This window comes from Microtus pennsylvanicus, chromosome 5 (genome assembly GCF_037038515.1).
Source record: "Microtus pennsylvanicus isolate mMicPen1 chromosome 5, mMicPen1.hap1, whole genome shotgun sequence".
In the NCBI taxonomy this organism is placed as follows: Eukaryota; Metazoa; Chordata; class Mammalia; order Rodentia; family Cricetidae; genus Microtus; species Microtus pennsylvanicus.
Genome location: NC_134583.1, coordinates 54,544,942 through 54,617,030, shown reverse-complemented (window position 1 = coordinate 54,617,030; position 72,089 = coordinate 54,544,942).

Genomic DNA, 72,089 nt, shown 5'->3' with positions numbered 1-72,089 from the left:
CAAAGATACCAGTTCCTTCCAGAAATTTAAGTCCACCTTCTAAATACCAAGTTCTCTCACCAATAAGGATATCCAAAAGAACATGCCAATGGTTTTGACAGCAATTTCCCAAAGAAAAATATCCACACTATTTTGGGCCCTGGCAGCACTATTGGAACAGAACCGCAATCCTAAGCATTTGGAACGAAGAGTCAAAACATAGTTTGGGGGGAAAGAATTAGAGTTAGACTTAACTCATGTAGGCAGAGCTAAGGCACGATCAGGAGGGCTAGCACCTGTGTAGACACCAGTGTAAGCAAGGACAAGGAGAGGATTATGAGTGACCCCCTTCGACCTGGTCTCTCCATTGCTGTTAATGACTCCTACGGCGGAAAGAATTCTTTTAAAAAATTGTATCTGTAAAGATACTTGTTCAATTTTATATACAAGCATTAAAACTGGATCACAAATTTGTAAAAGAACAACCAGAAGTACAGCCATATCTACCTGATAAAAAAACATTGTAATAACTACAAAAAATCTGAAGTTTTTTTTTTTACAGTGTGAAATTAAGCAGAATAAAATCAAGACATAAAATGTAAACGAGAAAAATCCCTATCTACAATCCCAGTCTTTGAGAGGTAGAGGTGGTGAGATCAAAAGTTCCGGTTCATACTCAGCTACATAGAATTCAAGGCCAGCCTACTCTAAATGAGACTTTGGAAAAGAAGAGACTAAGGAAAAGAAGACCTGTGAGGACCTTGTATCAACGTGTTGAGAGATGTTTGTCAGTGAGAGACAGCTGTCAATGAGAGACAGTTATTGATGAGAGAAGGTTGTCACTGAAGAGATGGTGGGCAATGAAAAGAGGATTTCCATGGGAGATGGTAGGGGCAAGCCAAGCAAAACACAGAACTCACTCGCAAACCTTCACTACCTGGGGTTTAAGGCAAAATAGATGTCTAAGTCATGAAATGAAGGACGTTTTTTGTTTGTTTGTAGCTATGGCCAGTTCCAAAGCTTTTCCTGAGGCCCTGAAGTATGAAGAAGAAACACAGTTCTTTGTCTAAAACCAGAAACACCCTTGTCAAAGCCAACCTGGGGAGCTAGGATATGGGATCCTGGGAATGGAACTCTTCCCTCCTTAGGGGCTGTGGTTATCAGTCCCAAGATTCTATGATGTGCTTAAAATATTATCTACTCACTTTTTGCAACATTGCTTCATCAGCTTCCTGCTGACTTTGACCCATTGGGTGAGAGTTTGCTGCTGACTCTGCTCCATTTTCCCCCTGCAAGTAATGGATAAGATGTTATACTTCCTAATAAACTTTCTAGCATGAGTCCTCAGCTCATGCAGACCTCCTGATCCCAGCTTCTGTCTTCTTTGTTTTCTCATCTCTGGTTCTCCTCCTTGACACCTCAGCATTCGGGTCACATTTACTAATCTGCAATGTTGCGTTTATGCTTCTCAAAAGATAAGGTGATGTCATTATGGAGTGCGATAGCTTCATTCTATAATCAGCCCCAGGATTTTCAGGGAAAGGACCAACAGGAAGGCTCAGTGAGCAAAGGTACTTGTTCCCAGGTCTGAGGACTTAAGTTCCAACCTTCCAGACCCACCTAGTGGATGATGAGAAGTCGGAGGACTTGGGAAAGGTCCTCTGACATCCACACTCACACTGTGGCACACTGCTCACATACATCTACAAAATAAATAAATAAACTTAATTTTTTTTTAAAGCTTAAGGATTTCTGACACTGAACTGTGTCTTTTCATTTATTTTAATTTTTAAAAACAATTTTAAGGTTGAATCTTTGTTTCTTTCTCCTATTGAATCCATACTGAAGGTGATTTTGCTCCAGGGGAAGGGGAAGGGAAGGAGGGTGGAAGGTGGGATTTGAACCAATGAGAGCATCTGCAGGAGATTCAGCATTGACGAAGCAGGACGGAAGCGACAGGGTACTTTTAACGCATGCTCAGCATGGGGAATATCATGACCACTGATCGGCCCACTAGTGCAGGAGATGACTATCTGCAGGACAACTCAGAGCTACCTTGCCTTTGACCAGTGTTTTCACTGGTACTTGGTGTTTATGGCTGTAGGCAGAAAAGCTCTGGAGAACTGACTTATTCTGAGCCTCATAGACCCCTACAATTCCAAATGTTACACAGTAGCAGGTCCTCAACCTGTGGGTCATGACTCTTTGGGGTGTCGAACAACCCTTTCACAGAGGTCGCTTAAGACCATCAGAAAACACAGATGTTTGCAATTCCTAACAGTAGCAAAACCACAGCTATGAAGAAGCAACAAAAACAGTTTCATGGTTGGGGGTCACCACAATACGAGGAACTATATTAAATGGTCGCAGCATTAGTAAGGTTGAGAATCTCTGCTTTATGGGGTTAGATGACCACATAATGCATAGGAAACCATGGTTACCAAGTACAAAGAGAAATCCCATTTTGGAGGAGATATTTGTTGTTACTGAAGAACATCCCTGAGGGTAGATTTGATGATTAAGTTACCTGTCATTCTTTGGTGGTAAAGGCTGGAGGGCCCCATAACCCCTATTCAGCTTGAAGAAGCCGTATTACCTGAATTCCATAGCGCAGTTAGGATTAGTCCTTCAGAGAAGGGAACAATGAAAACAGGGGTTAGAACCTGGCTTGGAAATTTAGGGTAAAGACATATTGAATGAATCATTTAAGATGGCTGAACCTCAGCTCCCTTCTGTTTAAAATGAAAATAGGAAAGTAGTAACATTCTCTCCATGACAGGGCTTTTGTGAAGATCGAATGAGCTGGACTGCCAGCAAATGGAGCTTATATCAAGCCCCTCATAGGCTGTGCAGATAAAATATTCCTTCCAGTGGCTACCCTGCACTGACAAAACATTAGAATATTTTCAATCATAATATTAGTCGAATTCCTATACTTAAATATCTGTGTCCTAGATATATTTTAATGTATATACCTAGCCAACAACTAAATATAATTGATCACAGATGTCTAATATCAACTCAGATTTAGTAAATATTACCAGCACTACTAAAACCATTTGGGTGATTTCTACATTTTCATTAAAAAAAAAAAACCCACAGAGTACCAGATAGATGAAGTGTCCAGAATGCAGTCTATTCAAGGGGCTTCCTTGCTGTGTTTAACATCTGTGACTTGTTCTGAAATCGGAGGCTCAACATTCATTTGATTTTCCCTGATATTTCTGTTAAATGGAAATCTTCTATTAAAGAGTGTGGACAGAACAAAAAAACGTTATTTTTGCAATTTACGTAACTAGTCTCTTCCTCTCGGAACCGTCAGTATTTCTCAACCTGTTTTTCCATTACTGCTTTCCTAAATGGCCTTTGCACCATTCTTTTCCTCATTATCTCCCTCCTCCATGAAACTGTAATACCACAAATATGTAGCTGCTCATAAGTGGTCTTTGTCGCTGCTTTCTACATAAGCATATAATCAAGAGCCAACTGTCCCCTTTGTGCGAGAAGGCACAGCCTTCAGACAGCTCATACAATGGAGCATCTAATGGTCTCTGCCATAAGGCTAATGGAAAATGCCTTCGCTGTGCACAGAGGACCTGTCCCGTGTAAAGAGCTTGAATGCCTTGCTGTGCACAGAGGACCTGTCCTGCGGTGCACGACTCCGCCAGCAGAGAAGACGCCACAACAGGATTCTTCTTGGAACACGCTTTATTGGAGCACAGAAGACTGAAGTTTAGATAGAGGTGAAAAGACCCCGAGCCCGTCCGTGCAGGGGAATATATACAGCGCCTGGTCCGCCTCTGACATGTCATCGCTCGATTGGCTCAGACCACAATGAGGCGATCGTGTGAGCAAGACGTGTGAGCAAGTGATAGGTGGGAATCAAATTACTCTTGGGCCAGCGGCGAGCGTGCGCAGAAGTTGTTTACCAACTAGGGATAGCAAACTACGGCAACGGGCTTAGTGCCAGCCCCTGAGAACATGGCGGTGCCGTGGCGCGCTACACTGTCCCGTATGGAGCTTGAAGGCAGCGCTGGAGAGATGGCTCAGCAGTTGAGTGCACATACCTTTGCAGCACCTGCATCAAGAGGCTCACAATCACCTACAACTCCAGCTCCGGGGGCATCTGACACCCCTGACCTCTGTGGACAACTGCATTCATGTGCATGTATGCACACACATAACAAATTTTTAAAAAAAACTTGAAGTCATAGTGTGGGGGCCACGGGAATCTGATGACTCAGACTGAGGCCTAGTTCACGGTTGTGAGTCTGCTGACAGCCCGTTGGGGTGAGGGGCCCAAGAGTGTTCTGGGAATGAATTCCCCGTAAAAGAAAAGTTGAGTTCTGAGGCCGGTCCTGTGCAGCAGGTAATCAGAGACTGTGTGCAGTGCTGATCTGTTTGATAGATCACTAGATCCCAGGGAATTCACGCTGGATCCTGAGGCAAAGATCTAGAAATAAAATAAAGCAGAAGTGTATTGTGCTACCCTCCCTCATCACACCCGCAGCCTCAGGCCTCCTGAGACGCCTGACCCCAGCATCAGCACAGTGGACTGTGTATGTGTCACGGCGGTGGGGGGGGGGGCATGTGTCCCATGCGCATCTCTGCTCCCTCCACTGTCGGCCCCCGCTTGTACTCACATCAAAGAGGACCTGGGGACTCCAGCCCAGCAGCAGCCAGGCCACTAGGTGCTTTGTCCCAGGCTCTCGGCAAGGCGCTAAAGCTGGCTGTGGCGCTGACTAGAACCAGACTTGCCTTCCATTTTGTCTTCTAGGTAGGTGATGTCAGACATATTCCTTAAGCTTTCCACGCCAGTCTCACGCCTGCACAGCGGAATTAATAAGGGTTAGACGCTCGTGCAGCGCTCTCTTTGCCCAGTCAATGCTGTCACAAGTCAAATGTTCAATAGGCATTAGCTGCTTTCCGCCCTTGATCGTGACTGTTCCAACCCAGTATCCCATCCCCGGGGAAGCTGAGAGCGATTCGTGCTCTTCCGCTTTCTGCTTCTTCACAAACACCTCAGATGAACCAGGCTGTGAGAATGAAAGTGGTGGCTTTGTCTCCCATTTTCAGAGGCTTCTGTCCATTGCTTGGGGCCTGTGGTGAAGCTGCTCACCATAGTGGGGTCCTGTGGTTAGAGGAATCAGCTCACCTCATGGTGCCTGGGAAGCAAAAGAAAGAAACCAGTGCCCCACAGTCCCCTTCAAGGGCCCACTCCCAGTGCCTACAACCTCCCACAGGGCCCCACCTCTTAAAGGTTCTATCACCCCCTGCAGCACTGAGCTAAGGCCCACGCCTTTAATACATGGGCTATGGGGAGCAGCCAGAATTCAAACTACAGCAATTCTTCAACTATGACTCTGCTTCGCTTTCTTCTGCCAGCAACATTTTTAATAACCCTGACTCTCCAGAGAGTCCCTGCTCATGCTCTAAGCCCCGAACCAAATGTCACTTCCTCAGAGAAGGAGGTTCCAGAAATGCAAAGTCAGTGAAGCTCTCTGCTGTCCCTTGCTAGTCCCTGGACAGAGCCCTAACCACACTGCAATTGATGCACTGACTCTCTCCTTGTCCCCGCATGGTCCCAAGGTCCCAGCAGAAGAAGTGAGACTGCTTCATTTCCTAGTACAAAGCCTGGGTCACCCCTAGAGCATCGCCTTGCTGGGCATGTGCCCTGTCCTTGGCCCGCCAGGGGCCTCTCACTCACCCACTGTCTATGAACTGGACCAGCCAGGCTGGTTGAACTTAGCCCAGCCAGAAAGCTCCGCTCTGTTTGGGTCTGGATGGTTTTCAGGTGATCCCGGCCTAGACATCCCTGCAAACGCTCAGCACCCTCTTCTTATAAACAGGGTGGGAAAGCTGTTTCTTAGATGTTCATTACACTTAGTAGGAGTCCACTTCAAAACATGGAGGTGCAGCGAGATGGACCACTCTCTAGGGTCACTCAGGGCTGGGGTTCACACCCTCTGTCTGAGGCTCACCCTCTTCCATCACACTGAAGCAGCTGTTTCACCCACCAATTCCCATCCCCCAAGTAAAATAAAAGGGGGGAAAGTCCACCTTCTGTAAACATCAGTGGTCAGCTAGAATAAAGCCGAACCCCTCTCCGCAAAAAGACCAGTGATGAAGGAATGGGTATGTGTCAGGGGGTACCCTGACAACGAAACAGCTGTCTTCAGAGAGTGGCTCTCTAAAGCAGATGGAAGAGCACCCACTTGATCTAAACCTAAGTACCCCCAACTTAGGGGACTGCTCACTGGAGAGCTGGCTGGACTGAGACAGAGGGACTGTCCCTCTTCTCCTGGCAGGGAGTGCAGGCTCACAGTTGGGCTTCAAAGAAGGCGCAAAGTGGCACCTGTGAGAAGGCCACCCCTGTGATGAAACGACCCAAGAGGGGGCTTCGACCTAAGCCGTGATCAGAGAGAGGTCAGCTCCCTCCATCTCCAGGTTCCATCACGAGCTCTGAACACTTCCGCTTCAGGTGCACCGCTGAGGCGCAGCATGGAGAACAGGCAGATCTGGACCCAGATCCTGACGGTCACTTCCTCACTGTCTGGCTTTAGCCAAGCTCCTTTCCCAATCTGGATCATTTTCCTCACTTCTAAGACAGCGAGACTGATAGCAACAACCACTTACCGTTCATATGAGGATGGCTGGAAATTTTATGTGTGAAATCACATCCCACTAAGCCGGGGTCAGGCAAGTGTGACCAACATTAATATCAGTACAAAGACCTTGTGGATGCCTCCAGGCCTTGCCTGACTCGTGTACTTGCCTTAACCTGCATGTCCTGAAGGCAGCCTCAATCTCCTCAGCCCCGTGCCTGGGCCTTCCCCAGGCTAGCCTTGAATGTCACTGCATCCCAGACTCTAGAGAGATTTACAAGCAAAACTGATTGTTGCCCCACTCACCAGGCTCTGCTTTCCCCAGTCCTCCATTGTTATCCATAGGAATGAACAAGGGATTCCGCTAGGAAGGAGGGCTTTGTGAAGGAAGATCCTGTGACTGGAGAGGAAGCGTGTGGCCTTGCTTAGCGCTATAAGAAGTGTTTATCTTGGCCCCTCCCCGCAGCCACACAGACTTCCAAGATGTAGCCTTGGGGACTACCTTTTGGTGGCAGGTGCTCCTGAGCTCTCTGGGATGAGTGGGTGTTGATGTCTTTTAAAACGATAAACCTTATTATCTTATAAACTTTATTGTCTTAACCGCTGCTGAGCGAACACGGTGAACGGCCTCAAGCGCGAGCACGCTGTTGCGCAAATGTGGCTCCGTCTACCTCCAAAGCAGGTCTCAAGCTGAAGTGCAGTTCTATGACCTTGACCACTTCAGATCTGCAAAACAGAGCTTGCCCCCTAGAGACTGACTTATTCAACTTAGTGCCGTGTCCTCGGGGCTTGCCCTTGTTGCATCCCGCACCAGAATGTCTGTCCTTTTTATCAATGGCAGGTCTGCGGTGGGTCCAGAAAACCTGCATGCTGTTATCCCGGCATCCACCAGTGGACCCGAATAGTGCTTGAACAGGGTATGCGTGTTTGGGAGATCTTGCTCTCAATACTTTGGGGTATCGGTCAAGCATGTGTGTGTTACCTTTCCCGTTGCTGTCACAAAATCCCTGGCAAACACAACTTAAAGAAAGGCTTACCGTGGCTTGTGGTTTAAGAAGGGATTTGGCCCATCATGGTGGGAAGTATGGCAGCAGGACCATGAGGGAGGTGGATACGCTGGGAACACAGTCAGGATGGAGAAGTCTTCAGAGCCAGGCTCACAAACCTCCAGCCCCACTTCCTCCTTAGAGGATCTACATCCTGAGAGATCCACAGCCACCCAAAGGAGCTGCTACAAGCTGGGGAACAAGTGTTCAAACACCTGAGCCTAGCGGGGGACATCTCATATTTAAACCATAGCAAGATGGAATTGCCAAAGCCTATAGTTATTAGTCTATGCTTAACAAAGAAATTATAGTCACTTACGCCACTGTGCCGTGCACTCCTCCCAGACCAGGAGGCTCCAAGGCAGCACTGGTTGTATCTGCAGATTCATCCCTGATGCTTTGGCCCTTCTGCTTCCATCCGAGGGACCCCTAAACCTCCATCTCAGCCCTGTTTAGGAAATGGTCAGAGCCCTTCATCCCAAGGCTCAAGTTGCTAAGGGGACATTTGCTAAAACAAGTTTCACAAAATAAGAACTGAAGAAATGCACCTCTGAGAAAGCAGTCCCCAGTTTTCTCATTGGAAGACATAGAAACCATAACTTTTGTCCTTAATAAAAAGCACAAGGAAAAGTGAATTCAAGGCTCTGCTAATTTTCACTCTTTCTAATGTATATAAGTTCATCCTAAGTTTGTTCTTTGCTGGGATGAGCATTTAACGGGTCTTAAATTTTTTAAATTCCTTGTCCTTTTACCATTAGGAGCATCCAAAGATACAGAACTGATGTGGGATTCCTTTCTGTGTGCTGTGAATATGTTTTGTTACCATTGATTAATAAAGAATCTACTTTGGCCTATGGCAGGGCAGAATATAGCTAGGCGGGAAATCCAAGCAGAGAAGAGAGGGAGAAAGAAGATGGAGTCAGGGAGATGCCAGCAGTCACCAAGGAGTAAGACACCAGAGTATTACCAGTAAGCCACGGGACACAGATTATTAAAAAAAAAAAAGTGGGTTAATTTATATGTAGAGCTAGCCAGTAAGAAGTATGAGCCATCGGCCAAGCAATTATAATTGATATTAAGCCACTGAATGATTATTTAATAAGTGGCTGCAGGGACTGTAGGTGGGAGAGAAACCGGTTCTGAGAGACCTAGCAACACAGAGAAAAGCATCCGGTTACAATAACCTGCCTCCAATCCAGTGGTGCCTGGATCCACACTAGCTGGATCTCAGTGTCCGGTGAATCCAGTTTCTAGTTCACCAACACAGAACAGGGAAGGGGAGTGGAACAGAAAATACGATAGTTTGGGAAAGAAACTTAGAAGGTGGGAAAGAAGACTTATTTCTCAACAAACATCATAAAATAATGACAAGAGGCAAGACACACTCATGCAAAACAGGCTTTGTGGAGCTCTGTTCCAAACGCTGACGCGGCTCTTCGGCCACTGTAAGAATCAAAGCCCAGTCATAATTCCTCCTGGAATGGTTACACACTTTCTTTGGGTTTTGAAGAGACAATTAAGCAGAAGATGCTGTCCCCAGGCCTCTCAGAGGGCAAATGATATAACAGACCTCGCAACCTAAAAGAAAAGATATATATATATATCCCTGGAGTTTACGTAATAGGGATTTTTTCATTAAACAAGACCCTCCATTGGCATACAGGGAGGAAAGTTTGAAGCTGTTTGAAATATGTTGTAATCAGAAATAACCTCACATTTAATAGCGTGCAATGCATGGGTTGAAAATAGAACCTATAAATCATTTGTGAATGAATATATACCTATGGGGGGAAGGTGCAGGATCAGGGCAATTTTAGCAAAGGCCATTGGTGGCCCCAGTCTTTGGAAATACTACTGCCACTTCTCCAGTCTGCCCTCTCTTGAAAGTGATTCATAAAAACCCCTAAATGTCAGGCTAAGGAATGTGCCCTTTATCCCAGGAAATGAGGAGGCAGAATCGAGAAACAAGGCTGATCGGGGATTGACAACCTAGAGATTAACACTGTGGACTCTGGAGTCAGCTGGGTCTTGTTTTAGCTGTAATCCTTATTTCTTGTTTGACCTTGGGCAAAGTATTTCGACTCCAGGAGCTTCTGCTCCCTCACCTGTAAAGCAGGGTAATAAGAATAACAACTTCCCAATGTCATAAAGATTAAATGAGGTAACCTTTTCAGAGAATGTCCACAGAGCGTGGCACGTGACAAGCCATCCGTAAATGACTGATAGCATCAGAGTTTAGGATGCTGCTCCCTTGACCTGCCTCTCTGTGTAAGATCTGGCCATCACACTCCGAAACAAGCCCTTCAAACAATGACAGAAGGCATTTTAAAAGCAATATGTGAAGGTGCATGGGGTTCTTTGGCTTCGAAACCTCTCCCTCTACTAATCAGATGTGGGCATGATGCATAGTGGCCCAAGCCGTCTCGAGAGCACGTGAAGGCGCGTCTAGAGAGCGTAAAGTACTGTAAGTGGTATTTGCCTTCAGGGTTTAAATCTAGGTGTGCCAGGCTGTCTCTATTCTAACACAAGTCCAAACTCAAGCTAGATTCTTTCCAAATGCCCTTTCCTTAAGTTTAAGAGATTATGATTTTGTGATTTGGCATCATAACATTGGGCTGTATCCGCCCCCATTGCCAATCGCTACGAACTGGATTTTCCAATCGAAATAGAAAAAGTAACAGGTGGTGTTATTTCGTCCTCAGCCACTCAACTTCTAGCTGTTTTCCAAATTGCCTTTCTCTCTGCCTTGCAAGATTCAAGTCATTTCTCAGTTGAAGAAGGAAGTCTCTGCAGGTGCGGAGTCTGTAGAGGAAAGGACGGCTCTGCCAAAACATGTTCACGAGCGCCATCTCCTGGCCAAAGTTCAGAACAAAAAGAAAATGAGCAAATAAGCAGGTGCCTAAATGGTCTTGTGCCTTTAATCAGCTGCTTAACTACTTAACCATGAAAATGAGCTTCCTAGGGCTAATGAGAGCTGCCCAATTTGCAGAAACAGGGTGTTTATTTTTGTAGCACAATTTTCCAGCTGCCTGCATCCTGCATGCTGTACAGTGTTAGCATCTGCTTATGCAGCACTGTGCATGGATACGGCTTTGCCTGAAGGCTCTTTCTGGAGTCTAAGGGACGGAGCATTGCTAGGTCTCTAGGGTTGAAAATCATATTCCGAAACCCAAGCAGGCATCCGGGCTCAAGCCAAAAGAATCTGTAAGTCAGTAGCAAGGTCTTTCCATTTACAACTAGTCAAGAACAGGATAAGAAAGTAGGGTGAGTGAGTTCTGGTGGTACCCTGTAATAGCAAGGAGATCTGTGTGATCTGAAGCCAAACAGATGAGGTCAGCACATCCCTAGCTGGCTATTATTCTGACTTTTTAAAGGAAAAAAAGGCAGGTGCTCTTGCAATAATGAGCTGTATATACTCCTGGGGCAAGGAAAGAAGCACACTTGCACAGTTTCTGCAAAATTGCAAACTAAAAATAATTAAGACTTATGGGAAAAATAGGGTGGAGGCAGCCAATACCAAACAGATAATAACCTCAGTGAAAAATGCCGGCAGTTTAGAGAGAATACAAACACATCCTGAAGAAAATGAAGGGACTTTGCCTTTAAGGCAGGATGTAAGAACAATTTGATGGATGGCAATGTAAGAGAAATCATGGTCTTCTGAGTTATACAAAGAAGGAAAAACCCACACGGGACCAGTGAAAACTGAGCGACAAGTACTCCTACGGTGGACATGGGAGCTTCCCTGAGGCAAAAGGAGGGGAGATCACAAGGGGCTACAGGAGTCTGCCTCTCTCCCACCATGCGGTTTCCAGCTGGGTTCCCTTCACTTTGCCTGCATCTTCCAACACTTGCCAGTGCGGAATGTTGGAAGGCTGGGAGCATCACGATGAACCACGTTTCGTTGGCGCCGGTCCATTTATCAGGCACATTTGAGCTAATTTATGTTAAAATCACACACAAACATGCAAGCGTGACAGCAAAACAGACTGAACGTGGGTTGCTTCCCCAGCACACACATCGACATTAACCCCTGCTGGCAGGATGGGTCCTGTCAGCCCTGCTTCAACATGAGAGTCACAGATGTCCCAATCTCCTGGCAAGGCCATGGCAACCCTACTGTGGCTCTAGGCTCCAAGCCTTCTACATGTCTACAATGATGTGCTATGGTAAGCTATCAAGACAGTACATATTCACAAGGTTATTTCAGCTACACTTGAGAAAATCTGTCTAGAAAGGACGGCACTTTTGCTAACTAGAATGCCCAGACGAAATGAGGCTTCAGTCTCAGAGTCAGAGACACAGACCTGATCCCTTGCTATGTGTGTTTCTCAGCCACCTCCATCCTCCCCAGTTCTTTGTTTCTCTTGGTGGTAGCACCTTCTTTTCTACAGCTTCCCCCACTAATGGTACCTGGACCCTCCAGTTTCCAAACTCTTGGAGGCAGCAATCCTAAAGCAGAATGACCCTCCCTTTCCCAATGATTTTAGCTAAAACTAAAAGCAAACCATGATTCGTTTACTTAGGTGCTTATGAGCATGAGCCCTGATTCTGAACTACTCAACTGTGATCCAAAGATAAAATCTCTGGACAGATGGGCATGAACTGGCCCTTGGTCCCAACCAAGCCATGTGCACAAAGACAGGGAAGTATCTCTCTCCAAAGAGAAGGAAAGAGAGAAAGACACCCATCCTCCAGAGTGGTCTGAACCAGGCACCTATCCAAGAGTTGAGATTGGAGTAATCTCCTTTCTCATGAACGTGACTCCTGCAATAGACAGATTACCTTGGACTTAAACAAAGGAAAATGAAAAGGTAGTCTGAAATTAACCTCAATTCACCGTTCATTGACTTACAATCACATGTACTATGTTGGCAAATAAGATAAACAATTATAGACATGGCTGTCTTCACTTTATACCTCTGCCTTACAGGTGACTTTCTATGCTTGCTTCCTAAACAGTAGACAGTTGCAAAGACAGAAATCTCTCCATTTTTGTCCCAAGGACAGACAAGAACTGTGACCTTTACCTTATGGGAGAAATATCAGACTTTTGTTTTAAAGACAGAGTCACACAGAATCTCCAGATTTGATTGATCCAACATAGAAAGCATTGCAAGAGGTGACATCAAGAGAAAACACCTGGTCCAGAAAAGAATCACAGGAACCTCATGACTCAGCATCTGCCTCCAGCAGAGAATCACGTTCTTCGAGATGTGAACAATAAGGAGTCACCGGATTCAAGGATAGTCATGAATTCCTTCATGTAACCCTCCCAGGAGGGCAGGATAACGTGTCCGTTGGAGTTTCTTCTATTGCAAATGATAGACTATACAGGCAAAAAGCTTTAAGGTGGTGGTTCTCAACCTGTGGGGTGTGACTCTTTGGGGGTCTTTACAGTGGTCGCCTATGACCATCTGCATAGCAGATATTTACATTGCCATTCATAACAGTAGCAAAATTACCACTATTAAATAGCAATGAAAGTGATTTTCTGGTTGGGGTCACCACAACATGAGGAACTGTATTAAAGGGTTGCAACATTAGGAAGGTTGGGAACCACTGCTTTAAAAGTATGGAAACAAAGTGCGTTGAGTATTTATTGGCTTATCTACAAAGCCTAAAGTTCAGGTATGGCCTCATCCAGTGGTTTAAATGGTGGATTTAAACATAAATAAATTTTCTCTATATTGTGTTTCCTCTGCTGGCTTTCTTATCAGGATTCACATATCCATGTGTGCTCTCATTCGATTTTCATCACTAGGCTGAAATGCCTGAGGAGGAGACATTTAAAGGGCAGGATTTATTTAGACTCCCGGTCTCCAGACTGTCATTTCATGGTGAGTCAGCTAAAAAACAGAACCCAATGCCAGGAACAGCATGGTGGTACAAGCTCTTCTCTTCCTGAAGAAGCTAGGGAGCAAACAAAAAGAGGGGAAGGGTCGGGGTTCAGTGTTCCCTTCAAGGGCACACCCCTAATGAACTTTCTCCAACTAGGCCCATCCACCTCCAAGAGCAACACCTCATAATAACACCAGCTGTACGTCTTCCACATACGAGCATCTGAGGGACATTTAAGATCCAAACCGAAAACACCATGTAGTGGCACCAACAGCTTATTTGGCTTCTGAGTAGAATGTATGTTGATTAGTGTGTCAATCACTAAATTCAGGAGCTATAGTTCTCTAATTAGGCAGTCACATGCTTCTTCCCTGAAACTGGAGTAGACCGTTAAGTATTGAGTAAGGTAGGCACAGAAAACTATTAGACATTCCAAAGATAATGAGGACACTGGATGCGAGGAGCCAGAAATGGGCTCAACTCTTCATGAAGGTGTTTGGACTCAAGCTTGTTTGCTGTCTGTTGTAAGGCAGACCAAAGCCAGGGCTTCGTGCGTGCAAGGCAAGCCCCTCCCACTGAGCAGCACTCCCAGCCTTCGGGCTTGTTATAACACACACAGAGCCACTGCCTGACTGGATCTCAATGACCATGATGTTAGCTTCCCATCACTGCAACAAAAACACCTGAGAAAATCAGCCGTAAAAAGAATGGAAAGATGACTCGGAAGTTAAAAACACTGGCTACTCTTTCAGAGGATCCAAGTTCAATTCCCAGCACTTACGTGGCAGCTCACAACTACCTATAACTCCAGTTCCAGGGGATATACTGCCCCCTTCTGGTATCCTCAGGTACTGCACACATATGGTGTACGTATATGCAGTCAGACAAAACACCTATATACAATAAAAATAAGAAGTATTTTTAAAGGAAGGATTATTTTTGGCTGTTTCTGAGGTTTCAGTCCATGGCCATCTGACTTTGTTGTTTCTAGGCCTGAGCATCATGATAGAGCAAAGATGACTGCCCCATGCTCACCAGGAAGCAGGAAGAGAAAACAGTAGAAGAAAGGGAAAGGGAGAGAAGGGAGAGAGGCAGGGTGGAGAGGAAGAGAAGGAAGGGGAAAGAGGGAGAAAATATACCCTTCAAGGAATGTCCTAGTGAGCTTCTCCAGTGAGGACCCACCTTCCAAAGTTTCCAAATCTCCCAGTAGTCCATTAAATTATGAATCCATTACCATTATAATCTAATGAGGAGGCCAGAGCCCTCAAAAGCCAATTACCACCCAAAATCCCCACTTCTGAGTACTACTACACTGTAGGCTGAAGCTTTAACACATGGTCTTTTGATAGACATTTCAGATACAAGACATAGTACATGGGAAGGCTGCACTAACATTCAAAGAAAATTCCTTTGTGCATGTCTGTAAGGCCCCAGGGCTCTTGAATGTGAAACAGACATGAAAGGCTTGAACATATGCACAGGAACACACATACAGGGATATAAATACATACATGACACATGTACACTGCACACACATTCAAGCATAAACATGTCCCCACTTGCACACTCTGGCACACACATATATTCATAATCACACATACATGCAAATACATGTGCACACATGTAGAAATTCACCCACACAAATACATGTGCATGAGTATACATGAATATGTAGCAAGTTTTTGTAGTAAAGAGGCCACTTGCTTGTTTTCCCTGCTGCCCAAACTCCTGAAATAAACACACAGAAACTATATTATTTAAAACACTGCTTCTCTAGCATCTATTGTCTAACTCTTACGTATTAATTTAACCCATCTCCATTAATCTGTGTATCTCCACATGGCAGTTGCTTACCAGCAAAGTTTTGGCATGTCTGTCTCAGGTGGGGCTACATGGCTTCTCTCTGACTCCGCCTCCTTTCTCCCAACATTCAATATAGTTTTCCCACCTAGCTTTGTTCTACCCTATCAGGCCAAGCCAGTTTTCTTTATTCATTAATGGTAATCACAGCATACAGAGATGAATCCCATATCACCTCCCCTTTCCTGTTTAAATAAAAAGGAAGGTTTTAACTTTAACATAGTAAAATTACATATAACAAACAGGCATCAAGCAAGAATTACAGTTACACTATTTATATCTACTTTACCTTTTATCATAACTAAGGAAAACTATAAATATAACTATAAATTCTTCAACTCCAGAAGGATATAATATTACCTGAGTAAACAGGAAGTGCATTATAAGCAACTTCCAAAACTCTAAAATTGACAGAGAAATCTCACTGCCTGGACAGTCACCCAAAGTTCTTCTGTAACATTGTGGGCACCCATCTTCAGCCTACTGACCCATAGTATCCAGCAGACTTTTCCATGAAGCAGGAAATTTCCAAGACAGGTCCACCTATATTGGCAGTTTTCAGTCACTTTCTCCTGTGTCCTGCAGAATGTCTGGCAGACTCTTTCATGAGGCAGGAACTCTGAAGGATTGTCTCACCTGTAGGCAAGTTCAGCAGTCATTTCTTTGTGGGTCCTGCATGTCCAGTTCATACAGCATAATATCAAGCAGTCCAGGCAAGAGCAGTTTCTTGCCTAAATGGCTAACAAACTTCATAAGGAGCTTCTTCAATGGCCATTTTCCTCTTGGAGTATATTGGTGCTTCCAGGAACAGATGTGTCTCATTGCCATGAAAAGTCCTAAGCTATTAAAACACTTTAAATGCCATATTCTGTAGTCTTTGAAAGATTTGAAGAATGCCTATCCATCTGAAATATGTCTTTGTACATCTAGAAAACCTAACTAACATGACTACAAACTTGACTTTTATAAATGACTCTCTATTAACTTATATTTCTTAATTATACATTGCATTTTTAAATAAGCTGCACAAATACAATACCTTAGTCAAAGAGCAGACATATACATATAACAAAATTGACAATAAATTTGTATCCATAAATGAAGATTTATAACAATACAAATCTCTATATCATATCTCTCTTTAAATGTAAACAAACATTTATAAACAATATTTGGAAATTTGGGCATAGTTCTTTCCAAACTACTTCCTACTGTTTATTGGGCAAAGTATTTTTAGGGGTGTTCACAATGACCTTTCGGGGGGTCTTACTCCATCAAAACACATTAGTCTGGAAGGATTCCACAGGTTCTCATGCTCTGTGGAAACAAAAGGAGAACCTCTTTTCCAAAGCAACATATCCTTAGATCCATATTTTGAAATCAAGATACCTTTAAATTATATATGTTGGTTTAGCTTAGCAAACCCCAGAATCAAATATCTCTCTGAAGTCAAAAAATTCAGAGAAAACACAATAGTATACATAATCCAGACTCTCTGTGTTTATTCCATCTTTACATGGATTGTTTTTACTCTATTACTTTTTCTACAAGCTTAATATTTATTTTATTATCTTTACTTCTTTAATCTATGTCTGTCTGTACTCTTTTATATTACATTTACTGTCTCTTTACTCTTTTTCTTCTCTCTCCCAATCCTACGTACTTTTTTTTAACACACTGTGTCTCATTTCAAGGTCTTTTATGTCTGAATCTGACCTATTGTGTATCTAAAATCATTTTCTATCCAAGAGTACTTTTTAAAATGCTAAATAGCTTGGTCTTGGTGGCCCTGGGTGCTGGCTCTGCCTCTCTCAGGCTTTAAATATGGTAAAGGTAGTTCATCACAGGTTCTAGGACTGCTGGGTGGGAGCCATCCTCACCACCTCAATTCTGGGTAGAACTGTGCAGCATATAAACCCTTTCTATCTGAGTAAAAGCTAAATCTGCCAGGCAGCACACTGCACAGCCTGGATATACCTCCACGCATGGCAGCGGAATCTACTATGTGCAGCACACTGCACAGCCTGGATATACCTCCACGCGTGGCAGCGGAATCTACTATGTGCAGCACACTGCACAGCCTGGATATACCTCCACGCGTGGCAGCGGAATCTACTATGTTGTCTTGCCTCCGCACTCCTAGCAGACTCAGTCCCGCCGACTTCCCAGACAGGGAGTGTTGAGCCTGGGCATGGTCTCAACTACTTTTCTCCTGACCCTGAGTGGGCACATAAGCATCCAGACCTGAAGTGGGTGGTGGGCATCAACCCCCCCCCAAAGAACCAGAGTCCATACTGGCAGCACCGACCAGGAAGCCGACATTACAAAACAGTGCAGGTTTTTTTTGCTGCTACCACTGAATCAGGAAGACCTCTCTTAAAGGAGCTGCAGCATGCTGCCAGCAAGCAGAGCTCATCTGGAAAAAAAAATGTGGCTAAACTTTGGGGTTTTTTAGTGTCTAAAATTTTTTTCCAAGCTTTCTTAGATTTTATGTGGATTTAGTCAAACACATTGGTGTGCCAATTCGTAGTAAGGAGGCCACTTGTTTGTTTTCCCAGCTGCCCAGACTCCTGAAATAAACACACAGAAACTATATTATTTAAATCACTGCTTGGTCCATTAGCTCTAGTTTCTTATTGGCTAACTCTTACATATTAATTTAACTCATCTCCATTAATATGTGTATCGCCATGGGGCTTACCAGCAAAGTTTCAGCATGTCTGTCTCAGGTAGGGCTACATGGCTTCTCTCTGACTCTGCCTCCTTTCTCCCAGCATTCAGTATAGTTTTTCCTGCCTAGCTCTGTTCTACCCTATCAGGCCAAGCCAGTTTTCTTTATTCATTAATGGTAATCACGGCATACAGAGGGGAATCCCACATCAAGTTTTTTCTGTCCCACTAACCAGTTCTTAAATAATGACACAGATACTTCTAATTATGAAAGCTCTCCCTATAGCTTAGGCTTGTTCCTAACTAGCTATTATAATTTAAATTAACCCATTTATATCAATCTAGGTTCTAGTATGTGGCATTACCTCTCTTTTATTTTGTACTCCTGTTTTCTCTCTGTCTGGCAAGTCCACCTTTCTTCTTCCTAAAGCTTTTTCTGTCCAGAATTCCTGCCTATACCTCCTGTCTAGTTACTGTGGTTACTGGCCACTTAGCTGTTTGTTTGTTTGTTTGTTTGTTATCGAGACAGGGTTTCTCTGTAGTTTTGGTGCCTGTACTGGAACTAGCTCTTATAGACCAGGCTGACTTTGAACTCACAGAGATCCGCCTGCCTCTGCCTCCCAAGTGCCGTAATTAAAGGCATGCATCACCACTGCCTGGCCACTTAGCTTTTTATTAAACCAATCACAGTGACATATCTTTACACAGTATAATCAAATATCTTACAATATGAGTGTGTACACACTTACACACAGAGTTATCCACATTCATGCTCACATACACACAAACACACACGCATATACAATGTTCCATTCCACTTCCTTGTCAATCCTGGAAGATACAGGCAGATACCATATACAGATCTATTTTGGAGAAGAATCCTCCAAACACTAAAATTACCATGGTAGATTCAGTTTTCTCACAGAAACTACTTCTGCTCTCTGGCCATTTTCTGTAGTTTCTGAGTTTTATATTCCAGGGCACCCTGCTCCCCTTACCACTTTCTTCCCTGTGCTCTAAGTCACCTCACAGACACCACGCCCCGTCTTTCTTCTGTAAAGCTGTCTTTATGCTGTTCTGGCACTCAGTGGACCCTGATCTCCACCAACAAGGAGATATTACCTCCACTCATTTCAGAAAGAATTCGCCTCCTGGCCAACACTATCCCCTGGCAGAAATTCTCTTAATGATAACAATATATGTCAGACAGCCTCTCCTCTGGGTACCTGCTGATTCCCTCTTTAGAACAGCAGTGGTTTTCAATGCTGTTTAATCTCATCTTCTTTTGCTAAACATAATCCCACCCCACTCCCACACACCCTTTCTAAAAGTTTTCATTACTTTGATTAAAAACTAAATGAAACAATGATACTTTTATTTTACACACACAACCCAAAGGACTGATCACCTCAGAGTGGAGGGCAACTGCTTGCAGTCTCCCCTGGCCAGGCCAGAGGAAGGAGGGACAACGTCATAGCACAGACTGTGGCTTCACAGGCCCACCACCTTTTAAAATCCTTTCTCCTTCACATAGCATTCTAATGACTCACCAAGTGTGGTGACAAAGCTTGGCCAAACTTTAGTCATGCTGAAAGTGCTTCCCAGGCCACATGCATACTGCCTGTGAGACACAGACATCCTTAAGTCAGCACAGTCAGAGCCCCACATTCTGATGTGAAGCTGAGCCCTCTTCTCAAAGATCAGGTTTCTCATCCTCTCCCAGCCCCTAGTGATGTGGCCCTTACAGCCTGGCTCTAACTAGAAGCCCTTAGATTGGTTTAGCAGGCATCTCTCAGGCCTCCAGATGGTGATTTTCCATTCACTGATCCCTACCTACCCTGTTGCTATTTGCCCATGTTGTATTCATAGTTGTGCACAATCGCTCTCCCTCAGTGCAAGATACACACACACAAAATAGAAATATACAATACGGGCTCTTCAGCTATCTAGTAGGTCTTGAAGAGAATCTACTCTACCATGATCTAACACAAATCATTGAATGTTCCTTTAACAGAGAGTCGACCTTCTGCAGAGCAATAAATACACACATGTAAATATGAATAGATATGTCTGCAAGTGTTGTATCTTTTAAATACATGTACTTGGGAGCTAGAGAGAAGACTCAGCAGATCACATACTGCTCTTGCAGAGGACCTGAGTTTAGCTCCTAGCACCCATGTTGAATGTTTTTTAACTGCCTGCAATGCCAGCTCTGGGGGAATCTGATGCTCTCTTCTGGTTTCCATGGGCAACTGCATGCACATGCACATAGCCCCAAACAGACACATAGATAAAAATAAAAATAAATCTTAAAAAATAAACCTTAGGGGGTCAAAGGATGGCTCTGTGGTTAAGAGCACTGGGCTGCTCTTCCAGAGTACCCAGGTTCTATCTCTAGCACCAACATGGCAGCTCACAACCATCTATAACTCCAGTTCCAGGGTCCAATGTTCTCTGATGACTTCCATTCATACACATATATTTTTAATTAAAAAGGAACCTTGGAAATACACATACTTAAGCATTGTGTATTTATACACATATACAATATAAAAATATACCAAAAAAATCCCATACAACTCATTGAGTAAATGTATGTCTAAAAACTACCATATGCCTGACATAGTCAACAGCAGAACTCAGTCTTCTTCTCTTACAGTTAAGCTGAGAAATGGAATTAATCTTACAAATAGGAAAGCCAGGCTGTTTCACTAATGTCTCACCTCAGTAGCAGTCACTGGTCATTCCCACCCAAGCCTCCCTTAGACAGGAAAGGTGTTCCCTTCCCTGCCCCGAGTTCCTGAAGGCCTCCCACAACGTCACCTCCCTGCATTCTGAAAAGTGGCAGCATGTTGGGCCGGAGAATGCGGGGAGGTAGCCACAGTGATTGGCAGCCTTCCCACCTGTCACTGCCTCTGTCTTCTCCCCAGTGCAAGACTCGGCCTCTCTTTAACTAATCTTTTGAAGGAAAACCCAGTCACTTTGCAAATCTTCACTCCCAGTCTTAGGCTTGGCCCAGCAATGTTTTCTTCTTAACAGTTGAAAGTCTGCAGTTTCGAGTCCAGTTCCTCAGTGGGGATGTCCTGCTAACGGGGGACTTCGCAGTCCAGCAAAGGACGTCCCCAAGCCCAGAGTGGAGTGGGAGAGGCAGGCTCATGAATACTCTGCAATTTGATCAAGATACACGAGGAGAGAGGGCATGGCATATGCAACCCCAAAACAGCAGGTTTGTTTTGTGGGGAATTAAGGGGAAAGTCCTAAGCTTAGAAGTGTGGCAACAGTCAGGGCCACTGACAGTAAACCAGTAGAATCATGTCCTTGGTTTGGACTTGAGTGAGACAGTGGTGTTGAGGAGGGCTGGGCTCTGCGCTAACTGTGCTAAGTAGCACAGGGAGGCTCTCCCGAGAGCTGAGGGTGGGGGTTATCTATATAACTAGCATGAGGCAACTGAACAGCCACAGAACCATTTACAGAGACCAGGAAGACACATGGAGGAACAGATGTGAGAAGAGAGGACACTAAAAAGATGTAGATTTGGAACAGCCAGTGTCTGTATCTAATACTTATCTCAAAATGGCCGAAGGTTGTTTTGCAACAGAGGTACATGCCAAGAGTAGAAAGGGCGAAGCCAGGTAAAGACTTTAAGCCTGGTTCTACCATCAGCTGCTTGTCTGACCGTGGGCAGCGCTAGTGCCCTCTTGGTATCAACGCTGCTTAGTTCATTTACAGTGTTAAACAGAACACTGAGAGCAAATGGTACTGGTTTGGCAGGGCCCACAGCTGCTATTTAGCTAGGAACATCTGCAAGTAATCTCACATATCCATTCGCTTTAGAGAAGATTTCTGGGAGGAAGCAAGTGTGTGGATGGAGCACTCAGTCCCCTGGTAAAACGAAGGGGAAGATGAGGGCTGTGTTAGCTACTTTTCTGTGCCTGTAATAAAACACCAAGACCAAGACAACTCAGAAGAAAGAGTTGGGGGTCTCATGGCTCCAAAGGTCCATCACGGCAGAACTGTGATGGCAGGTGACAGACACAGTAGCCGAGTGCTCTTATCTTGAACCTCAAGCACAAAACAGAGAGATAAAACTGGGGGTGGCCTGAGGCTTTGAAACCTCAAAGCACCCGCCCCCCGTGACCTGTTTCCTCCAGCAAGATCATGCCGCCTAGACCTTCCCAAGCAGCATCACCAAATGGGGGTCAAGAATTCAAATGTCATTGGGTTCACCTTCTTACTTAGCTTCTCTAGGAACATGCATTATAAGCCCAATGTCCTTTATTTATGGCTAGAAACCAAATATGAGTGAGTACATCCCATGTTCCTCTTTTTGGGTCTGGCTTACCTCACTCAGGATAGTGTTTTCTATTTCCATCCATTTGTATGCAAAATTCAAGAAGTCCTTGTTTTTTACTGCTGAGTAATACTCTAATATGTATATATTCCATACTTTCTTCATCCATTCTTCCGTTGAAGGGCATCTAGGTTGTTTCCAGGTTCTGGCTATTACAAACAATGCTGCCATGAACATAGTTGAGCATATACTTTTGTTGTATGATAGGGCCTCTCTTGGGTATATTCCCAAGAGTGGTATTGCTGGATCCAGGGGTAGGTTGATTCCGAATTTCCTGAGAAACCGAAACACTGCTTTCCAGAGTGGTTGCACAAGTTTGCATTCCCACCAGCAATGGGTGAGTGTCCCCCTTTCTCCACAACCTCTCCAGCAAAGGCTATCATTGGTGTTTTTTATTTTAGCCATTCTGACAGGTGTAAGATGGTATCTTAAAGTTGTCTTGATTTGCATTTCCCTGAGTAAGAAGGTGAACCCAAAGACAAACACATAGGCATCCTCATGAATATTAACCTTCATCAGGCGATGAAAGGAGACAGAGACAGAGGAGCACGGGACAGAAATCTCAAGGTCCAAATCAGGAGCAGAAGGAGACGGAGCACGAGCAAGGAACTCAGGACCGCGAGGGGTGCACTCACACACTGAGACAATGGGGATGTTCTATCGGGAACTCACCAAGGCCAGCTGGCCTGGGTCTGAAAAAGCATGGGATAAATCCGGACTGGCTGAACATAGAGGACAATGAGGAATACTGAGAACTCAAGAACAATCGCAGAGGGTTTTTGATCCTACTGCACGTACTGGCTTTGGGGGAGCCTAGGCAGTTTGGATGCTCACCTTAGGAGACCTGGATAGAGGTGGGCGGTCCTTGGGCTTCCCACAGGTCAGGGAACCCTGATTGCTCTTCGAGCAGATTAGGGAGGGTGACTTGATCGGGGGAGGGGGAGGGAAATGGGAGGCGGTTGCGGGGAGGAGGCAGAAATCCTTAATAAATAAATAAATAAATAAAAAATAAATAAATAAATAAATAAATAAATTAAAAAAAGAATTCAAATGTCAGAGCCTGTGGGGGAATACTCTCATTCAAAACACAAGGACCAACGTGGGAAAAGAAAATGGTGATGAACCCTGGTCCCATCTGAGAGACTAACTTCGGTCTATTCCACCTGGATGGAGAGTAGAAGAGAATATGCTCGAAGTGGGAGCCTGGAGGAGAGTTGGTTTGGGAGGGGTGAGGGTGGAGGAGGTTGGGGAAGGTGTCGGAATCCCAGGAGTCCTCCAGTGCAGCCTTGTGTCTTGTTACAGGAACCAGGCGACTCAGAGTGATCTGGAATTGGAGAGGGAGTTTGCATGCCATACTGAGCCCCAGTGGCAGCTGGGGGTTGGGTGCCAACACAGGACACACAGATGAATGTGGTAAGGCATACTGCAAGGCCTGGCATTATTAGAGAGTTGGGCATTGCAGGCACTAACCCGCGCGGAGGACAGGGAAAGCACTGGGCAGGCTCACACCTGAGAACAGGTGTGCAGGGCATTGCAGGCACTAACCCGCGCGGAGGACTGGGAAAGCACTGGGCAGGCTCACACCTGAGAACAGGTGTGCAGGGCATTGCAGGCACTAACCCGCGCGGAGGACTGGGAAAGCACTGGGCAGGCTCACACCTGAGAACAGGTGTGCAGGGCATTGCAGGCACTAACCCGCGCGGAGGACTGGGAAAGCACTGGGCAGGCTCACACCTGAGAACAGGTGTGCAGGAGACATGGGGATGACTTTGAGGGCACTGCCACTCCTTGTGAATAAATGGTGCTCACACCTCTCAGATAGGAAATTCTTTATGAATTCATTTGTAACTTACACCCTCAGGCTGGCGAAGTCAGAGATGGAATGAATTTGAGGATACATAATTGAGTAAAAAGTAGCCAGTCAGCAGGGGAGTGGCCACACATCTGTAATCCCAGTGCTAAGGAAGCTGAAGCAGGAAGATTTCTGTGAGTTTGAGGCACAGTAAGACCCAGCAGCACACAGTAAGACTCTGCTTCAAAAATACCAAAACAGAGGAGAAGAAGAAAGAAGAAGAGGCCAGAAAATAGTGCTGTGGGCTACATGACTCCCCCTTACACCCCACTTCTGGTCTAGATTCCATTGCTTCTGGATTATAAAAAGGACGCTTGCAATTTCTCCTTCAAATTATCTTTGCCCATGGTTCGCTGCCTCCAAACTATATGATGCATGAAGCAAACACATGTTGTCTGGTGCCCAGCCACAAGAGAAAAAGCTGATTGTGGGGATCCCAACACAAGTTGCTTAGTTATTTCAAAATAAACAACAGTGCCACATCTGGAAGGTGCACATTTCCTTTTACGTTAGTGCTTTTTGCTTCTTCCTGGAGATTGCACTGTGAGAAGAGCTGGTATTTGCAATGGACACTAACATACACACACTCGTCAGTCCCTCAGCAACTTCTGGCCAAGATGGACATCACACAGAACGCTGGCCTGCTTCTCTACACTACTCATTCTTAAAACTGTAGTTGAAGCTGGAGAAACGTAGTGAAAAGAAAGAATGCGGCCGCAGGAAGAAATGTCTGTGTTCCCCGATGACAGTGACAGCTGACTAATTTTCACTCACTTTGTAAACATTTTACGTGTTCAAAGAACTCAGAGGATAAATACTTCAACCAGCCATTCTTTCTTCTTCCTATTGTTTGTCCCCTTGACCAAAGCCAACTGGAAATTCAACTACAGGGTGAAGGAATCATTGCTGTGGTAAGAAGTGTCATTTTACATGGCAGGGTGGGAAGGGTAGATCTAGGGAACAAGTAGAAGACAGCCAGGTAAGGACTCCAAGGCAAATGAAAGATTCAAGCTACTTCTGTGGTGTGGGACAATTATCTGTATTCTGTCAATTATATTTTAAATAAATGCTGATTAGCCAGTAGCTAGGCAGGAAGTATAGGCAGGACAACCAGACAGGAAGTAGAGGTGGGTCAATGAGAACAGGAGAATTCTGGGAAGAAGGAAGCCCATTCCTCAACAGCTGTGAGCCCACCACAGAAGAAGCAAGATGTGACTGCCTTGCTGAAAAAGGCACTGAGCCATGTGGCTAGCATAGACAGAATAATGGGCTAATAAAAGTTATAAGAGTTAATAAGAAGCCTGAGATAATAGGCCAATCAGTTTATAACTAATGTAGACCTCTGTGTGATTTCTTTGGGACTTAATGATTGCGGGAACTGGGCAGGACAGAAATCTCAGTCAACACTTCTGGACACGTGTACAACATTTTTTAAAGATTCATTTTTTATTTTATGTGTATGAGTGTTTTACCTGAGTGTATATTTGTGCACAGTGTGTGTGCCTAGTTCTCATGAAGGCCAGGAAAAAGCAAATGATCCCCTGGAAATGGAGTTACAGACAGCTGTGAACCACCATGTTGGTGCTGGAAACTGGACACAAATCCTCTGCAAGAGCAGCTGATGCTCTTAACTGCTGAGTCTTCTTTCCAGCTCCCATGAGTTACATCAGCTGTAGACAATTCCTCGAGGGTCAGACATGGTGGCATACACCTTTAATCACAACACTCTGGAGCCAGAGGAAGGAAAGTCCCTGTGAGGTCATGGCCAGCCTGGCATGTATAGTAAATTCCAGAACAAACAGGGCTACGTCAGAAGACTCTTTGAGGAAAGAAAGAGACACAGAGAGACAGGGACAGAAAAAAAAAGAATTTTATGAGAAAAAGCTGAAGAAATAGACAGCAGATAGATTTATAGCTGGTTAAACAAAGCATATGTCATTGATGAGATCCATATAATAGAAACTTCTAGAAATTGCTGACTTGTAGGAAGCAAAGATACGGAATCTCATAATTGATTTTCTTATTGTACAGCTGTAAGGTGTACAGAAGTCTTTGTGCTCACAGACATGCACTAGGGGAACCTGGAATGTTAAGGAAGGCAAACCAGTTTCCCGCCGAGAAAGATGGAGTAGACATGCTACTAGCCTGGTGACCTTTGCACTATCTGTGTGGTCAAAGACTTTCCAGCACCAGGCCCTCTTACAGGCCTTCCTTGTAAACTTGGTTTTCTCAGTCAATCTATAGAATCCATCTTTAGGTAAGGTGTTACAAGTACTTCACAAAGAATTCCAATGTAATCACATCTAATCTGTATTTAGCTAACTTGGTGGCCCACAGAGATTTAAGTATGTTTGGTTGTGCACACAGGATTGAGTCAATCATCGCAAGAATAGTTTTCACCAGCTTGTGCTGTTTAAATATGAATAAAATGAACAACCCAGGGCCTGACTCCTGAAATGTGAACCAACACTGGCTATAGAGCCATGTTGTGCCAAACTGCCTTCTCGCCTCCCACAGTTCATCTCTCTGCTGTTTGTGAAAGTTACAGAGACCACTCCCCAACACACACACACACACACACACACACACACACACACACACACACAGTGACTAGAATTTGGCAAATTAGAAAGTAATATTGGTCTTGCCCTTGCCTGTGTCTTCATTGCCCTCTGCAGTAACCATCACTGCATAAGGACAAGTAGCTTTATCTCTTTGGCAGACTCCTTCTCTCTTCTGGTAACAACACCGTCATGATCTCCAAGAATCTACCTCAGATCCTCAGGTGTTGGATATGGCCAATTGTATTATTTGCCTTCTGCTTAATGAAATTTTGAACTGAAATGAAATATATGCCCTGGGAATGCCGAAGCATGCATGGGTAGCCCGTATATGGTGGTTCTGTTGAACTTGCCCTTATTGGGTTTCATGGTCTAAGTTGATGAGGACAACTGACCAGGTCTCTTACTCAAGAGCGCGCCAGATTTCATTACAGATGGTTGGGAGCCACCATGTGGTTACTGAGAATTGAACTCAGGACATTTGGAAGAGCTGGCAGTGCTCTTAACTACTGAGCCATCTCTCCAGCCCGCCCCCCCCCCTTTCTGGATAATGCCACAGGTCAGTTAGAGGCCTAGGATCAATCCCATTGGAAGCAGCCAGTTGATGCTATTTTTGTCTTTGGATTACAGTGCTGGGAAGGTGCAAGTTTGGACCAATGACAGCTGCTGTCCCCAGTTCAGCAGAAGAGGATATATACAAAAAGAGAATCTGAGATTCTCATAAAAACAGAAGCAGAAAATATCTAAAGAAAAAGAAAAAGAAATGATCTCAACAATATTGTCTGGGTGTCTGGGCCGACTTGTTCCTGAAGCATGCCTGTGGCTTCTATTTTTCTTCCTTCTATGAGCTATTCTACTGTCTTTTCCCCTTTTGCCAGTTTGAGATGGGTTTCTTCTGCTTACAATTGGGATGCCCAGCTAATCTGCCTGCATTATAGGTCTACCAACATCAGTGATTTTCATAAGCTTTAATACAAATAATTAGTATATTGGCAATAGTAACCACTGTTGTTGGGTCTTCAGTAAATGTCTGTGGGGTAAAAGATGGTCATCATTAGGTATGAATGTCCCCCCAAATGCTGTGTCTTCAAATGATGGATCCAACCATTGACAGGTGACTAGACCTAATAAGCAGAGTAACCCACTACAGAATTCACAACCTGTTAGTATATCAGTAGGTGGTAGGATATGGGACTTAGAAGAAGGTGGGGACAAGCCTCTGAGAAGTGTCTCTTCCTAGCCCCTTCCATTTCTCTCTCTACTTCCTGGCTACCCTGAGGAAGGCAACTTCCTCTTCCACATGTTCCTATGGCCATGACATTCTGCCCTTCTTTGGGCTAAAAGCCCAAAGCAATGGATCCAGCTGTCCTTGGATTCAACTCTATGCATGAGTGAGTCCCAGCAAATCTGCTCTCCTTTCAAACGGCCCTCTTGAGCAACTGTCATAGCAATGAAAAACTAGCAGTTATTGACACGAAAGGCAGTGAAAGCCTTCTCTGGTGGCAGTATGGGGTCAGTGGAGGTGACACAGCTCTGCATGTATCTTCAGAAATACCAGTCCTTGCTGCCCCGGTCCTTGGTAAAATGCCTGGCACTGTAGAAGTCTCAAAGGGAAAGGAAGGCCACAATCAATTTCTCTATTGCCTTATCCTCACATAAACAGCCATTTAGAGTCTCCTCCCAGGCCATACATAGAAAGCAGTAAGAGGCTTGTGAAAACAGGCAAGGTTTTCCACAGATATCAGAACTCAGCCCCAGGCAGCAGGTGCCACATACCAGTTCTTGCAGTCATGGGGTTCTGTGGGGACCTTCTGGAAAGCCATCTTCCCTGGGGCTCTCATACCCCATTGTTCTCTTCTGTCGATAAGGCAAGCTCTGCTCGTATGACCTCCTAGACCCTGTTTCTTACATATATTATCTGAAGTCTGTGTTGAGCCCTTCAAGGTTGCTGAAGTCCCAGGCAGAATATGTCCCTTACTGTGCCCTCAGCAAATCAATCTTGCTCCCCGGGTTTCTCATCCAACTTCTGACATCAGGATTGCCTGCAGACAGTCTTGCCCACCTCTCCGGGTGTGGAGAAGACAGGGATCCACATCTGTACTGTGAGAACATCTGGCATCCTCTTTCTTAAAGCCAAAGCCGTACCTTCCTAAGGAAACCACACTGCTCAGATCCATCGCAAAGGAATTCCCACTCTCAGACTCTTTCTCAAGTTCTACATCCTCGTACTAATGGCCTGAACTGAGGCTGAGGCTTTGTGTCAGCAGGGCCAGCCTCGGTGGGAGAACACCCTCTTTCAATTGGAATTGCACCATCTGATACAGCAGCTGCAAGCCACATTTGGCCATTGAGAACGTGAAGAGTTGCCGTCCAAAGTGCAGTCGCTCTGTGAGTGTAACAGTCACCATCTTTTACACACAAGGAGCTAATGTAAAATATCTCATTATTATTTTTATAATGAGTAGCTGTGAGTATATATGTAACATGTAGAGTTAATAAAATAGTTGATTATAATTGATTCCATTTCTTTCCTTTAAAAAAAATATGGCTACTAAGAAAAGTTAAACTACATACACAGCTTATATCTCTACTAGACAGCACTGCTTTCAAATGTATGGGTCCATGGCTTTAGGGCTTACCTGAGCTAAAACCCCAGGGTAGGACAAGTCCGGTTCAAGGGTCTGCTACACGCTATTGTGGATCCCACAGTCCCCTGCCTGGCACCTTCTAAACATGAGATAGTGTAAGGAGGAGGAGGAAGTAGAGAATCAGAGGAGATTTGCTGTAGGTGTGGTCATAGTAGGGGACGCTTTGGATTTACTCAGCTCTCTTAAGCCCCGTGTGAATTAAAGCCGTTGCTGTTCCGCTGACCTCACAGGTTGGAATATGGTTTGAGTGAAGCAAAATCTCCTTAAACTGTAAAATTACCACATAAATAGTGGTTTCCATGGTACTATACTCATGACGACAGCTCTCATATTTTGGCATGCATTGCTGTAACTGGTTAGCATAGCTGGCCTGGTCCCCACAGCCATTTTTATTGCATCAAATCTTAACACTGGGTCTGACACTAGGTGGCAGTAAAAGCCGCACTCCTTACTGCCTTGGTCCCCTGCTGCACAGCTGGCCCTGAACTGGAAAATGTGCAGTGTCCCGGAGTTACACAAACCCACACCCCCACTCCCCCTTGGGATAAGAGCCTTTTCCATCTCAGGTTTGCTGCTAGGCACTGAGAAGAACACGGAAAGCTTCTAAGACACAGGAGCATTAGTGTGTTAAGAGACAATTACGGAGGCCACTGCTTTGAACTAAACTCTCGCACCAGGCCCCAACAGAGCAGACCAAACCAAAATGGAGTCATCAGAGCTAAATACCGCATAAACAGAAAATGTAAGTAAATCAACCCTAAAACAGACTAGCTTCCTGGAAACAGACTCCAGTCTCCCTAAGCTAATAAAAGGAAGTCCATTCTGCTCTAACCCTTCCCCCAAATGACGTAACCTCATATTAGTGACCAGTTTATTTCCTCCTTCTCTTTCCTTGTCTCCATCTTGCAAAGCCCACTTGTCCAGCGACAGCTTTTGTTTCATTTTGTAGAACTGAGGCAGCCCTGATTCACCATCCTTGAAGAAAAGCCATTCATATTTATGATAAAAATTTGTTGTAATTTTGCCCTTTGATGCGTCTAAGAAAGGAGACTGACCCTCAAAAAAATCTGTATTGGAGAGAGGGGAGGCAACTGTGGGTGTCCTGAGAGGCCTACAGGGGAAATGGGAAGAGCTTCCTGTGGCGTTTGACATGTGACATCTGAGCTGAGTTCTCATGAAGGATGTCTTCTCTTGGTGGAGAAAGCAGGGGACATTCCAGAAGAGGAGTGAGCAAGTGCAAAGAACACCTGGGACACCACTGAAAGGGGGGGGCATTTGGGAAGGGCAGACGAGGGGTGGGCATGGTAAGACAGGACTGCATGGTGAAGACATGTCCTGCCTGGGATAGCGGCGTCTCTGCTGAGCAGCTAATAGTACAGACAGGGAAGCGTGGATGACAGTGGGAAGGTGCCACAGCTAATCCTGGTAGTCAGCTTGAATGAAATAAACACAGGCCACCTGGCTTGTGAGGGACTTAACTTGGTTTAAGTGTGGGCAGTGCCGTCTAGTGGTCACAGTGACAGGAAACTTTGCTTCTGTCTCACCTGCCTTTACTCCTCGGGCAAGTTCACCTATCCTGTGGTATTCCTTTGCTGATGTTAGAAACCACTTTATGATTCTGACATAGACTAGACTAGCCCTCTCCAGGAATCCTCTGGTATTTCAGCACCAGATTGGGGCTGCTGAGACATCCAGGCTTTTTTTGTTTTGTTTTTCAAAACAGGGTTTCTCTGTGGCTTTGGGGCCTGTACTGGAACTAGCTGTTGTAGACCAGACTGTCCTCAAACTCACAGAGATCCGCCTGCCTCTGCCTCCTGAGTAATGGGATTAAAGGCATGCGCTACCACCACCTGGTGACATCCAGTCTCATAAACAGAAATAGGGGATTCCGAGCCTTCCCAGTGTGAGATGGCCATTGTTGGCCTACCAGGACAATATCATGTAATCCAATTTAACAAGTTTCCCTTTTGTATATGTTCTCAATTCTGCCTTTCTCTTGTCCCTAGATTTCTCCTATTTATTCTCTCTGCATGCTAGACCCACCTATTTCTCTTTCCTGCCTTGTTATTGGTCATTCAGCTTTTTATTACACCAATCAGATGTTTTAGGTAGGCAAAATAACAGCTTTACAGAGTTAAACAAATGCAACACATCTTTGCATCGTTAAACAAATATTCCACATCATAAATGAATGTAACATATCTTAAACTAATATTCCACATCGAACACTAAACAGAAAGGTCTAGTTAGGGCACAGAGCCATTTTCAGTTTGCTTAATACAGTTTGAAGGCCAGGAATGTTGTACAAGTAACAGACTATGTTTGAAGCTCCTGTGTGGTATGTTGGTGTTGTGGACGTAGTGATTCATCTCTCACTCCCCATCTTCCTCCAGCCCAGATGTGCCAATCCCTGTCCATTTCCTACTAACCAGCATATGATTGGGCCAGTTCTGGTAATGGAAAATGAAAAGATAGCATCTAGGGAGCTTCTGAAACAACTTTGATCGTTAAAGTTAATAGATAAACAGGATGACTCTCTTCCTTCCCTTGTGCTGCTTGCTTGGGCCCTCAAACCACGTCAGCCTCTTCATATCAAAGGCGATCCCCCGCTGAGTAAGGAAGTGAGAGAACCACAGAGGGGTTGACCACCAGGCAGGCTGCCCCCAAAGGCAGAGTCCATTTCCTTGTTGTTTGATACCATGTGAGGGATGCTTCCTGTCACTTGCAGCTAGAAGCATTACAAAGCTTTTGTCTGGAAAGGTTCCTTTTCTTCTCTGTCACAGAGCCGTCATCTGAAACAATCCCTGTGTTCTTGCATTCTTGAGTTTAAGTATGATTGTGTTCAGAGCGTAGAGAGGTTATCTGTAGTTTTGGTGCATGGGAGATTGAGTTTCCTTAGTGTAGAACCTTGGGTGAAGCTCCCTGTTATTTGCGGCCAAGAACATTATTGATCTCTATTTGGATCCTCCGAGCCTCCGTGAAGTAGACGCTCTATTGCTTAGCTAAATCGCATCTATTCACTTGTTTATTTAGTGTTGGGGGGAGCACATTTACAATAATGTGGAGGACAGAGGACAACTTTTGAGAGCCTCCTTCTTTCTAATTGAAAGTCTGTCCTCACAGTGAGTTTTCAGTTTGTGTGGATTCTCAAAATCTGATGAATTTGACCCCATGCAAACTGAATTGAAGACCTTTAAACGGGATGAGATTTCAGCTCCATTGCTAGGGGGGCATAATATGTCACTAGGGAAGTAGGCTTAAGAGTTAGGCTGTCCCAATTCCGCTGTAATCTTGGTTAAATTGCTCAATGTCTCTAAACATTGAGACTCTGTGTGACTCCATGTGCGTCACACACATATTGTTTTAGATGCTGTAAGAAATCAAGAGAAGTGCCTATTATCTCAATTCCGAGGTGCATATTCTTTTCAACTGCTTACTATTTCTGAAATTGGGGTGTTTTCCTCAAACCCCTATGCCAAATAAACTTACAAGGGTAATTTATGGTGTGCATTTGGCAGTTTGTTTGTTTGTTTGTTTATCTGGTTTCTCGAGACAGGGTTTCTCTGTGGCTTTGGAGCCTGTCCTGGAATTAGCTCTTGTAGACCAGACTGGCCTCGAACTCACAGAGACCCATCTGCCTCTGCCTCCCGATGCTGGGACTAAAGGCGTGCACCACCACCACCCAGCTTGCGTTTGGCAATTTATTAGTTACTTATTTTGTTGCTGTGGCAAACACCTGAGAAAGGCATCATAAGAAAGAAAGGGTGTGTTTGAGCTCACAGTCTGAGGGACAGTCTGTCACAGTGGGGAAAGGCACAGTGGCGAGACCGGCTCTCTCCGGCTGTGGTGCCAGGCGCATAGGGCAGCTGATGACATCATGTCCACAGAAAGCAGGGAGTAATGCCGGCATCCAGCTCACCTTCTACTTTGCCCCTTTTTATTCACTTGGGGTCCGCGGCCCATGGAATGGCGCTGCCCACATTCAGAGTCAGTGTTCTGTCTTCAGTTCCATCTGTGGGAATATCCTCATAGCGTATACCTAGAGCTGCCCCCTGACAGTATCGGCAACCTCGTTGGTATGATTACATGATGGTGCTACAGTTGTGGAAAACAGCATGGCAGTTCCTAGACTGGGTGGGGCAAGGATGAGAAAAAAATTTACATCCAGGTCCAGTCAAGTTAACAATAATGAATATCCATCACAGATGGAACTTATGTGTCCACTCCATAATAAAATAAATTATCAACCATTATAGAAAAGAACACTAAACATAAAAGAAAAAGATTAGCATTGATAAAACTTAAAAAATATCTATTAACCAAGAGACCAAAAAGGAAGTGGGCAGGTGCATAACACACTGAGAGAAAATATCCATACCATAGTTCCTTGGTATGGGGCTCCCTCCAGATCTGCCCCCCAGAACTCTCAACATTTGAGTTTGTGTCTACACACTGTGCTTGATCAGAGGGAACTGCCAGAGAATGGATGCCTCTGTTGTAAAGGGCACTGAAAAAATGTGAGCATAGAGTTCACTGTTAGCAACTGAAACTAGTTCAAATGTATTTGGAACAAAATGTTGAAAAACAATACGTTTACCAAAGTTTCAAAGAAATCCACTATTTAACATTCAGGTAGAGGAAGAAGAAGGGGGGAAGGTGAGCAGAAATGGATAAGGAGAACTTGCGGAGCTATGGGTGTGTGCGTAGAAGGAAAACTGAGGTTACAATAGAATCAGAGGAGGAGGAGGATGTGTCGGGAAAGGTGAGACTTGCCAAATGTTGCTGAGATGTGATGTAAGAATGACATTATCAGATTTATCAAGGTCAGTGGGCTGTAAGGTGAGAAGGATTTGATTACATAATTCAGGCAGACAGCTCATGGTCACCTGCCAATGAAAGGTAAGGGAGCAATCAGAGCAAGCGAAAGAGGTGAGAAACCTTGAGTGTGAGCAGAGCCACAGGTAGCAGTCTGCCGCCACTGCCGGGATTGGCAGTCAAAATTTGACTTTTTAGTAATGAGTAGTCTGTGCCCAATGCCCATGGTAGCCAGAAGAGGGCATTAGAACCCCTAGAACACAGGCAGCTGTGAGCCCCCTGATATGGGTGTTGGGAACCCAGTCCTGATCCTCTGCAAACCATTAGGAGCTCTTAACCTTCAAGACATCTCTAGTCCCAAACTTTAGTTTGAGATAACAGCTCACATATTATGGGCTAGCTTGAAACTGGCTGTGTCTCGAGATTCTTTTGCTGGATACTGTGCAGCTCAGTGACTTTCAAATATAAAGTAAACCACTGATTCAGAGTCATGGCGGTGGGTTTGAAGCATTCCTCTTAGACAAAAAGGACTGGGGACACCATTGTTGCATAATGTGTGTGCAATGGGTGACTCTGCAGTGCTTTTGTTGGCCAGAGGTGACTTAATGCAGTCAAACTTGAGTCAGCGCTTCTTGTCTTCTTGACATAGTGGACAAGCGTACTAGCACACAGCCTGGATTTAGTTGAGAGAGCAGGTCTGTTAGAGTCACCAGAGCAGTTATTGTTTTGAGTTTGACTTCAGGTTGATGACAGTTGCTGGCTGTCCTCTCTAAAGGCTGATGTTTCTCCATATGCAGGGATGGGCTATAGTCACAGTGAAGGGCATAGTCACAGTGAAGGGCATAGTCACAGTGAAGGGCATAGTCACAGTGAAGGGTTATAGTCACAGTGAAGGGCATAGTCACAGTGAAGGGCTATAGTCACAGTGAAGGGCATAGTCACAGTGAAGGGCATAGTCACAGTGAAGGGCATAGTCACACTGAAGGGTTATAGTCACAGTGAAGGGCATAGTCACAGTGAAGGGCATAGTCACAGTGAAGGGTTATAGTCACAGTGAAGGGCATAGTCACAGTGAAGGGCATAGTCACAGTGAAGGGCATAGTCACAGTGAAGGGCATAGTCACAGTGAAGGGTTATAGTCACAATGAAAGGTTATAGTCACAGTGAAGGGAGTAGTCACAGTGAAGGGTTATAGTCACAGTGAAGGATTATAGTCATAGTGAAGGGCTATAGTCACAGTGAAGGGCTATAGTCACAGTGAAGGGTATAGTCACAGTGAAGGGTTATAGTCACAGTGAAGGGCTATAGTCACAGTGAAGGGCATAGTCACAGTGAAGGGTATAGTCACAGTGAAGGGTTATAGTCACAGTGAAGGGTATAGTCACAGTGAAGGGTATAGTCACAATGAAAGGTTATAGTCACAGTGAAGGGTATAGTCACAGTGAAGGGTTATAGTCACAGTGAAGGGTATAGTCACAGTGAAGGGTTATAGTCATAGTGAAGGGCTATAGTCACAACTGTCTTTGAGCTCACCACACTTATCTCAGAGTTGACTGAGTTTTGCCTTTTGTGGCTAAATTTTCAGAACTGTTGCCTTCTTCCTTCTTATATTTTTGATTGTGAGCCTAGCCTTTAATGGCTGAGCCATCTCTCCAGCCCATCTTCTTCCTTCTAAAAAGTATATCTTTATTATTTTCTGAGAATTTCCTATATAAATACACTGTGTTTTGATTATATTTACTCCCCATTCCTCCCCTTAACTCTTCCCAGCTCCATCTCTTCACCTCCATCCACACCCAATTTTTTATCTCCTAGAGCACTGGACTTAGCTCCATTATACATCCAACTGCTCCTTTTCCCCTCAAACTGTACATTTTGTATTTCCCTCTGTCCAACTTTCTCCTTTATAGATCTGCTGAAGAGTGACCACTAATAGCCACATGACACAGTCGGTACTGGGTTTTCTTGAAATCCCTTACAATGCTATTAATTCAAAACTCCTTAAGTTAACTTCATGTAGATTTTTAGGACAAGGGTAAAAAACAGCCACATTTGTCACCAAGATGTCATAAAAATCATCTCTAGGCCCCTTACTAATCATATTCTTCCCCTCTGAAACTTCTTAAGCTCGACCCCTACAGTTCAAATCAGTCTCAGCCTTGTCTTCCGTGTACTCACTAAGATGGCCCATTAAGCCCTGCTTAAAGGGCCCAACTGTTTTTCTAGTTCAACATCCCAGTCTTCTCTAGCCCTCCAACAAACAGCATGATCAGACCTACACAGATATACCACTCCCTGGTACCATCTTCTAACTTAGTCACTGTTCTATTGCTGTGACGAGACACCATGAGAACCAAGCAACTCTTATAAGAAAAAACATTTCATTGGGGACTTGTTTACAGTTTCAGATGCTTAGTCCATTATTATCAAGGTGAGAAGCATGGTGCTGGAGAAGTAGTTGAGAACTACATTCTGGTCCATAGGTGGAGAGAGAGGGACCGGCCCTGGCATGATCTTTCTAAAACCTCAAAGCATAACCCCAGTGAAATACTTTCTTTAACAAGGCCACACCTCAAATTCTTCTCAAATAGTGCCAACCCCTGATGAATATCCATTTAATATGGGCCTGTGAGGGCATTCTCATTCAGCCACCACATCCCCTTTCTCTATTCCTTTCTTTGTCTCTAAAAGGTCACCTCGTTCCTCTATTTCTTCTCTAATCTCAGTGATGATCTCTACAATAAATAAATGGTGAGATCGCCACCGAAGACCTAGACTGGCGTCTCTTCTTTCTAGAGTAGAGTCTTCATCTTGATCAGGAACCACATTGTGAGCTATACTTCGATCTTGAATTTCATCTAGAACTAGAACAATACTGCTGCTTCTCACCTCAGTATTTGTGGAGGATCCAAAGGTCAGTGATGTCCGAACTACTGCAGAAAGTTTTCCAACGGTCACGTGTGCTGGCTTGTGCATCTAACCTCTGTGCTTGGAAAGCGAAGGCAGGGAGATTCCTGCAGGGTTGTGGTCCGCCTGGATCACATAGTGAGATCCAACCAGCCAGGTCTGCACAGGAAGACCTCCTCTACAAAGTTTTGGGGGTTTTTTTGGAAAAAAAATTCTGAAAAAACTAAACTGTAAATTCTAACTATTGACATACTGAAGATTCCTGAGATTTAAAAAAAAAAGGTTTTTAAAAAATAATTTATGTATATATGTGTGTGTTTGTGTGTGTGTGCAAGCACATACAGATGCTGACAGAGGCCAAAAGAAGATCCTCCGGGGCTGGGGTTTTAGTTGGTTGTGAGTTGTCCAACATGGATGCTGGGAACTGAATTCTGAGCTGCTGGTGCATCTCTCCAGCTCTAAAACATCTCTCTACTTTTAAAGCACTGTTTTTAGAGGTTGTGAGTGTGCCATGGCACACACGTGTCACACATGTGGACGTCAGAGGATGACTTTCAGGAGTCAGTCCTCACCTTTAACCTTGTGGGTCCTAGGGATTGAACTCGGGTCGTCATTCAGCCTTGGCGGCAAGTCCCTTTATTTTCTGGGCCATTTCGCCTATGCTATGCATGTGAGGGATTTTAATAAGGCAGGCTGTCATCGAACTTTGTCACTTATTCACAAGCAGGCCCTTATTCCAGCTGTTTGTTCTAGAAGATCTGGCTTTGAGGATGGTTTTGTGGGAGGCAGTTTCTCAATGTTTGCACAACCCACAACTCAGTTTCATCATTATCTTAAGGTCTGTGTCACATCTAAAGCCCTCTGCCTTTTACACTGAAGTGTAAATACGCACGTGACTGAGGAAGAATGGAGGGGAAGACGGTGTTTGAGAGAAGAGTGAGGGAGGCAGAGCGGAAACTAAGACTACATTAGATACTATGAATAGTAACCCCTAAAACTGTGCACTGAGCATCGAGCCCTATTCTAAGCATTTCTAAAAATTCATTTACGTGTCACGAATGACATAATGAAGTAAGTTACCATCTAAGTCACTTGTATTTATCAAATGAGGGAATACAGTGGAGAGAGGTGAAGTAACTCTCCATTGAGAAGTCACCCTAGTTCACACAGAATGCAACAGGACAGAATGGAGGCCCCAGGGCCACTTTATCTCTTAACCACCCTGCCACCCCACTTCCCGCCTAGGAGCCACCAAGGACATCTGGCCCAGGAAGTGCTTTAGCAGGCCCAGGGCTTCTTGGCATGGTTTTCCAGAGCCTTCTCAGCACCCCTCAAAGGAGATCTAAAAGAGATTAGTCCTGGAGAGGCAAGGAATTAAACTGGAGAGTGGAGAAGGGACAGCACCTGTTTGCATTACACAGAAAATAATATACAAACAAATGAAAATAAACTTGAGCAGAAGCTCGGGGATCAGTGCAGTGGTCTCTGGTTTCAGTGACCCCCTCTGTTCTGCCACTCTCTGGGCATTGCTTTTGGGAACTCTGGGAAGTTTATGAATGTATGAAGAACACCATGAGCTGAGTTTTGTGACGCAGCTCCTAAAGCCTGGAGGTTTAAGGAGACTTTGTTTATTGAACTCAGGATGGAGCTTAAGAATTTCAGGGTTTGCAGTCAACTCTTTGGAGTCTTTAAAAGAACTCAGTTCAGATTACCAAGGTGTACCAAATAACAGCAGAGTCTTTGCTGTAACTGTAATAAACCTGGTTTAGTTTTGTTTCTTTTTTTTTTTTAATTTGTTTTATTTTAAACCAGCTCTTCAGGACAGCAAGTCACAAAACTATGTACTACGTGAAGCCTGATCTCCACTTCCCCAACCACAGCAAATGTCTGAGTTTCTCTTGCTCTGTGGCCTCACGAACATCTTATTTTTTTGGTTTGGCCATTTTGATAACAGGCACTCTCGTCGAGGTAAGAAGGCGTCACCTAATGCTTTTGATTTGCATTTTCCTGAGTAAAAGGGTTGAGCTTTGAAAAGAAAACACGCTCTGATCATTTCTATGTCTTCAGACAGTGTGTTCAGACTGCACTAGCAAAGCTATGAGAACAATCCAGGATACTGCTGAAGGAAAGGATAATGCTAAATATTATGTCAAATTATCATATTGGACCCCATAAATATGTATAGATAAATGTCTCCATTTTTCTTAAGAGAAAACACTTTAGCTGGCACATATCACTGACACTAGTTAACTCCAAGCAGCTATTCTGAGAGTTTCTGTATTCACTTTTTACATTTATTGTTTTCTTGGTTTTTGAAAATGAGCATGAAATTTTTAAATAAGAAACTTCGTTTTAACATTAATAATAGGTAACAGATAAAGCCAGTTATACAGAATAAGGTTATAGAAATAGGAAGGCTCTTCCAGAAAATTCTGCCTTGGAATCTATTTCCCCTCATTAGATCTCTCTCTGTGTGGGCCCAGGAAGCCAAAGGTGGGATGATGTCTTCATTCTCTGTGTTTGCTTTCTCTTGTATTAGGCAATCATGGCTAGGTCATAGCCACGCGGGACACTTTCCATGTGAGCTCACCTGAGTCTCTCTGATCTGTTCCTATGTTAGAATCTTCATATTTATATTGTCAGCTAGGTCTGATCATGGTTCTCCATGCCTAACAGCGTTACCTGAAGAAGAGCAAGCAGGGGAACACGCTGCCCTCTTCCCTGTACTCTGTTCCATTCTCCGTCGCATTTGTAGCTGCACCAGCGATGCTCCCAAAACAGCAATTCTGTCATTTCTCTCATAGTCCTCTTCATTCATTCCTTGTCTAATTTAATCTGCAGTAATAAACACCATTTTCCACTTTTACAAAGCATGAGGCAGGGGCATATGTGCTCTTTAGTGTGCATGAGGAGGTCTGAGAACAGCCTAGGGTGTTGGTCCTTCCCTTCCATGGCATCTCTTGTTACCCCCTTGTAGACCAGGATAGCTGCCTCATGAGCTCCTAGAGATCCTCCAGCCTCCAGCCCCTCTTCCACAGGAGTGCTGGGATATACATGTGTGCTACCACATGTAGAATGTGGCTCTTCAGGGTTCTGGGATCTGCGCTCAGGTCCTCATGTGTGCACAGTGAGTGTTTTACCCACGGAACCATCTCCCCAGCCTCCGTTCATGTATTTCATTCTCACACCTGGTAAATAAAGTTCCTACAGCTCCTCTACAGAGGCTCAGCAATTGTCCTCGTCTCTGTCTCAAAAGCAAATGACTGACAAATTACGATCCCGTGACAAAACATATTATTTGCCTAAGCTTTTTCCTGCTGGGACCTTGCTGTAGCTGCCAGGCCAGCATTATCCATAGGCCTGTGTTCAACTTTTTCCTGTCCTTGACTTATGTGAGCTGAGAAGCTGGGACAGGCTCAGTTGTCTTTCCTTGGGAAGTCTAAATAAGAGCCACTCGGACCTGGCAGAGCAGTTATCTGGAAGGGAAGATGGGCTCTGCGAGGCTGTTTCCCCAGACTTCCCTGAATTCCTAAGCTTACTGAGGAACAATTTACAAACACGGGTCATTTGGTTGGTGCCACTTCATGTCCTTTTTCTCCTTCTAAAGAGAAATAATTAGACCATGGATTAGCCAAGAAACACTAACAATGCCACTTAAACTGAGGTAAGTGAAACAGCTCATTGTGGAGAATTAAATGGGGCAAGAGACAGCATTAACAACATGGTTTGTCCTTGAGACTGTTCAGCAATTTTCTAAAGACTGAGAGCATCTTATACCTAGAAAATGTTTTTTTTTCTTAAGATGATAAGTTTGGATTCTTACTATATCAAACACCCAGAGCCTTTAATATGTGATTGAGACTACTAGGAAAGACAGGATAGTAAATAAAACTAGGGCTTCAGTTAAACCACTGCTAAAATTAATCCCAAAGACTCTAACTCCTACTATAGAGCTACTTGCATTTCTGTGCTCATTGCTAATATATTCACTATCACTAGTAAACGGAGTTAGTCTAGATGTCTATCAAGGAATATGAGAATGTTACACATACAATGCAATATGACTTGTCTGTCAAGAAAAGAGATGTGAAACTCTCGGGAAAATGGGTAGAAGTGGGCTAGTGATGTCGCTCTTGTTGCCAAGACTTAAGTTTAGTCTCTAGAACCACAATGGTAAGAGAATCAAGAGCTAAAAGTTGACCTCTGATCTCCCCCAAAATAAATAAATAAAAATAGAGGGAAAATAAGACAATAGTTGGAACTAGGAAATATTGTATTAAATGAGGCAACTCAGACTCATAAACCAACGCACATGTTCTCTTCTCATACGTGAATTCTAGCTTTTAATGATTAGATTTGTAGAGATCAGGAAGCTAGAAAGAGATCACAAGACAGGGAGAGGAAGAGAACTTAAGGAGGGAAGAGCATGTTGGAAGTATGGTAGTAGGAGAATATAAGAAGACAGTGGAGAGAAAGCAGGGGCTGGGGTGTTAACCAGGGCTAAGGATGTATGGAAACCCACTACTTTATAAGCCAATTTGTTAGCAGGGAATCCATATCTGATACTGTGAACCTGCTCAAAAGCTGTGGAGGTCTTAACTTCTAGGTTGAACCTACAACAGTTGTTTGGCTAAATGAACACGTTGTCAAACTGCCTGGTAAATATTCATGTTTATACTCATTGATTAGTGATGCCCTCAGCCTTGGCTAGAGAATTTTCTTTTTGAAGTAGAGAGCAGTCAGTGCAGGGACTCATATTTTATCAAAGTGCCGAGAATAGGAGACTGAGGGCTCAGCTCAAATCGGACATGTCAATATTCCCCATGCTCCCAGGTCCCACAACTCAGGGACCACCATGGGAGCTTAGGTGGGAAGAATGTGAGAGCTGGAAGATGGGCAGGGAGCTGTGGGACTGTCTTCTGGACTTGACATGACAGCTATACCTGTGAACTCACAGTCACTGAAGCTGACTACACAAGACCTTCTCAAGATTGAGCTGTCAGCATTCCAGCCCTAGCCGAGGAATTATTGGCAATTGATGGCCACTGGGAGAAGAGAGTCCCTTTTCTTCAAGAGTGTGAGCACTGTTCAGTTGCTCATGATCCAGTAAATAGCCCCATGCCCACACACACACCAGCAACCGTTATTAAACTCTGTGAGTTATAGAAAAATAAAACAAAACATAAAAGCAAAAAAGTAAAGTAGGAGAGGAACGAGTTGGGGTGAAGGCAGACTGAGGATTGGGAGGGGAAAGAGGAGACTGAGTGGGTGATGATGAGCAGATGTCAGAATTGTCAAAGGAAAATGCAGTCTTCAAACAAAGGCTGAAATACAGGAGGAGCAAAAATCCAAATCATTGCAGAATCTGATCGGGAAGAAGTGGAGAAGGCCAAGTGGGAAAGTGGAGAAATACTAGTTTAAGCGATAGAAATAAAAGCTGTCCAATGCGGCGAGGGCCCAGAGGTTCACGTATGAATGCATGGCAGACTCTTAAGGGTTGGGGGTTTGGGTATCTAAGGCAAAGGTTGTCATGACTGACTGATGGACACAACCAAGTTCTCTGTGTAGTGAGGTCTAAGGATGTGTGGTTCTGTGGCCATTTATATGCTGAGCAAGGCCAGGTCTGGAGCTTACCCCAAGCAGTAGTTATAACAGACAGCTGTTTGCCAGGAGACAAAATGCTCCAAAAATCCTGATACAGAGAGATAAGGAAGCTAGGAGAATGACTGATAACACACTTATCACTGACTGTGACACAAGACTTAATCTGACACAGAAAAAAAAATTAAATAAAAATGTTTCCTTACGGTCACCTGCTCTGATAATAGAAACCTGCAGGTATACGTCCACCTGAGGCAACCTGGATGTGCCCTTCTGGAAGTGCCTGTAGTGAGTTCCCTTCTTAGCTAGCTCAGGATTGACCGGTGCCAAACATTGCACATAGCTTATGCAAAAGTTAATTTAATTAACTGAAAAGCTGAGATTGCCTTCTGTCCCTTAAGTTTACACAAAACGAAGTTTGAAACACAGCCTTGGGCACAGAAGGTTACCCTAAGGAACAGGAAGGAGTAAGAGGATGGAGAGCAATGAGCTGGTAATGAATGTATTAGTAACCTAGATACACCATGGGAAGATATGGTTCAGTCTCTCTCGAGACCACCACATTTCACCCTGACGCTAGGAACAGTTCAGTCAGACAGTAAGAGTTAGGTGTTATATTTTCTGTCACCATTGTGTATGCATTTAGACACTAAATTAATTTCCTGTCCTGAGCACCAATTCTTAGTCTTGCTCTTAGTCCAATCAGCAATGTGCCTGGGTTCCACGGGTCTTCCAGCTTCTTTGATTACAGAGGCACTCATGTGGTACACACACACACACACACACACACACACACACACACACATATCCAGGGAAAGCACACACAGAAAATAAATAAGCCCAAAATAGCTTTAAGAAAATATATTGACTATCAAATACGAGGATTTACTTTTGGACTCTTTATTCTACTCCCCCGGCCCGTGCCTCCATCAATGTCAATCTTCATGCCACTATCACAAAGTCTTTATGACCATAGACTTTTTAAAACTGGCAAGGGTGGGGTTTGGATATAGCTTAGTGGTAGCGAGCTTGTCCAGCGTGTGCAAGTCCCTGAGTTCAATACCCAGGGCTCACAAGTTGGCAAGGTTGAATTCTACAGATTTATTCTTTTAGTGATCGTTTTGGACTGACTATTTTGGATTACCCACATTCCCAGCACTAAATTTGGAACTTAGCTTTTCTTTCCAGTGAATTACTTATAGCTCTCTTCATGAATGCCCAGAGCTCAACATCTGGACATGAATGTTGGGAATCATACGCTTGTTTTGGGGGGTGCTTATTGTTTTGTTTTGTTTTGTTTGAGGCAGGGTTTCTCTGTGTAGTCCTGGCTGTCCTACAACTCACTCTGTAGACTAGGCTGGCCTTGAACTCAGAGATCTGCCTGCCTCTGCCTCCCAAGTGCTGTCCAATGCAGCGAGGGCCCAGTTAATATATATATATATATTAAACATAGATACACTTAATATATGTTTTTATAAATACACTTAATAATTACACTTTATAAGTACACTTAAAGTGTGTTGTGACACTCTATGGCACTGATAGCCAGAGTGGGATGCATGAGAACCACAATGGAGATTTCTAAATTTTGAAACTTACAAGTTTCAAATAGTAAGATTCTATAAACTATGTTCTCTAAAATAACTTTGTGGCTCAGGGCTGGGGTTGCCATTGCTTGACTATGGAGTTCAGAGGACACAGAGTCCCTGCCTTTTCACCTTCTTTAAGACAGGGTCTTCCCATACATACATGCCTCTGGAGACTCACCTTTCTCCACCTCCATTGTCTGTTGGCAGTCAGGGATAACAGATGTGTAAGCTACTTTATCTTACTGTTGTGTAGGTTCTGGGTACTCCAATTCAAGTCATCTGGCTCGAGTGGGAAGCACGTTTACCTGCTTGGTTTGATGTTCTTTCTCAACTCCTGTGTGTGTCAATGATCCTAAAGCCCAGTTGAGGAACTCTCATATGGGATCTCCCCACCCCCATAGGAATGCCTGTGTGTTCATCCAATATAACTCACCCAAAGTACAAAGCGTATTATAGGAACTCCTTGTATGTCCAATTTCTTTTCATTGTGAAACATCTTAACTGTCTGTACTAATCCCTTTTATCTAACCCAGATAAAGTATTTCTTAATTGTTGAAAGGTGGCTCCCTTACTTACTACTCAGGTTGTTTTTGCCAAGGACACCCAAGTTACCCCATCCATTGATCCATTTCCCTTTGCTTCATCTAAGCTCTATGCTTCCGTAGACACGGTGCTTTACCACCCACATTGAGCACTCAGCCTTTCAGAGTTTCAGAGGTTCTGGCATCTCCTATAACTGACCAGCTGGCCTGTGATGTGTCCAGTACTGGCATCTCTCCACCACACCCCCAGGACATACATGCTCTAAGATATCCTCATCTTGCCTCTGAGTTTTGCAACCCATGAATTCCTTCTCTGGGCCTTTTATCTTAATTACACTACTGTGACCTATGTTTTTTAACTTTAAGTGTGCTGACATACTCCAAAATAATAAAAATGTTTCTTTCTGTAAAATTGAGTGTTACTTGCTACATATAGACAGATCATCAGTCCACTTAGAATTTATTTTATATACAGTGTAAGTTAGAGGTAAAAATAATCTACATATTAGACATTGATATCTACTTGATTCATTTTAATTGACTGCAGTGTGTTAGGGTTTCTATTGCTGTGACAAAGCACCATGACCAAAAAGCAAGTTGGGGAGAAAAGAGTTTATTTAGCTTACACTTCAGCATTGCTGAACTCAACCAGGGCAAGATCCCAGAGACAGGAACTGAGCAGAGGCCATGGAGGAGTGCTGCTTCCTGGCTTGCTTTCCATGTCTTGCTCAGTCTGCCTTATAGAAGCCAGGGCCAACAACCCAGGGATGGCATCATATACCCTAGGCTGGGCCATTCACCACTGATCACTAATTAAGAAAATGTCTTACATCTGGATCTCATGGAGGCATTTCCTCAGCTGAGGCTCCTTCCTCTTTGATGATTCTAGTTTGTGTCAAGTTGACACACAAAACCAGCCAGTGTCCACAGTAAAACATCTTCATGTCATGTATCCAAATTGTTTGTGTCTGCTCTCACATTTTTTGAGTATTGCTCTTTTGAGGTCTCTGAAGAATTTTTCTGGTATTTTGATGGGTATTGCATTAAATATATAAATTGTTTTTGCTAAGATTGCCACTTTTACTATGTTCATTCTACCTATCCAAGAGCATGAGAGATCTTTCCTTTTTCTGATTTCTTCTTTATTTCTTTTGCCAAAGATATAAAGTTCTTGTCATACAGACCCTTCACTTGTTTGGTTAGAGTTACCCCAAGATATGTTATGTTATTTGTGGATTTTGTAAAGGGAGATATTTTTCTGATTTCTTTCTCAGCCCTTTTATCATCTGAGTATAGGAAGGCTACTGACTTTTTTTTAGTTAATCTTGTATCCTACTACATTACTGAAGGTGTTTATCAGTTGTAGGAGTTCCCCATAGAATTTTGGGGGTTATTTATGTATACTATCATATCATCATCAAATAGTGAAAGCTTGACTTCTTTTCCAATTTGTATCCCCTTGATCTCCTTTTATTGTCTTATTGCTCTAGCTAGAATTTTGAGTACTATATTGAATAGACATTAAAAGAGTGGACAGCCTTGTCTTGTTCCTCATTTCAGTGGGATTGCTTTGAGTTTCTCTCCATTTAGATACTTGTTGTATATTGCCTTTATTATGTTTAGGTATTTTCCAGTATCCCTGCTCTCTCCAAGATCTTTATCTTGAAGGAGTGTTGAATTTTGTCAAATGCTTCTTCAGCATTTAATGAAATGATCATGTGGGGTTTTTTTTCTTTGTTTATATGGTGGATTACATTTACCTATTTTTGTATGTTGAACCATCCCTGCATCGCTGGGATGAAGCCTACTTGGTCATGGTGGATGAGTTTTTGTTTTTGTTGTTGTTTTGATGTATTCTTGGCTTCGGTTTGCTGGTATTTTATTGAGTATTTTTGCAAAAATGTTCATAAGGGAAATTGATCTGTAATTCTTTTTCTTAGTTGGGCCTTTGTGTGGTTTCGGTAACAGGGTAATTGTAGCCTCGTAAAAAGCTTGGCACTGTTCCTTCTGTTTCTATTGTGTGGAACAATTTAAGGAGTATTGGTATTAGTTCTTCTTTGAAAATCTTGTAGAATTTTGTGCTGAAACAGTCTGTTCCTACGCTTTTTTTTTTGGTTGGGAGACTGTTCATGACTCTTTCTATTTGTTTAGCAGTTATAGGTTTATTTAATTTGCTTGTCTGGTCTTGATTTAATTTTAGTATGTGGTACTTATCCAGAAAATCATCCTTTAAGTTTTTCAATTTTGTGGAGTATAGGTTTTTGAAGCATGGCCTAATAATTCTGGATTTCCCCCATGTCTGTTGTTATGTCCTCCTTTTCATTTATGATTTTGTTAATTTGGATATTCTCTCTTTGCATTTTAGATAGTTCAGATAAAGACTTGTCTATTTTGTTGATTTTTCTTGAAAAACCAACTCTTTGATGCATTGATTCTTTGTACTGTTTTTTTTTTGCATCTATTTTGTTGATTTCGGCTTTCAATTTGATTATTTCCTGTCATCTAGTCCTATTGGGTGAGTTTGCTTCTTTTTGTTCTAGAGCTTTCAGGTGTTCTGTTAATTTGTTAGTGTGAGATTATTCCAGCATTTAGTACTATGAACTTTCTTATCACTGCTTTCATTGTGTCCCATAAGTTTGGATAGGTTGTGTGGTCGTTTTCATTGAATTTTAGGAAGTCTTTAATTTCTTTCTTATTTCTTCCTAGACCCATTGGCGATTCAGTTGAGCACTGTTCAGTTTCTGTGAAGTTTGGGGACTTTCTGAAATTAGTGTTGTTGTTGAATTCTAACTTTAAGCCACGATGATCCAATAAGACATGGGGTTATTCCAATTTTTTAAATCTATTTAAATTTGCGTTGTTAGTGAATATGAGGTCAGTTTTGGCGAAGGATCCATGAGAAGAAGGTATATTCTTTTGTGTTTGGGTGGAATGTTCTATTGATGTCTGTTAAGCCCATTTGAGTCATCACATTGCCCGGAGGGTCAGGAACCTGTAGCATACATTACAACAGTAAGCTATCACGTGTTGCTTAAAGTTGCTGAGAAGGTGGTGGTCAGGCCTGAAGGCCTTCCCAAGGCTCAGCAGAAATAAACCTGATCTGTCATCAGTTTTGTCCCTAGGGATTCAGGCTTGATGTTAATCTACCCCTATTTGCCTCCAAGTGATAAAGTGCAGTTCATTTGTTTGGTGTTTTTTTCATATCTGTCTTGACTTGTTTTAATACCTTACAGATTTACTTTATACATTGGCCTAAATAATTTGGATCTGCCAAAGCCTCTCCTACTTTACAAGGATTATGTTCTAATGCAGAACCCACCAAAGCAACTAAGGCTTCAGTTCGGTCCTGAGCTTCCTGATAAATCTACATCTTCCTCAACTCACAAATGAAGAAAAGTCTCATCTAGCCCAGTGAACTGGGCATCAATTACCACTTAAAATTTTTTTCATGCTCTTCATGGGTTCCATGTTCTTGGATCTTGTTTAAAAACTTCGTCTGTGTAGGGCTCTTTAGCATAGATTTAACTTTGGTTAAACTTTGTTTGACTTTTGTTCTTGTGTCTCTCCTTTTCTCTATATGTTGCTAATTTATGAAACAGTCATGCAGAATTTCAGCCTCATCTTCTCTTACATAAGGAAATACCCATGGAACACCCATCTTGGCCTTAGACACAGTTTCTACTATACTTAGTAGTGACCATGCAAACTCTGTGGCAGCCTGCTGACACTCTCTTAGACCATGGAGAGAGAGGTAGCCGTATCAGTATTTCCTCGTGGGCTTCCCACGCAGGCTCTCTCTCTGAGTAGAGGCCTTGGCCTTTGTTGTAGGTCTTAGCACCTTGTAGGGTCTGTAGAACTGTTCACATGACAAAAACAAATGCTGTCTTGGAGAATATAGGGAAAGATAGCCCCCCAAGGATCATCCCCTCCCAGGCCCTCAGATACTCCACCCTCAAGCTGCCCAGCCTCAGCTTCTTGCCTTGCTGCCCACAGCCAGGATCAGGTATTCACTCTGCCCTAACTCATCCTTGGTTCTCTGTCTGTCTATGGCCAGGCACCCATTACATCGTGGGACTCTATTCCTGCGGAGACATGAATGAATGTCCACTCACCCCAGACAAAGTGAAGGAGAATTGTCTGTATTCTGTCAATCATGTTATAAATAAATGCTCTTTGGCCAGGCAGGAAATATAGGCTGGAAAACCAGACAGGAAGTAGAAATGATGTAATGAGAACAGGAGAATTCTGGGAAGGAGGAAGTTGATTCCTCCCACTCTTGCCCAGACCACCAAAGCAGCAGGATGTGATCTGCCCCACTAAAAAAAGGTACTGAGCCCACATGGCTAACATAGATCAGAAAAATGGGTCAATCAAGATGTGAGAGTTAGCCAGTGAGAGGCTAGAGCTAATGGGCCAATCAGCTTATAATTTATGGAGACCTATGTGTGATTTTCTTTGTTGCTAAACAGTTGTGGGGTACCAGGCAGGACAGAAACCCAAACAAGCAGGCCAGGCCCTTCATGTTACAACAAAGTAACAACAGATCATAGTATGGATACCTAAAAACCCAACTCCGTGAACCAATGTTCACCAATGTTTTATTGGGATTGCTTACAGGAATATGGGTAAGAGACTACTTACAGGAACAGAAATGACTCACGGCTTGCATGAGAGTATCTCTCAGCAATCCCTACTGGTTATTCAAGCTTCAGGAGAAATGCACCTAGTCTATGTGGTCAGTTTAGGAAACTTCATGAAACCTTTGAGCTGTTAACTTCCTGAACTTAAGGACCTTCTCTGTGGGATGGAATCTCCCCCTTAGGGTACCCTGTTGTTTTACATCCTTTGAGAACATCTTATGTCTTAAGGCATTCCAGGATAGATGGTTCTATCTTAAACTGTGACACAACATCCCCTCCCTTTGAATTAGACTGTTGAAACAATGAATTCTCGAGAAACTGGAACTTCTCCCGGAATCGCACACTGGGAGACTAGAAGGGTCTTGTGTCAACCTGTCGGCAAACTTGTCTGCAGAAAGAAGTCGCACACAGTCCTGACAATTGCCAGGACACCTTTCAAGAGAGACTAGAACCAAGAAAATGATGATGGGTTGCACCTTGAAGAGTCATAAAATAAGAATGTAGAAATGCAGGTTACACACATAAAAATTTAAAAATAAAATACAAAGTTGTAAGCCTTGGAGAATGGGAGCAGGCTGTCAGCAGCTTTCTCAGCAGTTTAAGGATTAACTGTTAACAGGGGGTTACTCTGCTTTACAACCCAGAGCTCTGTCTGCAAGGCTGAAGCGGCCCTCTGCAAACTGAGGGTTGCTCTGCAAACTGAGGGTCAGCTTTTAAATACCCTCCCACCCCAGTTACTCATGACCAGCAACTGGTGTGAGCTGAATTACCCTGAAATGATGGGATGTACCTGACTTTTGGTTGTGCATTTTCCCATACCCTCCACTGCTACACACAACTGCCCGTATCAGGGGAGTGTAGAGCTTTGGTAAACACCATCAGAAAGTGCAGCGAAGGACAAGGACTTAAATACAAACACTAGTGTAACTATCACTAGTTACACTAATTATTAATTACTATTAGCTCATACTAATCTACCTATTCTCACATTCAATTCCTCCCCTTTTTTTTCAAGGAGATGTCTGGGCCTACATAATTTTCACTTCAACCCTCTATGAGTAATAATCAACCCCTAAATGATGTCCGTAACCCTGAGGAAAACTTTGTTGGGAGAGGGGACTTCTCTCATAGAATTGCTTCCAGCAATCTTTTCTCATTTTACATGCCAAATCCATTTCCCACTCCCTCCCCCCTCCTGCTCCCTCCATCTTCTCCCTCCTACCCATCATTCCACTCCCCATCCACTCCTCAGAGAGGGTAAGGCTTCCCATGAGGAGTCAACAAAGTCTAGCACATTGCTTTGAGGCAGGACTAAGACCACCCCACCCCCCATATCTAAGCTGAGCAAGGTATCTCTCCAGAGAGAATGGGTTCCAAAAAAGGCAGAACAAGCAGTAAGGATAAATCCTGGTCTCACTGCCAGTGGCTGCACAGTCTGCCCCAGCCATACAACTTTCACCCACATTCAGAGGGCCTCGTTGAGTCCTATGCTGGTTCCCTTGCTGTCAGGCTGGAATTGGAAGGCTTCCATGAGCTCAGGGAAGCTGTTTCAGTGAGTGTCCCCATCATGGTCTTGATTTCTCTGCTCCTATTCTCACTCTTCCCTCTCTTGGACTAGACTTTGGGACACAGTCCAGTGCTCCACTGTGGTTCTCTGCATCTGCTTCCATCCGTTGTTGGATTTAGGTTCTATGATGACATTTTGATGACCCTCTCAAATGTCAACTTCTCTTTAATTCACTCTCTTAATTAGGATTCTATTGCTGTGAAGAGATGCCATGACCGCTGCAGCTCTTATAAGAAGGACATCTAATTGGGGGCTCATTTGCAGTTTCGGGTGCAGTCCGTCACCATCATGGCAGGGAACATGGCGGCATGCAGGCAGACATGGTGCTAGAGAAAAAACTGAGTATCCTACATTTTGTAGACCACAGGAAGTGGACTGAGACACTGGGTAGTATTCTGAGAATAGGAAACCTCAAAGCCCGCTTTCACAATGACACACTTCCTCCAACAAGGCCATGCCCATTCCAACAAAACCACACCTCCTAGTAGTGTCACTCCCTATGAGATTATAGGGGCCAATTACACTCAAGCTACTGCACTTGGTTTCCTTACAGAACTGTTTTTATGATTCTGTGAGCTCACATAAAAAAAAGCACTGTAATTATACCTGGTATATGTTTAATGCTTTGCCTAATCATATCTAATAAAGTTTGACTGTGGTCAAAGTCATTATCTTCATTTTATGAGAAGTGTAATGCTAGATGAGAAATTCTAAGACTAGCTCAGGATTGTTGCTGATATAAATATTATACTTAGACTTCAACTTACCTTGGACAAGGTATCCAAGAAAACTCTGGGTAGAGTGAGGAAGCTGGATGTTTTCTCTTCTCTGGTGTGTGTGTGTGTGTTTGGGTATACACGTGTGTGTATACACATGTGTTCAGAGGCTAGAGGTCCACCTCAGATATCATTCCTCAGAAAGCCATCCCACTTGTGTTTTGAGATGGGGTCTCTTATTGGCCTGGAGAGGCTGCCAGATGTAATGATTGCCTAATTTGTTCCAGTATAACAAAAACTCAGGAGTCAGAAATTGAGATAAACACCTGAAAAATCCAAGGAAAGCAGAGCAATTGGCTGTCTGATACTCTCCATGTTTTTCCCGAACCATCAATCCTGGAAATTCCCTGGAACTCGTCCCTCCTCTCTTCTTGTCCTCCCTAGCCACGCTCTTCAGTCCTCCGAGCCCTTTATGGCTAATCCTAGTCAGCCAATTGTTGACTGCATCCTTTGATTCAAGGTTGCTTTATTGGCACAGTAGATCGGTTGTACAGACAATTCTCCTACAAGAGCCTGGAACATCCTGGTTTGGTGAGGCTGGCTAGCCAGCAAGCTCCAGGAATCCTCCTGCTTCCATATCCTGGGATTATAACCATGAGCCACAACACCTGGATTTTTAACTTGGGTTCTGGGAATTGAACCCAGGTCCTCATGCTTCTGAAGCTATCACTTTATTGACTAACCCATCTTCCTAGTCCCTCTTGAATTGAAAATCTAAATGGTATCTTCATCCATAAAAGCTGAGGAATAAATTTCTTTCATCTAGATCCAGAAAAGATCCAGTTAGCCCAAGAAGACAAAAAGACTAACAAATTAATAAAGAGCTAACCTTTTTTTGAGTGATTGGTACATGCTAAATGGTGTCTTAAAATCTTAACATTTGTTTTATTTTTTTTCATTGCACAACAGTTCTGCATATAAAGATCCATTCTTAGTCCATTTCACTGAAGTATGAAGAAGTAATTTCCCCAAGATAACTTACTTATTTTGGTGTGAAGTTTAACCTTAAACCAAGGTCAACTCAGCTCAGAACCTTCATGTTAGTTATTCCCTGGTACTGTTTCCCTTGCTACCTGTGTTAGTCTGGATGTAATTGGCCCCCATATGCTCATAGGGAATGGCACTATTGACTTAGTTGGAGTAGTGTGTTAGTGTGGGGGCGGGCTAGAGATCTCTTCTGCTCAAGCCATGCCCAGTGATTCAGTTGACTCTCTCTTGCCTTAGTAAGATGTAGGACTCTCAGCTCCAGCACCATATCTTCCTGCACACCTCATGTCCCACCATGATATGGACTAAAGCTCTGAAACTGTAAGCCTCCCTATTAAATTTTTTCCTTTATAAGAGTCGCCGCGGTCATAGCGTCTCTTCACAGCAATAGAAACCCTAACTGAGACATTCCCTTCCACTACAAGTAACCACCAATTACTCAATTTTGACCTTTAAAATGTTTCTCTGCATTTATACATATTCATACTGATAAACACACACTTACATACAGTGCTCATGGAGACTAGAAAGGGGCTTTGTATCTCCTGGAATTCAGGTGGTTGTGAGCTGCCTAATATAGGTGCTGGAATTTAACTCATGTCTTCTGGCAGAGCATACATTCCCTTAACCACCGAGCAATTGCTCCAGCCCCCATTCTTATTTTTTTAAGCTGGTTCACTTTTGCAAATCTAAGTTAAATAGTTATTTCACTAATGTAGTTTGTACTTTTCTGATCATTTGGAAGGTTCCGTCTCTTTTTACATCTTTGTGGGCTATTTATAGGTCTTTCATGAGTTGTTTGTTTATATCACTCTTGTAAATGTTTTTCTTTCTGGAAATAAGTTTTATATATTGATGCAATCAATTTGTAATGTGTGTGTGTGTGTGTGTGTGTGTGTGTGTGAATTAGCTTAGGCTGGCCCTATACTTTCCATCTTCCTACAGGTATTCACTATGATGTCCAGATCTTATTTTATTTTTGAAATAAAATTCACATTGCACAAAAGTCACTCTTAGCTATTTTAAAGTATACAACTTATGGATTTTAGCAGTTTCACATTATGTTTCTCCAGAATATTGTCACCACCCAAGTAAGTCCTGGGCAAGCACTAATCTGCTTGTGTGCTCACGTGTTTGCCTGCATTTCAGACCAGTCATTAATTCTGCTTCTTGGAATCTTCTCTTTTTTTTTCGATGAAAACTTCTGCATGTATATTTAAAGTATGAATAAGATGTGTATACTTTTCTTAACCTGTTTTTGTATCTGTTTCATTATCAAAACCAAAGAACAGGCAAGAATGTGTCCCCTGTGTTTGTTGAAGTCAGTAACTGCAAGCCTGATGCTCCGAAACTGTGCACTAAAAAGAACAGAGACGGAGGAAGTAAACTGATAATAGAACATGAGACGCAGAGCAGTGCACAGTTAGATGGGTCTTGAGTTTGTGCCACTGCAGATTTGAGAGCTGCTTGTTTAAAAAAAGATTTATTTTATTTTTATAAATTGTGTGTGTGTCTGTGCATGCTTGTGCATATGTGATTGCCTCTATGTGTGCATGTGAAGCTATGAGTGCCGTGTCTACAGAGTACAAAAGAGGGAATCAGATGTCATGGAGAAAGAGTTGCAGGCTCCTGTGAACTGCCTGGTATGGATACTGGGAGTGCTTTTCAAATCTGTAAGAGCAATATGTACTCAAAAAAAATCCAACAAAAAAACCCTACCACCAACAACAACAACAAAAAAAAACCACTAATGTACTTTTATGTGTCTAGGTGCTATGTCTGCATGTCTGGTATCCAAGGAGACCAGAAGAGAGTATCAGTTATCCTGGAACTGGAGTTACATCCTGTTGTAAGTCACACTGTGGGTACTGGGAATTGAACCCAGGTCTACTAGAAAAGCAGCCAGTGTTCTTAACCACTACACCATCTCTCCAGGATCTTAGTACACACTCTTAACTGCTGAGACATCTCTCTGGCCTCTAGAGTTGCTTTTGAATATTCGTGAACTGGGTGCTAAGAAGTGGGGAACTTCACTTTCAGGAAGCTAAACTAAGAACTGACCAAGCATTGCATAATCTTGTCTAATCAGTTATGCCCAAATCTGTGAAGTCTCCCCAAAACCAACAAGGAGACCAAGTCCTGTAAGTAAAAGCAAAGAGCTCTTATTTTATGCAAGTTTGCAAACTCTGCTTCTGTGCATGTTCAACGTATTGGAATAAACAGAGAGCCCCGAGCTCAGTTAGAGTTGGGTTTTTATAGTAGTAAAGGTAGGGGTGAGGGGTTTCTGAGGTTCAGGACCCCTGATTGGCTGACATTTGTCTAGGGGTGTCCGGTGAGTGTGCTGGCAGGTGATCCTATCTACAAAGGTTGGAACATTAGGCATTTCCTTTGGATGGGCTGTTCTTGGGTGGTGCTCAGGTAATCTCAGTTTGTGGTCCTTCCTGCAACTCAGGTAAACTACTGAGACTCAGGCCTCTATTAAATTTATTGATAGCTGAGTCCTACACAGACAGGTGATAATGGTTGGAAGTAAGGAACTTTCTTTGGGTGATCTATTCATATTTACCTTATCAGGGCTGGCTCCTACATTTCCCCCTTCACAAGCACCGATGATAGGATGCAATCTTGGGTCCTGCTTGCCCCCGGTTTTAAGGAGGTATGGAACTACTTAAATTAATAAATCCATTAACTGACAACTCTGGTCCTATTTTTTAGTATATCAACAGGTACTATAGGTAGTTACCTTATCCCCCATGCCAGGGAATTCCCCTTTGTCTCAGTCTTTCAACCTATTTTGGGCAGAGAGCATGGGACGAAGTGTTCCTTTCCACAACTACTTCAAGCTGACCTTAGGGCATTGTTTCAAAGCCCAAGTAGGTTGAAAGGCTAGCCAAAGGCAGGGAGGGAATTCAGACAATGGGGCACTCATATGACTCCATTGAAGCAACAGGGAGCGTTCCTATCAGCTGGACTGGTCCACATCAGCTTTCAGGAAGTCCAAGGCTCGCCACCATTCAGAGCAGGTTGTAGTCAGCAAGTGATGCTTAGATGTGTCTGCCAGCCAAGGGGAAGCATATTGAGATAAGTTTAAACTAGGAACAGAAGTTAAAATTTATTTACTTAAAGAAAAACCCATACTGTAGAAAAAGAGAAGATAACAGGTATCTGTAAACAGAAGGAATAGACTCATACCTTTGAGTCCTAGCAAAAACTACAGATTTTGATTAGAAGCAAGTATATTTTTCTGCTGTCCAGTGAACCATGTATGGTTTGGACAGAGATGTCTTTGGCCCGATAAGAAACACCTTTAAGTTCACATTTAAATGGCAACCAGAATAGATCTAAAATCTTGAGCTTGTGACCCACACAGTAAGTACTCATTGCTCTATCAGCTTATTAGAACTCCGATAGAGGAGGGAAGAAATCAGAAACATTTTTTCATATCTGAACCTGTATTTACATCTTAAGTCATTTTTTAGACCCTCAAAGCATATGAACTTTTATATACTCAGACTTTAAAACATTTTTTAATGAGCTAACAAGTTTGTAGCTTTGTGGAAGGATTTGGATACCTTTTGCTTCTAAACTGACATTATAACTGCCCTAGCCATCAATACTATCAGAGATCTAGAAGGATAAATAAAGTATATCTGAGTATAGACCATATAGTTTCCAAATCTATTAAAAATGACAGGGACCAGAGTCCATATACAGAGTCACACCCAGGTCTCCATAGCATTGGAGGCAGAAATATCCAGAACAGCAGTTTTACTGTCTAAGCCAGGCCTATAAGGTAAATTTTTCTTTTTCTGTGGAAGAGGGACATGGAAAAGACTGAACTTATTTTGTCTAGGCAAAATGCAATCAATTCTCCAAGGTCCTGCTGTTTGCGCACAATCTGGACTGGGTCCTGGCAGCAGGTGTTGCACTGGGGCAGCTCGTCCAGTGGTCAGCGTCATCGTAATTCAGGTGGAGACATCATGGTGTCTCATAATCTTTTTTGGAGACCTTGGATTACTGCTAGGATCTCGGAATCTCTGTCTAATATAAGCTTTTTAATCATTATTTTAAATGCCATATTCTGCAGATCTCTGAAGTATGAGGGCTGCCTAGGTATGTCTGATTAGACAAACTTTGTTTCTCATTATTTGTTTTAAGTTTGACTTTGAAAACATATACAGGGAACTAAATAAGGCTTATCCCTATAACTAATTATATCAGTACTTTGAAGATGCCTGACTAACTTGTATTTCCTAACAGTCTATAATAAGTTAGCAGCTTTTACAAGAACAGAACTCCACACTCTGTAATGGTTTTGAATTAAGGCTAATAAAGAAACTGAATTAGTCATTTTGAGGGTAAACACAGAACAAGTTTATATCTAGCTGTTAATGCTGTCTTCTGCAAAGGCAAGGAATAGACGCCAGGGTAAAATGGGAACAGGAGGGAGTCTAAGAGCTAGCATTGACCTAGGGCAAACTGAGACTCTGGTCTACCTTCCTATTGATCTATAGAACCCATCTTGGCAGGTGTGTACCAAGTTGCCCTGGGAAAACTGACGGGGCTCTACATTTTTCCCTTCACAAGTACAGATGACAGGACTCAATCATGGGTCTTGTCTGCCCAGGGGCTCAAGGGGGTGATACTGGGACCTCAATACCATCAGTCGGACAGTATTGACCCATTCTCAAACAAAAAGCCATCAGTCTGATGATAAGAAGAAGCAAGATCATTAGGGGCCTGGTGTTGTTAACCAAGGAGACCAGCTGAACAAGTTTTCATCCAGCTTACGTGTGAGTGTTCTGTTTTTATCATTAACAAGGCCATTGAATCTCTAATTAGGTCAGAGTGATTGACATAGGACCAACATTCTTTTCCCAGAAGAGGAGGTCCAAACCTGTTAGTATCAATACAAAAATTTATGACTCAGTTTATCCAAATAGCTTAAGTCCAACGAAGTTAGCAAAGATAAGGAGGCTAAACATACATTTTTAAGCCTGAATAGACCTTGAACAAGGAATTATATTTTTAAACCATTAGTTAATATTTTAATTAGTTAACCTTTTAATATAGTTTTTTATGTTATAGTGATCTCCCATTACAAAATTTACCCATTGTTATTTTACAACTTCAGTTTTGCCTATATTGTGAATCTCAATTCAAACATTTGACATGCAGGTGGTCCCAGAATACCCCTGTATAACCCCCAAAAGATTGAGATTCATAGGCTCGGATGCCGTTCCAAGCCCTCTGTCAAACTTCTTAGGTCATTGTCTTCTGCATCACAAGAAATGAACATTTCCATTTCTGGTTAGCTTTTGGTGTTTATGGCCTTGTCCCTAATTTTTAGCCTTTTATTTAAAGTTTAAATATTAACAACATAAAACATAATACAAAACATTTTTATAGCACAGATGACTCACAGCCTTATAAATTTATTTTAAATTTTTTTCTAAAAAATTAAAATCTCTTAAATGTCTTTCTGCAATATCAAGAATGTCAAAAATAAAGTACTTCTTTGGTCCCATCCTCGACAGCATATACATAGCCTGTCTTTTAGATCTCAGCCTGTTCTATTTTACTCTGGCTGGTACTTCTGGTGACTATCACCTGGCACTGGCATTTCTAAAACTGTTAAGGTCCATTGTTGTAACTGCACATTCTTTGGAACTCTAGTCCTGCCATACAATTATAAACCTCAGATGTTTCCTATGATCCCTTTATGTATTTATAACCATTATCACCTGGGTGACTCTTAAATTAACAAAGCCTAGCTGGCAGAGCAAGGTATGTTTGAGAATAAAAACATTGAGATACAGCTTTAATACTGTAAATCATATATATGTGATTAATATATTAATATATATATAAATATATATTAAACCTTGTTTTTAGAAAGGGACATGAGTCATCATGCAAAACTCTATTCCAATCCAAACTATCTTGGAGATTTGTTAGGCCTACTCCACGTGGTCACCTTTAATGAAGATGGTGGTGAAATCATGTGGCATCCATTTTTTTTAACTCTGGTAAAATGGCAACCCAAAAATTAAAATTGAATAATGCCTATGGTTTCTTTAAAATTACCATATATAGGTTTTAAGTAAATAAAACATGGGTCTAACAAAGGAAGAGCCATAACCCAATTCTAGAGCCAGCTTTTCAATAAAAACAGCGTATAGCAGTTTTAACATTATCTATACCAAAAAGTCAGCTGAATTTCTGCTAACCCAAATTTAGTAACCAGAGCTCAGAAATAAATTCTAAAGTCAGGCCCATTAATGTGGCCACAGCAGTGATGGGGGGCAGAGAGAGCAAAAATAGCCATACCATTTCTGTCTCAGCTCCATACTTGCAAGAAAACTTACATAGGCAACCTTTTTAACAAAACAAGCATATTCAGTATTTGTATGTATGAGAAACCACAGCAAACATAGTATATCTCCTTTTGGCTTTTTATAAAAAAGTCAAAGTCTCTTTTTTTAGTCTCCTGCTTTCTTCCTCACTTTCCAGACAACATACCAAAATCTCTCTCATTTTTCAAACAACATAAAAACTCTTACCAAAGTCTTTTTTGTGGTTTCCCTCAGTGGTATATGATATATTGTATGGCTACAATATTTTAAACAAGAACAGAAACATGCATATACTATAACAAAAAACCCTTTAAATTTACATCTCATAAAATCCTGTACCAGTGTAAAACATTTGAGACCAACAGCAGTTTTTTTTCCATACACTAACCAATAATAATTTGTAACCATCCCCTCTAAATGATGACAGATATTTGATCTGAATGATCAAAGCAGCTCTGGTGGAGGGAAGTCTGGCTACAGTGTCACAATATGACCATTTCAGCAATACCTATAGCCACAGTCCTTGACCCGCAGAGTCAAACCTTGGTCGGGTTTGACCAGAAGTTGAGACACACAGCCCCCAGGGCAGACTGAGGGAACTCATCCACCAGCATGGGAGGGGGCAGGGTATTATGCAGCATGGGAGGATGCTGTGATCTAGTGGCCCTCACTCCCCCTGACCAACAGCGGAACTTCCTTGTGGTCTGTAATTGACAAGGATGTTTGTGTTCTTTCTGGCTGGTTGTTTTCCACAGAAGCAGTAGAGGTATAAAAGACTTTAGCTCAGGGAAAAATAAAGGTTGCTGTTCTTCCACTTGAAAAGAAGCCTCCGTGTCTCAATCCTGGCACCCACCTGCCAGTCTTGGCATCCAGGCCACAGTTGGCAGCAAGTGGAGGTCCCACCAAGATCTGGAAAGTGGGGATTCATGAATGGGGTCACTCTGTCTGCCAGCTAAACCGAGGAGTGTATTGGGGAAGGTAATGTGGTTTTTTTCATCCCCAGAGATAACCCTGAGGGACATCCTCCAAAAGATTAGCGAGTATAAGGAGGTGGGAGGGTGAATTGAAGGCCTCAAAAAGTAACTGAAACTCCTAAAGCAACAAGGCATGGAAATAACAAGGAAGACAGCCAAAGATTTTGTATAAACAATTAGCCTCTGGTTTATTATGGGAGGGGGTTTAAATGTTCCAAACTGGGAACAAGCCAAGTCAGATTAAAAGGAGTATGTGTTTCTTCATCCCCAGAGACACTCTAAGGGATGCCCTCAGGAAGACTGGACAGTAGGGAAGTAATAAAGAGGAGGCAGGAGGGTGAACTGAGGGCCTCAAAAAGATAGAATATGTACAGATGTATGTTATTACATACATTACGTTGATTGTGTTGTCTTTTGTGTTCTGGACTGGAGAAAGACATTTGATTCTGGGAACTGCTAAGAAAGGTATTATGACTTTAAAATATGGGCCTAAGTATTTGATGCTTTGGAAATGGGGTTCTGTTTTTGTGTCCACAGAGGATGAGAACCTGTGGATTCATTGCAAATTTATGTGATTTGATTCACTGAGACCCCCTGAAATGTTGATGTAAAATACTCCCAAGAATGCAGCACCCCTGCTCAGCAGGAAGTAGCCAGACAGGTTGACAATGCCCAAATTCCCTAAAAGATTGTTAAAGTGGGGCCCCTTCTGATTTGCAGAAGGAGAGAGAGCACGAGCAAGGAACTCAGGACCGCGAGGGGGGCACCCACACACTGAGACAATGGGGATGTTCTATCGGGAACCCACTAAGGCCAGCTGGCCTGGGTCTGAAAAAGCATGGGATAAAACCGGACTCGCTGAACATAGCAGACAATGAGGACTACTGAGAACTCAAAAACAATGGCAATGGGTTTTTGATCCTACTGCACGTACTGGCTTTGTGGGAGCCTAGGCAGTTTAGATGCTCACCTTACTAGACCTGGATGGAGGTGGGTAGTCCTTGGACTTCCCACAAGTCAGGGAACCCTGATTGCTCTTCGAGCTGAAGAGGGAGGAGGACTTGATTGGGGGAGGGAAATGGGAGGCGGTGGCTGGGAGGAGGCAGAAATCTTTAATAAATAAATAAATTAAATTAAATTAAATAAAAAAAATAAAAACAAAAAAAGTGGGGCCCCTTCAATGGTTCTGGAGCAGGAACAGCGAGCCTGCTTCCCAGAGTTCTGCTCTGCTCCATGCAGCAGTTTGTACCCAGAGAGAGTGTGTCTGGGGCCAGAAGGCAGCTGGAGCAGAGCTTTGATAGGTAAATGTAGCAAAAGGCATAGGGGACACCATGGCGGTGTCAGGAGTATCAGCAAATATGGCAACAAGTGCTGGACCATAGAAGATCGGCAGAAGAGAGACCTTGGAATCACCGCAGCTGTGATTGCCGTTATTGTTATCTCTGCCACCACAAGATACTGCTGTTGGAATTGCTCTCTCCCAGACTGTGCAGACGGCTGAAACTGTCAACCAGCTGCCTAAAAGAGTCAGCAATGCTTTGGACATTCAAAATTATCTTAATGGACATATTCAATTGGGCATATTGACCTTGAACCAAGAAGTGGCTCTGGATCAGGAGCAGGTGGACTATCTTTGGACTCTTCAATGGCTAACATGTTCTAGCTTTTATCATGTTATGTGCGTTACTCCTGGCACTGTATTGCTTGCTTCTGCTACTGTTATGGAACTCAACCGTCATATGAGAGGGATTTGGAATGCTGCTTTTGTTAATTTTACCACCCACTTGGTGCATGCTAGATGGTTGCAGTGCTGGTCTGGCTTGTTGGCGCTGTCAGTCCTGGGGATACTTGGTTTAGGGCTATGTTTCTGGGTAGCCATGAACGGGCAATAATTGGGGGCAGGATGCCACCTAAGACAGGGAATATTAGAGGGCTTTTCCCATGACAAGCAAGGTGTTCCACCCAAAGTAACAAGATAGGCACCATTTATTTTATATTATTAACCTCTCCAAACCATAGCAATTAACCCCAGATTCTCTGTTCAGTGTTTGAAATCCTATTGGGACACATCCACCCCCTACAACTGTGACTGACAGACTTGCTACATTGCAACAAGGTTGCATAGCCCAGCCACCCATCCATACAAGCATGCTGCCCTGCAGCCTCCTGTTTGGGGCCAAGGCTGACTCCTTTTCATGAAATGTTTAAGGCAGCAGGTAGAGGTTATTTGTCTTACCCCTTTTAGGAAAATACACCCCTATGCTTATGGCCCTATCTCGAAAGTCCAGTCCTGTAAGTGATCCCAATATCAAAGTCAAAGAAGTCATGATTTGAGTCTGTCCCATATTGTCAGCATCAGTCTAAGTCAGGACAAAAACATAACAACACACAGACGCACAGGATACTGAACAGGACAATGGCACCAAACCAAACCAAAGACGACAGCTTAAGCTGTTTTGTGGGTGTGACCCACCCCTCTATCGAACTGAGACCACTTCTGCGTATCTCTCTACAGAACTGAAACTGCTACCTGCGTGTCTCACCAGAGGGAACCACCCACTGCTGAAGGTCCCTGGGGATGTCTCCTTCAGCGGCCCCGCCTGAGATCTTTTTGCACATCTGCCTAGATCATCTACAGGCTCTTATGGTTCCTGGGCCCGCTCACAGAAAGACATGAGACATGGAACAAAACACAGAAATCTTACCATCTGCTTGAAGGCTCTACAGGTGGTAGTCCCAGTGGACTTGGAGGATCCAGGATGAGCCCCCAAATGTTATGTGCAAATCTGCGAAGTCCCCCAAAAGCCAACAAGGAGACAGAGTCCCATATGTAAAAACAAAGAGCCTTTATTTTATGCAAGTTTGCAAACTTGGTCTCTCTGAATGTCCAACGTATTGGAATAAACAGAGAGCCCTGAGCTCTGTTAGAGTTGAGTTTTTATAGTAGTAAAGGTGGGGGTGAGGGGTTTCTGAGGTTCAGGACCCCTGATTGCTGACGTTTATCTAGGAGTATCCTGGTGAGTGTGTTGGCAGGTGATCCTATCTACAGTGATTGGAACATTAGGAATTTCCTTTGGATGGTCTGTTCTTGGGTGGTGTTCAGGTAATCTTAGTCTGTGGTCCTTACTGCAACCAGCTATTGCTTCAGGGTAAACTACTGAGATTCAGGCCTCTATTAAATTTATCTATGGCTGAGTCCTACACAGGCAGGTGATAATGGTTGGAAGTAAAGAACTTCCTTTTGGCGATCTGTTCATGTTTAGCTTATCATGGCTGGCTCCTACAATCTAGTCTTAACAGTACCAAGCTGTCCTAGAACTCCTACTGCCTCAGCCTTCCAAGTGCTGTACTACAGACTTGTGCCATCACACGTGGGTGTACTGGACACTCATCTTTTCTGTGAGCCTTTTCTTAGAGCATTTTCCAAGTGTGTAGGAAGATAAGGCCTACAAGGCCAAGAGATGAGCCAACCTGGAGTCTGTCCGAGGCTTTAGCGACAGGTGCTGTCAGAGGTCCTGATTGTGCCTAGTCAACCAGGGGTGACCAGGCAATGTCAACAGACTGGAATGCAGCCTGGGTGCTGGGAGGAGGGTATATAAGGCTCACCCCATTGCTGAATAAACTAGTCTGTTTTTTGCCTTTCATCTGACTCCCTGTGCCTATGTCGCCAATGCTGTGGTTTTTACCTCAGCCACCGAGAGAGCTGTTAGGACCTAACAACACGTGTGGGAAGGGAAGGGCTCATAATATAGTTATTTACTTTCTCAGTTAATATTTTAGCTTGACGTGGCTCAGAGGACCAGCTCAAGAGGGGATAATACATAAGCCCTCAGATGTAACTCACATACCATAAAGTTCACCCTTTAAAAAGGCGGCTGTGAGTGTATTTATAAACTTGTACAACCACCACTATTGTGGTAGGGCAGTGTGCTCTGAGCAGAACAACTGTCACCTTCATCTCAGAGGTTGTTGCTTTTTCTTTGTTTTGTTTGTTGTTTTTCAAGGCAGGGTCTTAGTGTGTAGTCTGACTGTCCTGAAACTCACTGTGTGATCAGGCTGGCCTCAAACTCACAGAGACCCTCTGCCTTTGCCTCCAAATGCTGGGGTTAAAGGTGAGCCTGGATCCATTGAAGTTTTTCCCCCTCTTCAGTTATATGTAACTTTCTAAACATTTAAAATACGCACTGATAACATGTGATACCACACTACTGCAAGCATAATTCATTATACTGGGAGGAGGCACGAGACTCATGTCCAGCGAGTGTTTTGGCAGGTGATCAATGGCATGTGAGTTCTTCACTGTGCTTACTTCTCTATGAGTACAGGGGAGATTATTTGAAATAAATTGATATTTTTACTTAAGGTCCTGGAGTCAAAAAAGTAAGAAGATTAAAACACACACATACATATGATGAATAGAACTGGAGGACATAATACTTTCTAAATAAGTTACACAAATAAATGCATGGATGGTGTGACACACCTTATATGCAGAATATGAAGAATCTGTGCCATGGAACATGCAAGTAGAATATCAGTTATCAGACACTGAGAAGGACATGACATGCTACAATGAGAAGGTTTGCAGCTGGGTACAATATGAATGAACACGCAAGCTACTCTGATATGATCATTATACAATGCACTCATATATACAAATTCATATCAAACCCCATAAATCTGTATAATCACATAAGAATGAAAACTTTTAATGTTCATCTTTTATTCAATCCCCCTTTCCAGAAAGAAATCATTTAATCAAGAAGAAAATGGAGTTAAGATGGTTGGAGGGAAAAACTCTCTATGTACATAAAATCTATGTACATAAAATTTTATTCACAGGTGGCATAGAGTCACACACACACATGAGGTAGCTGATATAAAATTCTTCACCAAAAATATCCTGAAAATTATTAAATTTAAAGGTCAAATTTGACATGAATTATACACCTCAGTAAGGTTGTTAAAAAAATCAAAAACAAATATATGAACTAATTCCTAGGAAATTAATTGCCATTAAATATTCCTTGAAATAAATTTTGACAACTATGATTATACAGAGGAAAAATGATATAGTCAAGAAATTTGGTGCCCCCTAAAGGAAAGAAGATGTGTAAGAATGGACACATATGGATTATTTTTCATAATTTATGTAAAACACACTGGCATAAGGCAGCAGTGATAACAGTGTAATGTTGGTGACCTACTGATGCTTGAAGAAATGCCAAGAGCATACAATAGGACAGAGTGATTAGGAATGCTGTCTTCATTAAAAGTTAGTAGGACATGGAGGAGAAAAGTGTCTCTTTCCAGATATAGAATATCTGAAAATACCTCCTACGTGTTGCAAAGAAAAATAAACGATTTTAAGGAATGGAGTAATACAACACACAAGAGTAGATTACAAGCTGACAGTCAGGGGTGTATTTGTTTGGCAAGTGGATGTCTGTTTTTCAGGGTTGTCTTCTTCCTCCTCCTCCTCCACCTGCAGTTTATTCTTAAGAGAAGAAGAAAAAATGGAAAGAAAGAAATGTGCTTTTCTTTTTTTCTAAAGATGGATTTAGAGGTGCTGACCCTGGAAACTGCTTCTCTCCTGAGTTCAGGCTCATGGTCTTCTGTTGTGAAATATTCTTTGATGATGTGTTAAATTTGTTTATGCTGTAAAACATTTGTTTTAATGGTGTAAAAATGTGTTACATTGTTTCGTGTTACGTTTGTTTAACTCTGGGAAACTGTGATACTTTGTCTAAAACACCTGGAGGTCAACAAAAAAAAAAGAGCTGAACAATCCAATAGTGAGGCAGGAGAAAGGATAGGTAGGGCTGGCAGGCAGAGAGAATAATCAGAAGGAGAAAACTGGGAGAAAAAGAAGGCGCAAGATAGAACTAGGTGAGGGGAACATCAAGGGCCAGCCACCCAGCCACATAGTCAGACACAGAGTAAGAAGTAAAGAAAAGGTATACAGAAATAGAGAATGATAAAAGCCCAGAGGCAAAAGGTAGATAGGAAAATTAAGAAAAATTGTTAGGAAACAAGCCAAGCTAAGGCTAGGCATTATAAGAAAAAATAAGCCTCCATGTGTGATTTATTTGGGAACTGAGTGACGGGCTGCCAAAGAATTAAAGAGTAAGAAACAACCGTCTTCAGCACCAAACTGATGAGAATGCTGACCCCAGAGCCCTAGTGACTGGGCACACCAGCTACCTTTTGTGGAGGCTTGAGGTATGGGGTAAAGTGATCGATCAGTTTCAATTTTGTTTTTCTTAATTCAGTAACAGAATTACAAGGGTTTTTGTTTTTTTGTTTCTCTCTTTTTTCATCATTTTTTATCTTACATATGAACTACAGTTTCCCTCCCTCTTCTTCTTCCATTCCCTCCCTCCCTCTCTCTCCCTCCCTTCTTCCCCAGTCACTTCTGTTCCATCTCCACTTGGATAGGGTAAAGCCTCCCACAAGAATTAACAAAGCATGACATATCAAGATGAGGCAGGACCAAGTTCTTCCCCCCTACATGAAGGCTGAACAAGGCATCCCACCATAAAGAATAGTTTCCAAAGAGCCAGCTCATGCATCAGGAACAGGTTCTGGTCCCACTGCTAGGGACTCCACAGAAGACCAAGCTACATAATTGTCACCCAGATGCAGAAGGCCTAGGTCAGTCCCATGCCAGCTCCCTAGCTGTCTGTTCAGAGTCTGTGAGCTCCCAAAAGCTCAGGTCAGTTGGCTCTGTGGGTTTCCCCATCATGATCTTGACCCTCTCCCTTGCTCATACAACCCCTCCACTCTTCAAATGGACTCCAAGAGGTCAAGCCAGTGCCTGACTGTGGATCTCTGCATCTGCTTCCATCAGCTATTGAGTGAAAGCTCTATGGATGACAACTGGAACAGTCACCAATCTGATTACAGGAGAAGGCCAGTTCAGGATCCTCTCCACTATTGCTAGGAGTCTTATCTGGGGTCATCCTTGTGGCTTCCCAGGAGCCTCCAAGGCACCCGATTTCCTCCTAATCCCACAATGACCCCTCTATCAAGATATCTTCCCTACAACTCTCCTGCTCTGTTCTGACCACAACTTGACTATCTTGATCCCCCATGTTCCCATCCCCCATCCCTTCCCCTCTACTCCCCCCACCCCCAGTTTACCCAGGACATCCCATCTACTTCCTCTTTCCAGAAAGATCCATGTGTCCTTCTTAGGGTCTTCCTTGTTACCTAGTATTTCTGAGGCTGAGGACTGTAGCCTGGTTATTTTTTGCTTTATATCTAATCTTCACTTATGAGTAAATACATACCATGTTTGTCTGTCTGGGTCTGGATTACCTCATTCAGGATGATTTTTTTTCTAGTTTCATCCATTTGTCTGCAGATTTTATGATGTCATTGTTTCTTCAGCTGAGTAATACTCCATTGAGTAGATATACCATATTTTTTATCCATTCTTCAGTTGAGGGGTATCTATGTTGTTTCCAGGTTCTGGCTATTACAAATAATGTTGCTATGAACATAGTTGAGCAGGTGTCCTTGGAGTATGTTTAAGCATCCTTAGGGTATACGCCTACAAATGGTATCACTGGGTCTTTATTATTGGGGTTTCTGTCCTGCCTGGTTCCCACAATCATTAAATTCCAAAGAAATCACACAGAGGTCTACATTAGTTATAAACTGATTGGCCCATTAGCTTAGGCTTCTTATTAACTCTTATAACTTATATAGCCCATTATTAGTCCATTATTCTTATCTGTGTTCGCCATGTGGCTCAGTACCTTATTCAGTGGGGCAGTCACATCTTGCTTCTTCTGTGATTGGGTCAGGTCTGCAGAGGAATGGGCTTCCTCCTTCCCAGAATTCTCCTGTTCTCATTGACCTGTCTCTACTTTTTGTCTGGTTGTCCCATCTATACTTCCTTCCTGGCTACTGGCCAATCAGCTTTTATTTAAAATATAATTGACAGAATACAGACCATTCTCCCACACCAGGTCTTGAGGTAGATCAATTCCCAATTTTCTGAGAAACTGTCATACTGATTTCCAAAGTGGCTGTACAAGTTTGCACTCCTACCAGCAGTGGAGAAATGTTCCCCTTATTCTAACATCCTGTCTAACATAGACTGACATAAGCATTTTTGATCTTGGCCATTCTGACAGGTGTAAGGTGGTATCTCAGAGACATTTTGATTTGCACTTCTCTGGTAGATAAGGATGTTGATCACTTCTTTAAGTGTATTTTGGTCATTCAAGATTTTTTTCTGTTGAGAATACTGTTTAAATCTGTACCCCATTTTTAAATTGGATTATTTGGTATTTTGATGTCTTGCTTCTTGAACTCCTTATATTTTGGTTATCAGTCCTCTGTCAGATGTTGGAGTTGGTGAAGATCTTTTCCCATTATGTAGGCTGCCATTTTGTCTTATTGATAGTGTCCATTGCCTTACATGAGCTTTTCAGTTTCAGGAGATCCCACTTACTAATTCTCAATCTCAGTGTCTATGATACTGGTGTTGTATTCAGGAACTAGTCTCCTCTGCCAATGTGTTCAAGGCTACTTCCCACTTTCTCTTTTATCAGTTTCAGTGTAACTGGATTTATGTTGAGGTCTTTGGTCCACTTGGACTTGAGTTCTCTCTCTCTCTCTCTCTCTCTCTCTCTCTCTCTCTCTCTCTCTCTCTCTCTCTCCTCATGTGATATTGCTAACAGGGAAGAAAATAAAATTCCATGTGTGCATTTTCTGAAGTTTAGTATTTTTTTTGTCCAGATTTTAGATTCATAGAGCAAATGTTTTTTTCTCTTCTTCTTCCTTATAATTATCCTCTTAGTATTATTCAGAGTTCCTTGAAGTCATGATACATCTGCAGAATTAGGGCTTCCACAATTAAGACACTCATTTCACTTACCAGGCTCCACTTTTCCATTCTGTGAATGATTTCCAACCTTTTTTGTTAAGTTATATAGGTGTGTAGTTGTCTTTAGACTGTTGAAATATGGCTTCCACGCCTCCCTAGAGAGCCTCCATAAGAAAGTGAATAGAAATCCCTCTGTGCCAGGAAGGCCACACTGCTTGTTGCTACCCTCCTTTTGCTGCATTCCCTCCTTCATCAGGCAACTGCACACAGGGCAGAGATGGCCTGGGCCTGCTGAACTTGGGGAACGTTGGAGAGTTGCAGCACCACAGGGCCATGGAGGTCTCTCCATTTAAGTTTTCCAATAAAGTTTTTTCTACTTTTCTACCTATTTTACTCTGATGTTACTACAAACACATTTTCATCATTCTATTTTCAGACCATCCGTTACTGACATATAGAAATGTAATTGGTATTTGTATACTTAGCTAGTATTTAGCAACCTTGGCAAATTGATTCTTCAGTTTTGGTGTTTTTAAAATGCATTGCTTGTGATTTTCTAGATAGAAGATTATATTGTTAACAGAGTTAGTTTTATTTCTTCCTGTTAATCCATTTTTTACTTATATTTTGTCTTGCTTATTTGTCTGGATTATACTTTCCAGGGTAATGTTGTGTATAAGTTGCAGAAACCACCTATTTATCTTTGTTTGGAAAGTGAAGGGATATCTTCAAGTCTTTCATTAAGTATGATATTCATTGTAGATTTCTTATAGGTCCCCTTTATTAAATTCAAGGAGTGTCCTTAAATTCCTACTTTGTTGAGTGCTTTTATTAGAAATACTGAGATGATCATAATTTCTTAACTTTCTTATATCACTGATTTATTTCATTTTTCATTGCTTCATTTTGTTATGTTAAACAAACCTTGCATTTATGTAAAAAAATCCTATTTGCCCACAGATTATTGTTCTTCTATAAACTGTTGGATTTGCATTAGATGTCAACAACATAGTTAAATCTGAAGTGAGGATTTCTGTGTCAACACTTGTGGAGAGCATTAGTCTAGAACAGTGTTCTCAACCTTCCTAACACAGACCCTTTAGCACAGTTGCTCATGTCGTTGTGACCCCCAACTACAAAATTATAAAATTATTTTTGTTATTTAACACAACTGGGAAATGAACAAGCATACTGTCTAAGTAGTGAGATGTCTCTGTCAATTCTAGTGCTGGAAGTTGCTTACGATGTACTTCCTGTTTACTTAGGTAATATTATATCCTTCTGGAGTCTTTGATGGAGTTGAAGAATTTATAGTTATAGTTTTCCTTAGTTGTGATAAAAGATAAAGTAGATATGAATATTGTAACTGTAATTCTTGCTTGATTACTGTTTTATTGTATGTAATCTTGCTTTGTTAAAGTTAAAACCTTCCTTTTTATTTAGACAGAAAAGAGGAGGTGATATGGGATTCCATTCTGTATGCTATGAATATATTTTATTGCCATTGGTTAATAAAAAAGCTGATTTCAGCTAATGGCTTAAAAGAATAGAGCCAGGCTGGAAAAAAAATATAGAAAGAGAGTAGGCAGAGTCACAGAGAAGCCATGTAGCCTCCAGCAGGGACAGACACACCAAAACTTTACCCAGTAAGCCACAACCATGTGGTGATACACAGACTAATAGAAATGGGTTAATTTAAGATATAAGAGTAAGCCAGAAATATGCTTAAACTATTGGCCAAACAGCATTGAAATTAATTCAGATTTCTGTGTGATTATTCCAGGAGTCTGGGCAGCCAGGAAATGAAGAAGCAGCCTCTCCCAACAATACATAAAGATAAGTTCTCATGAAAAGGGCACTATTTAAGAGACACAGATCAAACAAAGAGGCTAGGGAGATGGTTTTGTGGGTAAAGGTGCTTGCTATGTAATTATAGCGACCTGAGTTCAGATGCCTAGCACCTAGAGAAAAAGTAGAGCTTGCCTGTGTACATCTGTGACCCCCAGAAGTACAGATGTGAGGGTAGAGACAAGAGGACTGCTGGGAGTTTCTAACCTCACTGAAAACAGTGAGATTCATGTTCAGTGAGAGACCCTGCCTCAAAGCAAAGGTAAAAGAAGTAGATGAAGACTGACAACCTGTGACCACTTCTCAGCTACACAAGTGTGTGCACAAATACATCAAACACACACACACACTCTTACATTCTCCTTCTCTCAACCAAATTCTACACCAGATAAAATTTACTACTTAGTATTAAGCAATATCACAATTGTTACCATAATAATTATGTCTGCAACTACGGAAGTATGGCACATTCTTAGAAAATCATTAAGGAAATGAAACATTTTAAAAGGAAAATAGTCAAAATATGATCACTCACCATTATCACAAAAATATTTGGTAGACATTGTTTGAGATCTCTGTATCACAGCTGTTTGATTCTATATTTAAACATATTATTGTTTATCATTAATTTTAAATCTTACTTTGTCTTCACTTAAACCTTTTGGATATTATTCAAAGCTATTCTGTTCTAAGACTTTGGTTGTTGTGACCCTTGACTTACTACATGCTTAGGGGTGTGAATATGCCACCTCCACGGGTGTACTTCCTTCACTCAGGCCACACTTTAAGACTCCCCAAACAGTATCACCACCTGGGAACCAAGATTTCAAATGTCTCATACCATGGGAGACATTCTCACTCAAGTCACCGCACCCTGGTTCTGTTCAAGCCTGTAGGTAATCTCCTGCATTCAGAAGGCTGAGATGAGTAAAGAATAACCATGAATTTGAGGCCAGCCTGGGCTACAGAAGGTATTCTAGGCTAGCCTGTGCTGAAGTGTAAGACGTTGTCTCAAATAATCAAACCAAAAAAAAGCAAAAAGAAGGAATAAAAGGAAGACAGAAAGCAAGGACAGAAGGGAGAAAGGAAGGAAGGGAGGGAGGGAGGGAGGGAGGGAGGGAGGGAGGGAGGGAGGGAGGAAGGGATGGAAAAAACTCTCCTCAGTTGTGTCATTTTGTTCTTGTTTCAGTTTATTATAAGACAGAGTTATCCCAGCTGAGGGTTTCTTTGAAGAA